Source organism: Dreissena polymorpha, chromosome 1 (assembly GCF_020536995.1).
Source record: "Dreissena polymorpha isolate Duluth1 chromosome 1, UMN_Dpol_1.0, whole genome shotgun sequence".
NCBI lineage: Eukaryota > Metazoa > Mollusca > Bivalvia > Myida > Dreissenidae > Dreissena > Dreissena polymorpha.
The window spans coordinates 180,200,334-180,265,426 of NC_068355.1; the positions used below are offsets into that span (position 1 = coordinate 180,200,334).

At 37.1% G+C, this 65,093-nt stretch overlaps 3 protein-coding genes and 2 long non-coding RNA genes across 6 annotated transcripts in view; 3 read left to right on the forward strand and 2 right to left on the reverse strand.

Moving 5' to 3' along the window:
• Positions 1 to 2,184, reverse strand: part of LOC127863879 (uncharacterized) — a 10,357-nt gene extending 8,173 nt beyond the window's left edge. The window contains exons 1-2 of the mRNA XM_052403566.1: positions 1,892 to 2,184; positions 1,095 to 1,526 (exon numbers count right to left, since the gene is read on the reverse strand). Of these exons, the coding sequence (XP_052259526.1) occupies positions 1,095 to 1,526 (432 nt within the window). The 5' untranslated portion in view covers positions 1,892 to 2,184. The remainder of the gene's footprint in view (positions 1 to 1,094; positions 1,527 to 1,891) is intronic.
• Positions 2,185 to 11,999: 9,815 nt separating this feature from the next.
• On the forward strand, positions 12,000 to 41,024 carry LOC127864685 (uncharacterized). The gene is made up of 13 exons (XM_052404577.1): positions 12,000 to 12,441; positions 13,496 to 13,660; positions 14,818 to 14,999; positions 28,308 to 28,491; positions 29,030 to 29,172; positions 30,019 to 30,288; positions 32,674 to 32,868; positions 33,547 to 33,674; positions 34,844 to 35,027; positions 35,635 to 35,783; positions 38,781 to 38,964; positions 40,010 to 40,158; positions 41,019 to 41,024. Exons 6-13 carry the CDS (start codon positions 30,165 to 30,167, stop codon positions 41,022 to 41,024), a joined length of 1,119 nt encoding a protein of 372 aa, XP_052260537.1. The 5' UTR covers positions 12,000 to 12,441; positions 13,496 to 13,660; positions 14,818 to 14,999; positions 28,308 to 28,491; positions 29,030 to 29,172; positions 30,019 to 30,164.
• Positions 17,810 to 23,822, forward strand: LOC127863932 (uncharacterized). Its single transcript, XM_052403619.1, has 6 exons — positions 17,810 to 18,075; positions 18,594 to 18,742; positions 19,557 to 19,728; positions 21,237 to 21,364; positions 21,778 to 21,960; positions 23,249 to 23,822. Exons 2-5 carry the CDS (start codon positions 18,716 to 18,718, stop codon positions 21,805 to 21,807), a joined length of 357 nt encoding a protein of 118 aa, XP_052259579.1. The 5' UTR covers positions 17,810 to 18,075; positions 18,594 to 18,715; the 3' UTR covers positions 21,808 to 21,960; positions 23,249 to 23,822.
• A 1,009-nt stretch (positions 41,025 to 42,033) lies between the features above and the next one.
• Positions 42,034 to 59,056, forward strand: LOC127864025 (uncharacterized). Of its 2 annotated transcripts, XR_008041390.1 has the most exons (8): positions 42,034 to 42,109; positions 51,168 to 51,251; positions 51,711 to 51,844; positions 55,177 to 55,330; positions 55,694 to 55,821; positions 56,375 to 56,548; positions 57,184 to 57,360; positions 59,003 to 59,056. It is a non-coding gene; the product is annotated as an uncharacterized LOC127864025 (long non-coding RNA). The 2 variants fall into 2 exon arrangements; XR_008041389.1 differs by lacking the exon at positions 59,003 to 59,056 and having other exon boundaries at positions 42,038 to 42,109; positions 57,184 to 58,007.
• LOC127864033 (uncharacterized) lies at positions 47,768 to 48,985 on the reverse strand. Its single transcript, XR_008041392.1, has 2 exons — positions 48,902 to 48,985; positions 47,768 to 47,963 (listed from the first exon to the last, which is right to left on the reverse strand). It is a non-coding gene; the product is annotated as an uncharacterized LOC127864033 (long non-coding RNA).
• Positions 59,057 to 65,093: the final 6,037 nt, after the last annotated feature.

Sequence of the window (65,093 nt, forward strand, 5' to 3'; positions counted from 1 at the left end):
TTTTTATTTTCGACTTTCTTTATAACATTTTCTATACAATGACGAATACAGATGCGGTGATACGAATGGTCTGGTTTATACTATTTTGCATTGTATCCTTGAGTTACCAGTTTCAGTTGATGTGTAACAAATAGTTGACAATATCAGATTAAAAAATACATATTAACCCTTTGCATGATGGGAAATTTGTCGTCTGCTAAAATGTTGTCTGCTGAATTTCTAAAATTAGCATTTTCTTTGATTTTTTTCAAAGAATATTATCAGAATAGCAAATAGTTTGGATCCTGATGGACGTTCTGTGGCGTCTCATCTGGATCCAAACTGTTTGCAAAGGCCTTCAAAATTCGGTTCCCGCACTGAAAGGGTTAACCAGTAATTGCAACTAGAAAGATAAAGGGCTCTGCCCTTTATTGTGGTTGGGGACGTGCGACACTTGACCCTCAGTCTTATTTTCCAGATTTCACATTTGGGACAATTGACACCCCTGCTATAGAAGCCTATTCAGAAGTAAATCGGTAATCTCCATTGGGCACTCATTGAGTAGATGCTTATTGAACAGTGTAGTAAGTTGATCTCTCTAGACACTTTCACTAGTATTATTACCGGATGGATTGGATTAGGTCCAAGACTAACATATTTACAAATGTTACAGAATTATAACTCTAATTCGGGCTAGTAAGAATTGATTCGGGCTATTGAAATGTCCAAGCTGGTAGTCTGATCAAGCTAGTGCCTCAAAAAAATAATGCCAAGACTGGAACTTGGCCTAGACATCATATAGATACAACTTATGATTAAGTTTGGTGAAGATTGGATGAAAACTACTTGAATTTGAGAGCATACAACATGCTGTATGTGACCCCGTGAACTCGTTTTTTGACCCGGCATGACCCATATTCGAACTTGACCTAGACATCTAGATAAAATTTCTGACCAAGTTTGTTGAAGATCGGATGAAAACAATTCGAGTCAGAGAGCGGACAACCAATACAGATCAGATGGACAGACAGACAAGACTCCTATATACCCCCTTTAACTTCGTTTGTGGGGGTATAATGAAATTATAAGCCAATGAAAAGAAGTAATATAAATACCTGAATGACTTTCCCGCAAACAGTTGTTTTGGTTTTTGGAGGTGACCTTAGTGCTTCTCTCAATGAAACCATAGGAGCCGCTGGTGGATTGACAAGAGCCTTACCCTCTTGTACTCTGCTGTTAGGGACTTCAATTTCTTGTGTTGGGAACAGTCTAGATGTTCGGGTTAGAATGATATACCCATCCCTTCGGATGAAATTTCTCAACATTATTGTTTTACCTTCAATAAGTTTGTTGAATTGGGTTGGGTCATACGACACAACTTTCACAGTTTTTTTGTCATCTGCTATAGCAACAGACTTTGACTGCTTTGTCTCACCATTGGCATTAGTATATGTCTCTGGACTGCTTGCAAACACAACTCTGCCCCTTGCAGACTTGTCATAGGGCATGCTTTGGTCCATGTTCATGATTTCTTCTAAGGTTGACATCTGCAAAGATATAAGTAGAACAAATGTAATTTATCAAACAAGAGTACTGCTTGTGGGTGCCAACGCTTAACTGCAGTTGTTTGTTGCTCTAGCATAACTCGATAACTGAAAAATATTGCCCAAATATTTATGTAACTTTTCATACAAATATGCCTCGTCTGTATAAAGACCTATTGCAAGTTTGAAGAAAATGTCTTTATATTGAAGGAGATAGCTGCATTTTTAAAGAAATTTGCTGAGTTGAAAAGGGGCATAACTGTGAAAATACTGCCCACTATTTTGTGTAACATGTTTAACAAATATGTGTTGTCAGTATAAACAACGAGTACAAGTTTGAAGAAAATATGTTTAGTGATTTTACTTACTTCTCACCAAAATGATCAAGATACAAGAGGTTTTACACCTTTGTACAGCTGATCAACCGTGCCTTTGATTGTCGCAGTCGGCAGTCCATCGAGCCAGTGTCAACTTCTTCGAGAAGTGGACACTAGTCACACTCTTTTTACACATTTCGCCGTAATCCAATACATTCAAATTACACAACCAAAAAACCCCAACCGTCGTCACTTGTGCAGACATTTCTTAAATCATCGTAAAAGAAAAAGAAAGATACAATAATTGCTAACAGTTGTACGGTTGTTTTGCGTTTCATTAAAAGTAAACCAATCAAATGCCACTAATTGGTCACGTGATTTGAAACGTAGCACATCGTCATCAAAATGGAATTTCATTGATAAAACGGAAGTGAGATTCTCGCATGAATATGCAAACAATATAAAACCTATGCCGTATCCAATGCTTAGGAATTTTGCTTCAATAATATTTTATTACACGTTCTATGACACTTTCATGTTATATAGTTATGTTCTGTATTCACAATGCGGGTTATTGAGAACTTCTTTGCAGGGACCTATTTGTTTGTATAGGTCCCTCTTCTTTGATTGCGCATGAATGACCGCCAAGTGGTAAATCGGACTTTTCCAAATTCATTCATTCGCGGTTGTTTTGGCAGCCAGCCAAGTCAGCTTATTCCAAAAAACGGTTTAAGTACTTTGGCCTAGGGGCTTCGCCCCAGGCCAAAAAAATATGTTTTCTTCAAAAATTGTTTAACATAAAGCATCAGCTCGTTAACACGCTCAGCAAGAAAATTGTTTCCTCTGGAAATTATTTCGAACACAATACAAACAAACCGCATCGTAAATCGGTTAATAAATCACAATTTGTTAACTTTTTTATACTGAAGACGCGCTCTGCAAAAACGGGGCTTATTGATTGTGCGTTAAGTGCATTTGGAATTTTGGATCTATTTGGATCAACATTATTGAGTGTTAAGTTTGAATAATTTCCATAATTACAGTTTGAAAATTGTGGTTTTTGAGTTTTTTTATTACTTGTTGAACTGTTGAATTTCAATAACCATGTAAATCAAGATTAAACATAGTTAATACACGGCGTTTTATTTAACTTATTAAGTATCAACATATTGATACATTACTATTAATTGTATATGTCTTCTTTTCGAACCCCCCCCCCCACCTCCCATTAGTACAGTGGATCAAAGACTGTCCCCCATTAGGATCCTTTAAGAGGATTTACAGACGTTTCGCGCCCAAGTCTTTTCGCACCCTAGTTATTTCGCCCCCAAGACGTTTCCGCCCTGGTCGTTTCGCACCTGGTCGTTTCGCCCCCATTCTAGCGGAACAATAGTTGTTGAGTAGTTTAATTGATGACAATTATATAATTTTATTAAGAGGATATTTATCACGTCAATGACAAACTTATAGTCTAGACTCTAGAGTAGTAACAAAAAACTAAAAAGAGATATTTTTTCTGACCTATTTATTCATTTGACATACAATAACGTAGAATAACAGTGTAAAACAACGTGATGAACACATACGATATTTCAGTAGTTTAGTTACATAAAACGACAATGAAAGCATTCTTTATTTATATATTTTATGAACCACATAAACACAACAGCGTATAAGCAACACAAAGAAAAGTCCGTAGAGTCTATTTGTTGTTTTATTTGGCATAAAATAACGTAGAATTACAGTGTTGTAAAACATCGCGATGAACACATACGATTATTCAGTAGTTTAGTTACATAAAACGATTTAGAAAAGGAGATTGGCAATTCTTCACAATGAAATTAGATTACATCCATTAAAGTCATGCAAGTGAGTTCAGTATAAGAACATGTAATCATGTAACTTCGAAACACAATGAGCAGTCACTATGACCAATTTGATTGTGTTAGTCACTGAGAGATATAGTTTTGTTCTCTACATGAAGATAAAATTTCATATTAACACAATTAAGCTTCAAAAGTATTTCTTAAAAAAAAGGCTTGTATTACTCTACAGCTAACTTAAAATTTTAATGTTATATGTTTTTAGGTAACATTAATGATTAATTTCTTGCTCCTGTGTCTGCCTTGAAAAGAAAACAAGACTTTAAACAGCATCTGAATTAATGTGACAATATGAATTAAAAATGCATATTTTTCAAGTATTATTTATGTTATAATTACATGTTTTAATATATATTTCAAGTTTTTTTTTCTGACATTTTAATGCAACTTGTGTCACTTAATTAACATTTTTTAGTAGTTTAGTTACATAAAACGACAATGAAAGCATTCTTTATTTATATAGTTTATGAAGTACATAAACATGACAACACGAAGAAATGTCCGTAGGGTCTATTTGAACACATTCGATATTTCAGTAGTTTTCCGCAGGCACGCAGGTAGGTGAGTTCGACAGCGTACATCACTCCATGTCTGGCGGTCCGTCAAAATCGCCGTCATCGTCCCCGTTTCCAGTTGTGTCGTCCATTTCGTTTCCGGTAATGTGATCACCGTCAATAGCGCCGTCATCGTCCACGTTTCCATTCCCTTCTGCCCGCGTACTGTCCAAGTCCTCGTCGGTGACGTTGTCATGAATGTCGCTTATGTCGAATCCCATTTCCCAATTTGCAGCAAAGTCATCGACATCAATATCGGCCTCTGATCTATGTGTCTGTTCTTTTTTAGAACAAGGACTGCAGACGAAGTCAAGCTCGCATCCTGACGTCACAGCGGCTTTGTATTCCTCAAGAGAAATACCTGTGAAACGAAGGAATTATTGTTTAATTACTGCATAGCGTCTCTTAAAATAAATACATCTAAAACAAAGGCCTCGATCTAAGAAAAAAGTAATCGCCATACAAATTACAACTTCTACCTTTACGGAGAATTATTAGAAATAGTGACATCCTTTAAATACTTAGGTATAACAGCCCAAACACTAGCAGAACGCGAAAATAGAGCTCTACATAGACTTTTCACTATTATAAATTAATACGAACAAATACATACAAAACTACTGCCATGTAATTTAATGTTTGTATAAGTAAATAATTCTTCAATTTTCTCGTATTACAATTTAAGATATAATTTTATAGATTAAGTACTGATGAATTACTGTCTTTTTGTCAACTACATACAAAACTACTTAGACTATAGCAATGCTATTTAATTAATTACATATAATATATCGATGGATTATATAATAACTTTTTTATAATAAGTAAATGTATATCGTTTTATTAGTAAATCAAGTACATAGATGAACAAGTTGAATTATCATTTCATTATAAATAAATAATAATAATAACCCTAAAAAAACGACATTTTTAAAATCATTTTTACTGTGAAGCGAATACACGACAATCTTTATCTGAAGGTTAAAATAATATTACGCAACAACATCGGATTAGTGGCAATGTTAAGATAAGCTGTCCGCATTGAATGGCATGTTTATAACACCTGTTCATACTGTTGATCAAATATCCATTTAGGGAGCACTTTAAAAGAAAACTGATTTGTTTATTTATTGACAATCGAAGGCGGGTGTCAGTAATTGATTGTTGCCTAAGCACCACTTTGTGCGTAAGCTGTTAAGTTAATCAATGGAACTTATCGCAATTAAGATGTTTAATTATGTCTTACGACTTAAACATAGAGTTTCAAGGTTTATTTCTCGTCCATGACATGTACAATATAATAATACATAAAATAACACAATTTACAAACATGCATGGCCAATCTTACAGATTTGCCCCTGTTAACCTTATGTTAAACACCTGTTATAAAATATTGAAGTTGATACAACACTGGTGCTTGTAAAACTGGGTACTAATGCGCATAGTGAAAAATGGTGTAAAAGAGCGACGACCTAAGTGAACTGGTTAACAGTGGCTTTCTGTATTTTTCCTATATAATAGATTCTATACACAAAATATATTCAATATACCATCAACTTATGACTAGAATTTCTTACTATACACAAGTACATTATATAACAGAGATAATAAATATACTACCGCTGCTATTTAGATAAAATAAGCAACACTACTACTTATTTACACATGTCATCACTTTCTTATTATTATTTCCATTTACAAAGTCTTTTTTAATTGAATTTAATAAATAGTAATACTAATAGAATATCACGCATACAAGAAACCAACTGTTTTATTTCCATACATTGTATTGTATTAAATATGAAATTGCACTACATGAACATTTTTTGGAATATAATAGAACAGAACACATAGTTTATCCGAGTATACATAGCACACAATAATAAATTACAGCAAAGCACATTTATAAACTGAATGAGTCGTAATTATTTACATTACAATATATAGCAGCACTGTTATTCTTTTAATACAGATCTCCAAATGTTTTCACATTTCGTTTTCTACAAATGGTAAGCGCTATAGCTACCATAACTAACACCTGTTTTATCACAATTACATAATGAGAGAATGAAATGCATTGTTAATTTAAGACTCATGCTATTTAAATTTACGGTCAATTGCCTCATATATATATATATATCTATATCTATATAACCCGCTTATAAAAGATACTCATATCAAATTGATTGGATTGTGATTATCAAGTCAATTAAAAAAATATCTGCATTCATTTTACATTAATATATTTACTTATGGTGGCTAATTGCTTTTATCACCTACCCTTTGTCGGATAAATGCGTGATATACTTACATTATTGAATATAATGGTCACCAATTTAACTACTCAACACCTAGTGTTCCACTAATATACTTACATTATTGATTCAGGGTACTTTCTTTGATGATTATATAATGGTCACCAATTAAACTACTCAACACCTAGTCCCTGGTCGTTTCGCACCTAATATGGGGCGAAACGACCAGGTGCGAAACGACCAGGGCGGAAACGTCTTGGGGGCGAAACATCCGAGGACCAACCAGTTCATGCCAGGTGTCCTGTCTACTTTGAACAGTTGATCTCAGTGGATTAAGCTAGGCAAGCTTGCGTAGCTACTCAAACAGCGTAATCCAGTTCTGTGAACACGTCAATCCTTACCTTGATGGCTCTTTTACACCAGGACGTGATAAGACTGGAAGTACCTTGCTAGCGCCACGTGCGACGAAAGGGCTCCAGAACTCCTGTATGTCCATGGGAAGGTAACCATCCCGTCCTTGCTGTCTCATGAAGTCGGATTGCCAGTGAGCTTTGTTTGGAGTATAAAACTCAAATTTAAAAAATGCTTGTAAATAAAAGCTTAGGCCTGCTTGCTCTTGGTAAATGGGACTAAATTTATGTGCCTAAAGTGTTGTCTGAGACAGATCAGCCTGTGCAATCAGCACAGGCTAATCACAAACAACACTTCACTTTAATGGAGATTTTTTTATGTAAAGAAAGTCTCTTTTAACCCTTTAACACACAGATATGTTATTTGACGCATTTGTAGTCCCTTACAAAGTTAAATTTAATTAAAGACCTTTTTGACTAGATTCAACTGGATTCAAGTTTTTAAGGCTTCTTTTCCAACCCTTAGATACTGATGAGCAGCAAACAGCATAAAACCTGAACAGACTGCGAGTAACTCGCAGTCTGTTCAGGTTTTATGCTGTTTGCACATAGCCATTTTCACTTTGCTTGTGAGTGGGAAAGGGTTAAACAAAAATACAGCTACAGGATGATGTTTTATGCACATGTATTAAGCCTCCTCATCCCAGAGTGCATCTCATATATTTGTTACCTCTTCTAACAGATAGTGCATGGAAAGCCGGTTGTAAAGGCTACAAAAGCTCCAACTTGCAAAGACCTGCCAATGCAAGATCAACCAATCAAAATTCAGCAGCCAACTAACAGTGAACCAATCAAAGTTCAGCATTCAGTGGAAGTGCAGACCAGTTTCATTGAGCTCAATCCACCAACTTTACAACAGACAAAGGAGAACTTACCTTATCCTGGTCCTGTCACACATGGTAATTTAACCCTTTGCATGCTGGGAAATTTGTCGTCTGCTAAAATGTTGTCTGCTGAATTTCTAAAATTAGCATTTTCTTCGATTTTTTCAAAGAATACTATCAGAGTAGCAAACAGTTTGGATCCTGATGAGACGCCACGTTCTGTGGCGTCTCATCTGGATCCAAACTGTTTGCAAAGGCCTTCAAAATTCGGTTCCAGCTCTGAAAGAGTTAACCCATGAAAGGCGAGTGTTCTGTTATAAGTTACATGCAATAAATTTTGAAATCATCTCAGCGGAAGCATACATGTATAGAGAGAAAATTATTATATATTTCATTTTTTTGCAATAGTGCTCATGTCCAGTGATTACAATTTATAAACTCTTTTTCTCACCAATAATAAGCAAACTCGTAGGATACTTATTATGAATTGTGTATTTTTTATTTATTTGTTAGTATTTAAGCTTTAAAACATTTTGTCTGGAGTCCCTTTATGAATGACGTCATGAAAACGCGGAGGGACTTAAATCAATGAAACAGACACAGCATTTTTTGTACGTTTGTATTTGTACATATTTATTCAAAATGAACATTGGTACTTCTTTGCATCTTTTTTATTACTTTTATTTTAATGCTCGATATACATGTTTTTTTATTAGTGTACTCTTAGTGTACTACAGTTTTAGTGGGCTATGTATATTTAATGCAGCCTACGAACTTTGGCTAAAGGCTGGGTCAGCGAGTACGCTGAGTCATAACGTCACCGCTGCGGTGGCTATGACAATCACGTGCAGTGACGGGACGGACCAAATCACCAGCAGTTACAACGTGGACATTTTTGACGCGGTACGTGTAGAATTAAGCCGCGTTCTGGAAAAAAGGGCTTAATGCACGTGTGTAAAGTGTCGTCCCAGATTAGTGTTCGCAGTTCTCTCTCTTATGAGCTTTCCGCTTTTAAATGAAACCTCTTCTTAGTGAAAATACTGTGAAGCGGAAATTGCCGTCACTGATAAGCCTGTGTATTCCGCATTTCGCACAGTGAGACGACAATTTACGCACATGCATTACACCCGGTTTTCCCAGAGCGAGGCTTATTTTTAGCTCATCTATTTTTTGAAAAAAAAATTATGAGCTATTGTCATCACCTTGGCGTCGGCGTTGGCGTTGGCGTCGGCGTCCGGTTAAGTTTTGCGTTTAGGTCCACTTTTCTCAGAAAGTATCAATGCTATTGCATTCAAACTTGGTACACTTACTTACTATCATGAGGGGACTGGGCAGGCAAAGTTAGATAACTATGGGCGTGCATTTTGACAGAATTATGTGCCCTTTTTATACTTAAAAAATCGAAAATTTTGGTTAAGTTTTGCGTTTAGTTCCACTTTTCTCAGTAAGTATCAATGCTATTGCATTCAAACTTGGTACACTTACTTACTATCATGAGGGGACTGGGCAGGCAAAGTTAGATAACTCTGGCATGCATTTTGACAGAATTATGAGCCCTTTTTATACTTAGAAAATTGACAATTTTGGTTAAGTTTTGTGTTTAAGTCCATTTTATTCCTTAAGCATCAAAGCTATTGCTTTCATACTTGCAACACTTACTAACTATCATAAGGGGACTGTGCAGGCAAAGTAATGTAACTCTGACTGGCATTTTGATAGAATTATGTGCCCTTTTTATACTTAGAAAATTGAAAATTTGATTAAGTTTTGTGTTTAGGTCAACTTTATTCCTACAGTATCAAAGCTATTGCTTTCATACTTGCAAGATTTATGAACTATCATAAGGGGACGGTGCAGGCAAAGTTATTTAACTCTGACTGGCATTTGGACAGAATTATGGGCCCTTTATACCTAGAAAATTGAAAATTTGGTTAAGATTTATGTTTTGGTCCACTTTACCCCTAAAGTATCATAGATATTGCTTTCATACTTGGAACACTCACAAACTATCATAAGGGTACAGTAAAAGGACAAGTTGCATAACTCTGGTTGTCATTGTTACGGAATTATGGCCCTTTTTTGACTTAGTAACTTTTAATATATGGTTAAATTTTGTGTTTCGATCCACTCGAAGTATCAAGGCTATTGCTTTCAAACTTCAAATACTTACATGCTATCATGAGGTTACTGTACCTGGCAACTTGAATTTTACTTTGACCTTTGAATGACATTGACTCTCAAGGTCAAATTATTAAATTTTGCTAAAATTGCCATAACTTCTTTATTTATGATTAGATTTGATTGATACTTTGATGAAACTACTCTTACCTGACATACCACAATAGACTTCACCCAAACCATCCCCCGTGCCCTCCCCCCCCTCCCCCCCCCCCCTCCCCCCCCCCCCTCCCCCCCTAATTTTTTTTTTTTTTTTTTTTTTAAGATCATCTCACAAATGTTCACCACACCCTCACACTATACCCCCCACCCCACCCCCCCCCCCCCAATTTTTTTTTTTTTTTTTTTTTTTGATTTTTTTTTAAGATCATCTCACAAATTATCACCACACCCTCACACTATACCCCCCCCCCCATTTTTTTTTAAAACGGTTATGTTTGAAATACCGTCCAACCATCGCACCCAAACCCCCCCCCCCCCGATTTTTTTTTTTTTTTTTTCGCTTTTTTGGAAGATAATGTAATAAATGTCCACAACCCCACACTATACACCCCTCTTCACTCCACTCCTCCCTCCTTTGTGATTGAAAATGAGAGTCCCTTCACCTTTAAAAAGAAAATAGATGAGCGGTCTGCACCCGCAAGGCGGTGCTCTTGTTTTATTTACTCCCACATGAGCTTGCATCCGGGCCATGGACGAAGTTTAGGAGAAGCTCGGTCGGTCGGTCCGTTTATTTGTTCCCCAAAAAGCGCCTAAGAATCTATAAATTTCTGAGTTATGTACCATTACAGTCATGGGCATGGCTGTTATATTAAATATAACAGGATCGAACGTATCCTAAATTTCTCATTTGACTGAATAAAGAATTGAAATACATGTGTGTTATCTCCATGGCGTGCCAGACATCGCCCGTGGTCCACACATTCCTGAGTTATTTGAGCTTGACAAAGCCGTGCGGGGCGTGGGGTCCACACATTCCTGAGTTATTTGAGCTTGACAAAGCGGTGCGGGGTGTGGGGTCCACACATTCCTGAGTTATTTGAGCTTGACAAAGCGGTGCGAGGTGTGGGGTCCACACATTCCTGAGTTATTTGAGCTTGACAAAGCCGTGCGGGGTGTGGGGTCCACACATTCCTGAGTTATTTGAGCTTGACATAGCGGTGCAGGGTGTGGGGTCCACACATTCCTGAGTTATTTGAGCTTGACAAAGCGGTGCGGGGTGTGGGGTCCACACATTCCTGAGTTATTTGAGCTTGACAAAGCGGTGCGGGGTGTGGGGTCCACACATTCCTGAGTTATTTGAGCTTGACAAAGCGATGCAGGATGTGGGGTCCACACATTCCTGAGTTATTTGAACTTGACAAAGCGGTGCGGGGTGTGGGGTCCACACATTCCTGAGTTATTTGAGCTTGACAAAGCGGTGCGGGTGTGGGGTTGGGAGAAGCGCGGTGTGGGGTTGGGAGTATGGCACGATTCAGGAGATGCCTGAATACAGGCATAAATGCTGTAACCGTTATGAAGCACCTAGTAACCTGCAAAAAAACCTCTACCTCATAAACACGTTTTTAAGATAACATTTCATGTTCACAGATTGGTTATTTTCCAAAGTTGTGTCAGTCATTCCCAAGATAAAAGAAATATGAATATAAAGGAGCGAAACACTATGGACATACACTATGCATTCAGTTTTAATACTGGGTAGACTAAGAAATTATATTCTATTTAATTTGACATATTACCATACGTTATTAACTTCTCTTAATCAAATCAACATATTTAAAGGTTAATGCTCATTGAAGGTTCCCGTTCTGACCAATTTTGCCGGTACTTCCGGTCCGCTCGGAGACCTATCGCCAGTGGGCACTTCTGTTCAACAGTTTAACAATAACCGACCAGGATGACGCCATTTCCTGTTCCATCAACGCTCAGGAGGTCGCAAAGTTTGGCATCACCAAGGTGGACACCGCTACCGGAGCTCAGCGTAAGTTTGGTGACGTCATTACGTGAATGTGTAGACGTCGTTACGTGAGTTTGTTGATGGTAATACGTACGTTTACTGACGTTATTTAAATGATGATTATTGTGATAGTGATTAAGTCATTAAAATGATCATGATGATTGTAATAGTGGTGTTGTTGATGAAGAGTAGGAATATAATGATCAGGATACTGCTGCTGCTTATGGCGATGCTGTTATGGTGGTGGTGATGGTGATGATGATGATGATGCTAATGATGATGATGATGATGATGGTGATGATGATGAGGAGGAGGAGGAATATTTGTTAATGCGAGTGTTCAAAGATGGTAAAATAGTTTATATATCGGTGACACCTTTGACTAAGCAATCATGTTAAGGTGCTTTTTTTGACAGGGTTCGACGTCATGACGATTGCCACGCTTGATTACGACTCTGCTACGAGTTACACGATCACCGTCACTTGTACTGACGCTATCAACCCTGTGACGTCATCAAGGACCATCAACTTAGCAGATGACGTAAGCATAGTAAAAATCAATATCTTAAAACTATTTAGGTATTTGTTAAAACGTGTTTTTCGAATAAGTCAAAACGTTTATTGTCAAGCAAATACTGTTAACTGAAGTCGGGGTAAGCGTTCAGCATATAAAACTATTGACAACATACATATGTCTGCATTGGCGTAACTTTTTCCAATATACATTATAGCACTCATTCCGTTGTATTTGTTATTCCACCGCCCGAAAAGTGGGAATATATTTCTTCTAACATATACGTCGGTCGGTCGCAATCGTGATGCATCAATTATCTCCGTCAATCTTTGTAAGATAGATCACAACAATCATGATACATCGACTATTTCCGAGATTCTCCGTAAGATTGATTATGCAACAATTCGTCTCCTGAACCAGACTGTGTAGATCGGGAATTTCGTTTCCCTTTGTTATCAAGAGACCGTTTTGACTTACGACCATCTGAGTTGGTATGCTGGCTACTTGGAAAGAGCAGACGACGCCTTTTACGTTTCTGGTCAAAAGGTCACATGTCAAAGTCATAGTGCTTGTAAGATGAATTTCGTAATAGCAGCAGGGCTAAAGAATGCTTCGATCTTGGATAATCAAGTTCAAGGTCCCGGCACACGGGCAACATCTGTAACATGTAAACTCAATTAATTTCTGCAAGATATATAGATAACGCTTCGACTAACGATATCCCAAACAAGTGTGTTGGTTATTCTTAAAGAAAGGAAGTGGCCAAAAATGTTGAGGTAAATTAACTGGACAGGCGTGTTTTTTTTACATACGATATGTCGTATATATTAGTTCGCTGTCAATATGGAGATGGGATACGCCTGTCGATTTGAACATGAAGAAATCAAAGATCACTAAGGCTTTTGCTATTGAAAAACACAATTTACATACTGATGCATTGGCTGTATGTCGGGGATATGAATATTTTTCGAACATCATTTTTCACTTGTATAGTACTCTTCTGTGGTCGTTATGGCTTCAAGCAGGTAATGATGTTTCCAGATTTAAGAAAAAACATCATTTAATTTACACACTGCTTCAGAAACCCGTTTTCTCCGGACTTCCGGCTACGTTGTCGCCGGCACGTAACGACGGCTTTCAGACGGCGACGTTACTTTGCACGTTCAGCGTCACGGACGCCAACGACCAGATTATTATCACGTGCTTGATACAGTTTAGTAACTTCGAGCTGTTTCGGGAATTCCCGGTACTTCTTCGTCTATTACCGTTTTGTTTAAAGTTTTAATATGACACCAATGACCAAAGTGTGATCATTTGCTAGATACAGGTAAGTAAATTCGGGCTGTTTCGGGAATTCCCCGTACTTCTCAGTCTATTTCTCGTTTTGTTTAAAGTTTTATATGACGCTAACGACCAAAGTGTTATCTTTCGCTCGATATAGGATAGTAACTAGTAGAACTGATCAATAAAAAATCTACATTGTTGTTTCGGGAATTCCAGGTACTAATCTTCTATGTCCATGTTGTTTACAATTTTGTTTTAAGGCTTGTTTTGTTCAAAGTTTTGTTTTGGAAATTGCCGTTACTTTTCCGTCTATTTCCGTTTTGTTTAACGTTTTGTTAAAATATTCAGTAATACCCGGTACTTCCAAACCTTTTCCGTTTTGTTAAAAGTTTGGACATCCCTGTCTTTCTATGTCCATAGCCGTTTGTTTAAATTTCAGTTACCCTGGGTAGCTGTTTTCGATACACACTTTACTTGTATTACAAACAGCTATTTCTATTTATACTTGACATATGTACTACCTGTGAAACAAAATAGAGGGATTAAACTCTTTTAAGTGTAAACAAGCGTTTGAAAAGCATAACACAAATAATAAACTTGTTAGTTTTCGAATATAATCGATTGTTTATCACCTCATGCTCGCAAAAATATAAACCAGTAATTCACGAGTGGCGCAGTCCTAAATGCAAATTACAATTGAGTGGCTCAAAAAACCGGGCTTAACTCATGTAAGTAAAGCGTGGTACTAGATTAGCGGATGCAGTTCGCACAGGCTTATCAGGTACGACACTTTGAACCGAGACCGTATTTTTGTTTAGAAGAGACTTCACTTAAACGAGCAAATTCCATAAAAGATGAAACTGTTGTTCGACCTGCACATGCAAATCTGGGACGACAATTTACCCAAATGCTTTACGTCTAGTTTTCCCAGAACGAGTCTCAATTCATCTTATCACTCGTAAAATAAAATGGACTAAAAAGGGACGACACTTTCCGCTGTTATAATATTTTTTCGTTTAAAGAAAGTCTCTTCTAAGCAAAAGTCAAGTTTAGGCGGAAAGTGTCGTCCCTGTTTTGCCTGCGCGGACTGCACACAAATAACCTCTACTTATCCTGCAGGCGCCGATGGACAGCTTCTTCAACCTGGTTCCCGGCACGGCGCCGACATTTGCGATCTGGGTCAAAGCCAGCGTGACGTTGGACTCAGCGTCATCACTCTCCTCGTTAACGTCCAGTGCGTTGACGACAAATCACCCGCGAATACCATTACCGAAACGTTCACTGTTCCCTTACTTGACGAGGTATTGTGAAATTGTGTTAATTCGTCGGCAAGATATTTCGCAATCGAGATACATCGGCTTTCTCCGGGCTCCTCCGTAAGATAGGCAGATTTAAGCAATAAATCGTCTGCTGATCCAGAGTGGAAATTTTGTGTTTGTTTTTTACTACTTAATAATACTTTCACAGTTGCTTCACTTGATAAGGTACTATAAAATCGTTATATTCGTAACAATGAAATTTCGTGGTTTAAAAAAATGAATTGCTCGTTGACATTTAAATTCGTTGATTTCTGATTTTGGATAAGAGAAAGACAAAAATGCCTCGATCATTTTTTAGCTCATCTATTTTTTGAAAAAAAATTATGAGCTATTGTCATCACCTTGGCGTCGGCGTCTGCGTCGGCGTCGGCGTCCGGTTAAGTTTTGCGTTTAGGTCCACTTTTTTCAGAAAGTATCAATGCTATTGCATTCAAACTTGGTACACTTACTTACTATCATGAGGGGACTGGGCAGGCAAAGTAAGATAACTCTGGCATGCATTTTGACTGAATTATGTGCCCTTTTTATACTTAGAAAATTGAAAATTTTGGTTAAGTTTTGTGTTTAGGTCCATTTTATTCCTTAAGTATCAAAGCTATTGCTTTCATACTTGAAACACTTACTAACTATCATAAGGGGACTGTGCAGGCAAAGTTATGTAACTCTGACTAGCATTTTGACAGAATTATATGCCCTTTTTATACTTGGAAAATTGAAAATTTGGTTATGTTTTGTGTTTAGGTCCACTTTATTCCAACAGTATCAAAGCTATTGCTTTCATACTTGCAACACTTATTAACTATCGTAAGGGGACTGTGCAGGCAAAGTTTGGTTAAGTTTTGTGTTTTGGTCCACTTTACCCCTAAAGTATCATAGATATTGCTTTCATACTTGGAACACTCTTAAACTATCATAAGTGTACAGTAAAAGGACAAGTTGCATAACTCTGGATGTCATTTTTACGGAATTATGGCCCTTTTTTGACTTAGTAACTTTGAATATATGGTTAAATTTTGTGTTTCGATCCCCTTTACTTCTTAAGTATCAAGGCTATTGCTTTCAAACTTCAAATACTTGCATGCAATCATGAGGTTACTGTACCTGGCAAGTTGAATTTTACCTTGACCTTTGAATGACCTTAAATTGTTAAATTTTGCAAAAATTGCCATAACTTCTTTATTTATGATTAGATTTGATTGATACTTTGACAAAACTACTCTTAGCTGACATACCACAATAGACTCCACCCAAACCATCGCCCGTGCCCCCCCCCCCGAATCCCCCCCCTATTGTTTTTTTTTTTTTTTTTTTTTTTTTTAAGATTATTTTACAAATGACCACCGCACCCTCACACTATACCCGCCACCCCACCCCACCCCCTCCCCAAATTTTTTTTTTAAACGGTTAAAAAACAAAACTATTTATTTTGATTATTTTATGTTTGAAATACCGTCCAACCAAGAATCCCCCCCACCCCCCCCCCCCCCACCAGAATCCCCCCCCCCCTAATTTTTTTTTTATTTTTGTTTTAAAATCATCTCACAAATTACCACCACACCCTCACACTATACCCCCCCCCCCCCCCACCTCACCCCCGCCCCCCCCCCCCCCAATTTTTTTTTTAAACGGTTTAACAACACAAATATTTATTTTTATTATTTTATGTTTGAAATACCGTCCAACCATCGCACCCAAGAATCCCCACCCCCAACCCCCCCACCCCCGAATTTATTTTTTTTCCATTTTTTCGCATTTTCGGAAGATAATGTAATAATTGTCCACACCCCCACACAATGCACCCCTCTTCACTCCACCCCTCCCTCCTTTGTGATTGCAAATGAGAGTCCCTTCACCTTTAAAAAGAAAATAGATGAGCGGTCTGCACCCGCAAGGCGGTGCTCTTGTTCTATTTTTCTATTTCTATTTGATTCGCGGATGATCAACGAAAATAACAACAAATGATCTTACAGTATGTTAAGCAAGATTATAATGCTCACACAAAATATAGCTTATCCACATCTGTGACTTCTTCTAGATATTGTGATATTTTCAAAATGTGTGATTTTTCATAGTTTTCATAGCATTAATTATTTTGTGCAAACAAAATGTTGCGCATTTAAATGTGTTATCACATTAAAAACAAACACGAATAAGCCTCTTGGAAAACGTCGCATTAATGCATGTTCGTTCCAGTTGAGCCTTTGCAGTCTGAACGGGATAATCAGGACGATCTTATCCACTTTAAAGGAATTTTTTGTTTACAGTGCGTCTCTTCTAAAATCCATTTAAGCCGGTAATTAATTAATGTCTTATGATATTTTAATATAGATTTTCTTCTTTCTTAAGATAAATGTATAGAAACAATTGTTGGTCGCGACTCGTTTTGTCAAATTGACTGCAAAAAATGGTAAAAAAACCAAATGGATGATGATGATGATGATGATGATGATGATGATGATGATAAAGATATTGATAATGATAACAATGATGGTAATGATGATGATGATGATGATGATGATGATGATGATGATGATGATGATGATGATGATGATGATAATAGTAATAATAATGATCATAATAATAATAAATGAGTGTATTTACTATTCAGCCTCCGACGTTCGTTTCGGGAATTCCCGGAACATCTCCGTCTATTTCCGACTCGACCGTCATCGCGACGTCACTTGGTGTATTCACTGTTACCGACCCCGACACGACATGATATTATACAATGACGTCACATTTTTTTCTTCACGTCCGATTGATATGACGCTTATCAGGAACCAATCTGTTTTCTTATATTATAACTGTTGCAATAATTAAGTAGTGCATCCAAAAAAATCAATCGTAAAACGAGTTACATGTTCCTAGCTTAAAGATCTAGCATCTTATTTTTTTTGTTTTCTAACCACAGGAATTTAAAGCTGGTTCGGTGGCTGTGCGACGCCATTGGGGAAGTTCACAACTACGGACCCGGATACGACATGTTCTGTGACGTCACCTGTGACAACAGTCTATGAGATCAGAAAAATTGCGTCACCGACCGATCCCTAGAAACCGGGTAACAATTGAGTCAAAAATAAATGAGCCGCACTCTGTGAAAAAAGGGGTTAAATGCATGTGCGTAAAGTGTCATCCCATATTAGCCTGTGCAGTATGTATCAGGAACGACTCTTTTCGCTTTTATGATATTTTTCGTTTCAAGAAAGTCTCTTCTTGGAAAATTGTCCGGTTAAGGCGAAAAGTTTCGTCCATGATGAGCCTGTACAGGACCGCGCAGGATGATCTGGGACGACACTCTACCCACATGCCTAAACCCCCATTTTCACAGAGTGCGGTTCATATAAATATTTGAACTGTTGCTGTAAGTATTTAACTTATTTTTATATATAAGTATTTAACACGTCTTAGTAAACGTAACTCATACGAGCCTCGTTCTTGGAAAACGGGGCTTAATGCATGTACGTACAGAGTCGTCTCAGAATAGCCTGTGCAGTCCGCGTACGCTCATCAGAGACGAGATTTTCCGCTTTGAAATATTAATTGTGAGGGCTGAAATCTAGTTCCATTGTATTACAGAGTTCGAAGTGTGGATCAGAAACGCCGTTACCCAGGCCTCTATCGACTTCAATGACTAGGCTGTTCCGCTGCCGCTAACAATCAAGTGCACAGACGGAAACGTTGTCAATGACATCACGGGGATGTTTAACGTCAACATCGTCGACTCGGTAAGTTGCGTTCACGTTTTTAACCCATGTATGCCTAGTGGACTCTCCCATCCTTCTAGATGGGATCAAGTTCTTTCCAAAATTAGCGATGTACAGTAATTTTATAACTATAGTTAGAATATTTCTTACAGAAATTCATTTAAGCAAACAGCGCAGACCCTGATGAGACGCCGCATCATTCGGCGTCTCATCTGGGTCTACGCTTTTTACCAAGGCCTTTTTACTAGACGCTAGACATAAATGGGTTAAAGGATATGGAAATCCTAATGAATTGCTTGAGGAGCATTATACTGTTTGTATATTGTGTATGCTCTTTCAAAAAAGACCAATCCTGATTTTTTTAAATACATTCTCAAGAACTGATGCAATTCATATAAACAGTGACACTTTGTTTCGAGTGTTTGTCGCTTGAACCCAAAAACGCAAATTGCGCGTAGCTATGCCGGCAGCAACAACTTATTCCGAGTCTATAATGTTTGACATATATATTTGCTATCGAGAGAAACGTTCATTTTTTGGCTTGAGCCGATGTTGTTAGCTTGAGGGTTTAACAACGTTTTGTTGAAAGATACGAGCCTATTTCTGAGAAGACCGGGTTTGATGCGTGGGACTTTTAAAGTGTTGTCCCATATTAGCCGGTGCAGACAGCACTGTTTTAAACGTGTGGTCTTCGATTATTGATAAAAAGTATTGACTTGACTTTGTTCTAGCTAGAAATTCAGTGAATATCCATGCCAAATGGTAGCTAGTAACAGAAAATCTTTGATAGTGATGACGTAATATCCCGTGTAATGATTTTATTATTTGACTTCAGCCACCGGTTTTCACTGCACTGCCTGCTACCGGATCTAACATTTTCGACGGTCTCAAACAGGCCACCGAAACCCTTCACACATTCAGCGTCACCGATAGCGACGACACCGTTACGTGCTCTGCAAGAGCGCCGGAAAACGCCCTTTCTGAAGTGGTCGCCGGCGTGGCACCAAGTAATAAACTGGAAAAATCAATACCAATTTAATCCTCGTTCTGGGAAAACTGGGCTTAATGCATGTGCTTTAAAAGTGGTCTCTGAGTGGACCCAGGCTAAAAGGTGACGACACTTTTCGCTTTTATATGTTGTTTTCGTTTTTATGAAGTCGATTCTACACGAAAATCCAGCTTAAGCAGAAATTGTCGTCCCTGATTAGTCTGTGTAGACTGCACATGATAATCTGGGACGACACTTTACGACCATACATTTAGCCTAGTTTTAAATGAAAAGACTCAATGGAGTCACGGATAAATGCGTTTTAAGGTCACATCAGTTTCAGTTTTATATGACCTCGTATATAATACTTATTTTTAATTGGCTAAGTCAGATAACGCGGAGACGTTATTTTCTACTGTATGCAATCACAGTTGTGCCTTTTATCATACCGTTATGGTGATTTCAACGTTATACACGGTGCAGGATCAACAGGGGGTTCACAGGGCTTTACACACGAGCTGGACAGAATGTAAACAAAACGTTAAGAACTTTATTTTGCAAATATCTTAAGTTATTGAGATACATTTGCACAAATCTTTTGTGCGTACAAGAAAGTTTTTTATCCAGCATTTTATTCCGATAGCTTAAGATTAAAGAACACATCATTGAATACGTCTGAAATCGGTGCCTAAATTTCATACAGCGTGCAGCATAGGCGTGTACATGAATGCGTTACAAATCAATTTTTGGAAAAGAACACAGGCTTATTAAATCAATTAATTCTGATGTATTTCACATTGCCATAAGCAGCATTAAAACTGTCTTTTATGCACAAGTTGAACATCTCAAGAAAAATTGTTTAAACAAATTATTTGAAGAAGCACCACAAAATTAATTGGATTCCTGCATCAGCGCTAATAACAAACATTTATCGAGCAAGTTGCCAAAAGAGGGCATTGAATAAGAACATGGATGAAATAAGTGAGTTTAAAGCACGGACATCGGTTAAAAATCCCCACTATTTGGTATAAACACGTGCGAACGTCGAGAAGTCTTCTTGCTTATAATAACAATGTTATGTAATGTTTCATTTGAATGTTGTTAATCGTCGGTGAAGTAGGATTATATAACGCATTTTTTCAGATAAAAACATTTTTAACACTGGGTATGGACGCGTGATCGGAAAACGGGGTTAAATGCATGTTGGAAAAGTGTCGTCCCAGATTAGCCCATGTTAATTAGCACAGGCTAATCAGGAAAGGCACTTTTCGCCTAAACTTTGTTTACCAATAAGAGACTTTCCTCACAAGATAAATGCAAAAAAGAGCGGAACGTATCGTCCCTGATTAGCTTGTTCGGACTTCACAGGCTAATATAGGACAACACTTTATGTCCCGTTATCCCTATTGTCCTTGATTAGCTTGTTTTTACTGCACAGGCTTACATAGGACGACACTTTACGCACATGCATTAAGCCCCTTTATCCCAGATTGAAGCTCATATAATTCATCGCTTGAACGTTTTCAGGATTTACAGTTAACGTAAGGATGGGGGTTACGCTAAGAGCAGAGAACGGACCTTACGTCATCAACGTCGACTGCTCAGATGGCGACAATGACGTCACTGCGACGTTCACACAACCAGTGATGGATACGGTAAGTTGTCTTTCGTTGGCAAATTTACCGGATTTACCGAAAACCTAACAAATAAACCGGTATGTAAGTTTTCAACAATAGATGTTCAAGTAAATGTCGTTACACCGAAACCAAAGGAAACCAAACAGTCATCCCGACCAATGTGCCTTCAAAAATAGATGTTCAAATTAATGTTGTTATACTGGAACAAAATGATAACCAAAAAGATCATCCCTTCAAATGTTCCCTCAACAATAAATGTTCCCGCTCATGTGGTTACACCGAAACCAAATGTAAACCGAAAGTCATCACGGCACCTTAAAAAGTGCCCAAATAATAGATGTTCAGATACATAAGGTTATGGTAACCAAAAAAAATAAAAATGACGCCTGGCTGTTAAAGGGATTATTTTGATTGTCCTTCTGTTTTGGCAGCCGCCGACCGTTGTATCCGGGATCCCCTGAAGTTCCCCAACGTATCTGACGCCACTGTCACGCAGACGTTACTCGGGAAGTTTACAACTACAGACCCAGATACGGCGCGCTCTATGACGTCACCATCCACCACCGTGTATGAGATCAGAAATGTGACGTCACCGGTGAATGTTTCTCAGCCAGGTGAATAGTCATTAGAACCATTAGTACACAGTTAGTTTAGTTTAAGCCTATTTATTTTAGCTCAGTTGCATTGCAAGCCTAAGACTTATCGTAACGCTATCGAGTCCTTTTCTTTTCTTGGGTAGAAATAGAACATAGTGTATTTTGGGGAGATCTCAAGATCGCTATCACAGTGGGGATCGGACCCATGACCTCCTGGTCATGCCGCATCATGCGGCGTCTCATCTGGGTCTACGCTGTTTGCCAAGGCCTTTTTTCTAGACGCTAGGCATAAATGGGTTAATTTCCGTCAGAATTATCTTATTATATATATATATAAGGCGCAGTCAGTCACTATAACACGTTGTCAACCAGTATAAGGCGCTGTCAGTCGCTATAACACGTTGTCAACCAGTATAAGGCGCTTTCAGTCTTTATAACACGTTGTCAACCAGTATAAGGCGCTGTCAGTCTTTATAACACGCTGTCAACCAGTATAAGGCGCTATCGAGTCCTTTTCTTTTCTTGGTTAGAAATAGAACATAGTGTATTTTGGGGAGATCTCAAGATCGCTATCACAGTGGGGATCGGACCCATGACCTCCTGGTCATGCCGCATCATGCGGCGTCTCATCTGGGTCTACGCTGTTTGCCAAGGCCTTTTTTCTAGACGCTAGGCATAAATGGGTTAATTTCCGTCAGAATTATCTTATTATATATATATATAAGACGCAGTCAGTCACTATAACACGTTGTCAACCAGTATAAGGCGCTGTCAGTCGCTATAACACGTTTTCAACCAGAATAAGGCGCTGTCAGTCGCTATATCACGTTGTCAACCAGTATAAGGCGCTGTCAGTCTTTAAAACACGTTATCAACCAGTATAAGGCGCTGTCAGTCGCTATAACACGTTGTCAACCAGTATAAGGCGTTGTCAGTCGCTATAACACGTTGTCAATCAGTATAAGGCGATGTCAGTCGCTATAACACGTTGTCAACCAGTATAAGGCGCTGTCAGTCGCTATAACACGTTGTCAACCAGTATAAGGCGATGTCAGTCGCTATAACACGTTGTCAACCAGTATAAGGCGCTGTCAGTCGCTATAACACGTTGTCAACCAGTATAAGGCGCTTTCAGTCTTTATAACACGTTGTCAACCAGTATAAGGCGCTGTCAGTCTTTATAACACGTTGTCAACCAGTATAAGGCGCTGTCAGTCGCTGTAACACGTTGTCAACCAGTATAAGGCGCTGTCAGTCTTTATAACAAGTTGTCAAAAAAAGACCATAGTGTGTTGTGTAATTTCAGGAAATCCTCCAGTTAGGATAAGAAGTTTATTGCGGCTGATGTTGACACATATCTCTATGAGGTTAGGGGAAACATTGGTGAACGCTGCCTGCCCGACAACACGAAAATGTTGGCTCTGTACAAGGTCAACCCCAACGCTGAGTGGGTCTTGAAACACAGACAACGCATGAAAGCCGATTAACCGCATCTTAAAATTGTTCGACAGAGACTGAAATTTTGCTGGCAGAGAGAATGGGCAAAACCTCGTATTTAGCGGTTCTGACAAAAGCCCTCCATCCCATTTCTGTGTATAGCTCTCATTTCCATTTAGAGCTCCAATAACTATTTTGAGCTCCCATTTCTATTTAGAGCTCACTTGTGTTTTTAGAGCCCTAATGTCTGTTTAGAGCTCCAATTTATATGTATTACTCCCATTACTATTTAAAGCTTCTTTGTTATTGTATGTTTTCTGCAAAGTATTATACATGTATTATAATTACTGATGCTGGCCCTTTTTGACCCATATCCGAAAGTGTTGTCTCATTACATTTAATGTTATGTGCATCACAAATGTTGCGCTAAGTTATTTCGTGTGTTTGTATACTCGATGACTATTAGGAATATGTTCTATAATAGTAAATATGGCTATACACATGTTATTAAATACGTCTGAAGATGAAAGGGTGTGTTTGTATTTTTTGTTGTTGTCAGACTTAATCCTTGTATAAATTTGTATTTGGGACAACAGGGCTTAATGAATGTGCGTAGAGCATCTTTCCAGAATAGCCAGTGCAGTCCGTACGGGCTAATAAGGGTGGACACTTTCCGGCGGATTTTTTAAGCGTAAAGGAAGTAAACAAAAATCCCGTCTATACGGGAAGTGTCGTCCCTGATAAGCCTGTGCGGACAGCATTAAGCCCTGTTTTCTCAGAGTGCGGCTCATTATAATCCATGTTTGCGATTGAATAGGAATACTTAAGGGTATTTACCATAAACTCCCTGGTTTAATGAAAGAAATTTCTGATGTAAACACCATCACCAGCACATATTGGGCATTCCACACTTTATAGCCGCTTAATTTTCCGAGCAATTAAAACATACCAATATAAAATCATGTAAGTTACCTTTGTACCCATTGATCTCCATACTCAAATACTGTAAACTTAACTCAAAAACAAAAAATGACAGAAAAAGATCATGTCCCGAATAATAATGCGTTTTACAGTATAGACTTCAATGACTAGTTTTATGTATTCTTCACCATTAAGGCATAATAATGAACGTATCGAAACTACTGGAAATGCGTCCCTGGGTTCTCGCTGTGATTTGTGTTGGAAGCTTAAAGTGATATTATGGGCATCTAACAGTATGAAGGCGTCTATCGCAACCGTTGTGTTTATTTCTGGTGTGTTCACTTCATATACACTTATATTTGTTAATGCAGCATCAACCTACTAAAACAATATGCTGGAAAGAGCAAAATAATCCATTTGAATGTCAACCGTACTTTCGTTTTGACAACTGACGACAGAAATGATTCGATGAACGATGTGAGTCTTAATGCAGTTTTCATGCAGATTCGTTCATACGACACAAAGACACAATTTTGTTTTACGGATCGTTTCGGCTTAGAGGACTGGGTGAGTCATTTAAAATATAGAAAATAATACATATTTTTTGTAAACAACTGGTAGCAAGATGAGTTGTAGATAATGGGTCAGTTACCACATTTTAACTAATTCTTTTGACCTGTTAATTCTTTTCAGCTCAATTCAACAGTGAAAAAATGCCCATACTATCACTTTAACAATTGTTTATTTTCACACTGTCTTGTTTATCTATTCATCCATTCATTTTTTAACATGATCGTCCGTGTTAGTGGGATAAACAACTCTCAAATCTTGAATGCAGCGATTAGGTGTAATGAAATGTTTTATTTTCCGTAGTTCAAAATACAACAAATGCTTAAATATAATGGTTAGAGTTAACCACCAATCACTCAAACATCAATAATTCTTTAAGGGGTCCATATATCGGAAAAGTAGCACCGGAATCGGATTCAGGAAGACAAAATCACATAGATTGGACTATCTTATTGTTTTATTTCACTGGAATGTAAGGTGTACTGGGTTTTGCGCTTCTATTAAAAGGGTGCTGCATTCTTATCGAAATGCACATTTTAAACTCAATAATTCTTTAACGAGTTGAGACATCGAAAAATTAACACCGGATTCAGATTCAGCGACACAAATTCATAGAGATTTCACTATCTTATTGTTTGATTTCGATGGAGCGAACGAGCTAGCGAGCGAGCGTATTTCATTTGTGAAGGTAAATAGGACTGCGTGAGAAAAGGGTGCTTAATGCAAAACAGTTTTTGATTATAACTTTTTTATTTTTATGTTTTTTTCAATTTTTTTTTCAAACTTTTAAACAACACTATAAACTGTTTATGTTTTACTGAAAACAAAAAAAAATATTTTTTTTTCATTATATGATACATATGTATTTTTTTATTTATTTTTTAAAAATTGATAACTTTTGAACGGCTGTAGATATCTTAAAAATTCCAACGAATTCGTGATCAGCGTGGTCATAGGCATATAGAGAAAAACATCTGTTTATTTTATTTCAACGTTTTTTTTTTATTAAATAAATTATTTATTTATGTTTTAAATGTTACGGACATAACATTCCGCATCTATCGCTTCAATATCATGTTCTTAATTCTATCCAACAATTCTGCATTATAAAACAAACGTTTACAATATAGTTAGGAAACTAAATCACTCGCATCATGCCAACAACTGAGTCTGGGATTGAAGCCGGATCGCCTTGGTGAGAAGCGTGTATACCGTAAAACAAAAGAGTGTCTTTGTGTCGTATGAACGAATCTGCACTAAAACTTAATTGAGATTCACAAAGTACGGATGATATTCAAATGCATTAGTTTTCTTTTTCCGGGATGTTGTTTTAGTATGTTGATACTGCATTAACAAATATACATGTGTATGAAGTGAAAACACCAAAAATAAACAACGGTTGCGATAGACACCCATACGCTGTTAGATGCCCATAATATCACGTTAAAGAGCAACCGACATTGATTGCTATTAAAATCGTTGATTATACACTGATTGATACCCAGGACAAAATGTTCAGTACATAACCCAGAGGGGTAAATGAGAAAACCCAATAGTGACCAGCCTGGCAGCCTCAAACTGTATGCGGCTTCGGTCAGTATACGATTTGGGGTTGCCTGACTGGTCAAGAGTATATTTACGCAGTTATTACTTAGTTGACACTGCATCGGATGAACGGCCGACGTTTATGGTTCTGCCTTTTCTTTGCATCAGAGTGTGCAAGGCTAGTATCAGTTTTAAAGATCAATCGATCTTATTCCGAAAGATGCAATCAAAAACGTATATCACGCAGCTTCTAAGAAAATCACATTCGCCCAAATGCAAGCGAGCGATAAACCTTCACCTCAATAAATGTACCACAAACTCTCGTCTGTCAACGTCGCTGCCAATGAAATACATGTTGCAGACACACTTAGGAAACAGTTGATAACCACTAAAGGAATGGGCGCGATCGCGAAATGGCTTTTCATCCAGAAGAGAAAGAGAACTCGCTACAAATAGGCACTACTTTCGACAATCACCACGTGAAGCAAATATCTTAGTGTGTTTTCACCATAAATCAGCCAATCGTGATGCAGCGACTATTTCCGGAATCCCCGGCAAAATGGGAAAATTACCATAACTATTTCCGGAATCCCTCCCAAAATGTGAAAATTACCATAATTAACCAGACAGTAGCGCATGCCCACAACATAGTCCGCATACACAGCAACTCTGAGTCTCTTCGCAAGTGCTTTTAATGCTACAGTACAGTGCACACAACATACATTCATTTATCTCTTGCGCTAATCATCACCGCTCAATAACAAATCACTCAAAACACATTACGAAATCCGCTTCGAACTAATTTTCACATCCACTTCTACTTTCCTTTTGCTGCTTTCACGAGCCTGATGCTTTCACTTTCACTTTACTGGCGCAATCCGCAATTACATGACTTTGCTCACATACGCACGCAAATTAACAAAGCAACATATCACATACATAGAGTAAATACACAAATAACAACGTACTAAATCACTTGGCTTATATCTTTGCTCTTCTCAAAAATCACTGCCATCAAATGCCCCTCATACGCGCTATTCGCTATGTCGACAACAGCCCTTTCAACATAGTAGTACATAGCCCTACAGCAACAACAACAAGCGATTGAGGAAAGACACAATGAATTTCTCGCAAGTTAGCAGTCAGAATAGCTTTGTCAGGGCTTTTTTTCCTGACTTTGTGAAGCGGCCCTGGCACCCTCACTTTGTGAAAAAATGAGTCGTGAACTTTTCAAAATTGTGAAAAAATGATTCGTGAACTTTTCAAAATTGTGAAAAATTGAGTCGCGAACTATTCAAAATTGTGAAAAATTGAGTCGCGAACTTCTTAAAATTGTGAAAAACTGAGCCGTGAAATTGTTGAAATTGTGAAAAACGGCCAATTTTGTAAAAATTCACGGCCCTGTTAGGTTTGTGAATTGTCCCTATCAAAATTGTGAAATGTCCTTCCAGGGCCACTCGCAAAGAAGGAAAAAAAGCCCTGTTTGTATCAATGTATAATGCACACCGACTTGTTAAATCACCATTTACCAGGTGAATACAACTTCACGATGTTCCAACGACTTTTTTTTTCAAAATTCAAAACTTAACGAAAGCCCAGTAAACTCTCTAATCTGATCGAGTGTGATTTGATTTTATTTTATTCGAGTTTAAACGTCGTGCTGATAATGGCGATGATGATGACGATGATGATGATAATGATGATGATAAAAATGATGATAATGTTGATGATGATGATGATTATAGTGATGATGGTGATGATGATGATGATGATGGTGATGATGCTGCTGCTGATGATGATGCTGATGATGATGATGATGATGATAATAATAATAATAATGATCAAAATAATTATAATAATTATAATAATAAATGAGTATATTTACTATTCAGCCTCCGACGTTCGTTTCGGGAATTCCCGGAACATCTCCGTCTATTTCCGACTCGACCGTCATCGCGACTTCACTTGGTGTATTCACCGTTACTGACCCCGACACGACGTGAAGTATTAAGTCGACGATGACGTCAGTGTATGAGATCAGACCCTTGACGCCACCGGCAGATCTACAAAAGCCTGGTATGTTTCTTCCAAATACAGCTTGGCATAATACAACTTGTCCGGGCGGAAGATGTATATTTCATAATGAATTTTATTATTATAATAACTACTAAAATAATCCGTCTTTCCAGAATTTCGAATCCAATGACCTTAATGAGCCCATTCTAACGCGTTTCCGCTCAAATCCATGGGCTTATAACAACAACAGCGTTGTGTCTACTCGCTGTATTAGTACTAGGCGCTTGTCCCAAGTTTGTGATGATGGGCGTTACAAACGCAATATTATTTTATTGATTTTGATAGATAATTATCCATAAACGAATATTTATTTTAAAGATTCTTCCAGATCACGAGTGCTCTTTTGCTCTTGTGAGTAAAATGCATGCATTCTGTCGTTGAATCAATAATACATTTTTTGAAAAAAGCTTTTTGCCAAACTGTGAACAAGACCATATAAGATCTCGAAATTATGGATAAATTATGAACAATCTTTATCAGAAACCCATATCAACTCTAAAGCAATCTTTGTTTGACATCAACAAATGTTTTATTCAAGAGTTCCAAGTGTGGATCATTGCCGCCGTTATTCAAGCGTCTATAGACTTCAATGACCAGGCGGTTCCGGTGCCGTTGACGACCACGTGTACGGACGGAAACACCGCCATCACGGGAACGTTCAGCGTCAACATTGTCGACGAGGTTTGTATTTTATCATATGAGTCGCGTTATCAGGCTTAATGCAACTGCGTAAAGTGTCGTTCCAGATTAGCCTGAGCAGTCCGCACAGGCTAATCAGGGACGACACTTTCCGCCTAAACTTGATTTACGGTAAGGAGGGACTTCCTTGAAAACTAAAAATACCATAAAAGCAGAAAGGGTCGTCCCTGATTAGCCTGTGCCGGACTGCTCAGGCTTATCTGGGACGACACTTTACGCACATGAATTAAGCCCAGTTTTTTAAGAACACGACTCATTTATTATCAGATGAAAATCGATGGTATAACAACGATAGTATAAACTTGAGCTCTTTACTATCGCTATTTTTGGATCAAACACGGATTTTCTAACAATTGGAGTATCTGTTTTTGTCAACTACGGAAGAAAACAAAATGTCCAAAAAAATGCTCTATTTGATTATTTTTATGGGAAAATGTAGGAAAAATAGGATAATTAGAGCCTTGTCCTACCACGGTTCTTAGCCCCGAATGAATCTCTATCCAAAACTCACATTATATTCTCTATTTAAGTCCGCGCTCTGAAAAAAACGAGGCTTAATACATCTATGTACATGTAAATTGTCGTCCCATAATGATATTTGCCAGTGCAGTCTGCACATGCTACACAGCGACGACACTTTCCGTTTTTTTTGTGTGTGGAGTTTTACGTTGAAAGGAAGTCTCTTCCTCGCGAAAATCTAAATATTGCGAAAACATTTGACCCTGAAAGCCTGTGCGGAATGCACTTTAGGCACATTCATTAACAGGGTACACAGTCAACGGGGTTTGCCGCGTTTAACACACGTTATTTTTCTCTTTGCGATTGTAGCCGCCGGTGATATCAGCACTTCCGGCGAGCGGACGGCTATCAACGACGGTCTTCAGACGACCGCCGCAATTCTCCACACGTTCAGCGTGACAGAGAGCGATGACGCCGTAACGTGCTCCGTGAGGCCGCCGACTTTTGTCTCCGGCATGCCCGGAAGTTCCGCGAGCATCTCTGACGCCACTGTCACACAGACGTTGCTCGGGAAATTCACAACTTCAGACCCTGATACAACGAGAAAAGTGACGTCACCGGCGAATCCTCAACAACCTGGTAGAGTAATCATTGATCATAGTGTGAATGCCTACAATTTTAAGGCTCATGAACCACCACAAGGGTACATTTAGTAATGTTCAATTGGTCATTGTCGGTTCATCGGTTCAGGTACTGTATGTACTTAAAAGTACCCGGATATTCATAAGTATACTACAAAGTACCCGTGGTACGGAAAATACATACTAAGTAAGAAAGTACCTAGGGGTATGACCGGATACCTTTAAGCGTATTATTTGTACACGGGGTACAGTTAAGTGAACTTAAGAGTACTTTAGAGTACACGGGGTACTTCTAAATTGTATTTGTGCCGACAAAGCAATTGAACCAATAGAAGTATCATCGTCGACCCGTCTGTTCATTCATCTTTAAATCGCATTTATTTTGCATTAGTATGTGCGATTATAAAACATATCTCCTTCAATATTAATGTAACAGGGTTCGGTATAAGAAGAACTTATACTGCCTTGCTATATGAGCTAGCTTTTATAGCGACGCGGTACCGGGTTCGATCCCCGACCACCATGGGGATCGAACCCGGGACCTCCCGGTTCCAAATCAGGCAGACACTCTACCGCGTCGCTATAAAAGCTAGTTCATAAAGCAAGGCAGTATAAGTTCTCCTTATACCGAACCCTGCTACATTAAGAATGTTATTTCGCTTTGTCATGTTATGGGGCGGCCTATAACTGCATTTATATTGAAGGAATGATAAGTTATATATAAATAGAGGCATTTTAGTAAAAGAGCAGAGCTTTGATTCTGGCAATTCTTTCAAATCAAACATCGACATTCGTGACATTTCACAGATAACGTTTTATATAATATGTAATTGTTTCCTCACGAATATCCCAAGCTTGGTTAAATCGCGGCCGCAACTGAGTCTTTTCAAATTTCCTTGTAAACGGCCATCTAATCTGATAGTTTCTTCTTTTTCTATGTCTAACAATACAGTATGACGTCATTAATGTGTACAATATGACATCATGTATGTGTTCAGTATGAGTCATGTTAACGTCATATATATGAATAGTGTGGATCATCTTGACGGTATTTTTGGTACATTATGAGTCATGTCATATATGTGTATAGTATGACGTCATATATTTGTTTAACAGAGATTGAAGTGTGGATCAAAAGCACCGTAACTCAAGCGTCTATCGACTTCAACGACCAGACCGTTCCGTTGCCGTTAACGATAAAATGTACTGACGGATACGTCGCGAATGATATCACGGGAACGTTTAACGTCAATATTGTCGACGAGGATTGTATGGAACTGTTTTAATAAGCAATTTATTCATATGTATAATACCAACTCTATAAAAACAACAACAACACTTTCATAGGCGCTACGTAATTTAACATAAATGGATTTCAAACTAACATAACAGACAGTCAAGGACACAATTCATGTTTTTGAAAATATGATTAAGCTGGACCAATGTAGGTTTGTAAAAGGAGCAATTTCGGAATCGTTTCGGAGCACAGTATCAGCGACATGCATTAAGAAATTAAAAGTTAATGGCATGAATTAATAGGTATGACATTTCTGTTCAGATTTTTAATGGACTTCTTGACAGATTTTCGTATTAACGTAAAATATCATTAAATTGAATAAGTAACACAACTATAAGATCTGGAACTGTTTATAAACATAAACACACGGAAAAGATAAAATAAGATCGTGCCGTGAGGATCGAACATAAAGGAAAAACTGACTCTGTACTTCTGAACCACGAATGCTTGTGAAACTATTACGTAGTTTAAACCAAATGTCGGTGACACATTGTTTTGCTTCGACTAACAGCGATTTAAACGCTTTGTAATTTTTGTACCAATTTACAAGCATATACTTTAACTATTTTTTATCAAGATGGGAGATATATCTTGCCTGTTTGAATATTATGAAAACTAACTTTTTAAATCAATGATTTTTTTGATTTTTTGATTTTTTTCATTTTTTATTTAAATCTTCATTTCGTCAAAAATCATAAAATAAATCTATATTAACAATAACCATATTATCTTTCAAAATCATCAAACAAAAGTCATTACTATCAAGCGATCGTCATTTTGTCAGAAGATATATTTTAACGTAAAAAAAAGGAATTTCACAAGGATGTCCACTTTTTCCTTCTATTTATTATATGAATCGTTCTGGAAAACTGGACTTGTGCGTGAAGTGTTCACCCAGATTAGACTATGCCTAAACATAATTCTCGTTATGAAGAGAATTTGTGTAATCGTCTCTGATATGTCAGTGCGGACAGCACAGGCTAATATGTGACGACAATTGACGCGGATGCTTTAAACCCTGTTTTCCCAGAGCAAGGCTCATATACGTATTGCCCATTTAAATTACAGTTAATTGTTTAACTACAGCCCCCAGTGATTACCTTACTACCCTCTACCGGAAGTTCCATCAACGATGGTATGCAGGCAGCCGCGGCGACTACCCATACGTTCAGCGGCGACCATCCATACGTTTAACGTCACCGACAGCGACGACGTTGTCACGTGCTCCATACGAGCGCCGGAATCCACCTTTTTTTGAAGTGGTAGCCGCAACTAGCCCAGGTACATGGTTTCACAATTATCCTCCACCTTTTAATTGCTTTTTATTAACAATGATAACTAATTTTAATTTGTCGGCATTAAATTTCTTTTGGTATAAAAAACGACATGAAAATGAGCGGATTTTTAATTTCCAAACAAAAACATAAGTCGGACTCTGGAATCATATATTCGTAACCAAACCACGAAATCAACGATAATTCGTGAGTTTCCTTGGCATGCGCGTTGTGTAAAAATGACGTCTCTATCAAAAAAGGTGGCAAAAATACCCGAGCGGTTTACGAAAAACAAGATTTTTTGTTTTTTTTAGTAGCATAATAGTTTTTGCCATTGCTCTTGATGATTCCAATCGGTTTAGAATATCGATATTTATTAAAGGTTTTGTTATAAAATCGGAATTTGACCTTTAATAATGATTTTACAGTAATTGCTTATTAACCGAAACGTCGATCAGGGCCGCCGTTGTGTTTTCTATAGTCATTTGTCTAGTGATGTAAAGTTGCTTGGATTGCCTTGTCAGTATGCAATAATATGCTCTCTTTTCCTACTGAAATATAAGCCAAACGTTTTCAACACAGATTCAAACAGGTCGTTAAATTCGTGATAACTATATATCATGCGTATACTATTCACAAACAATGTCTGTAATGAAAATGGAATAAAAACGACTTTTCTTTTCAGCGTTTAATATCCGCGTGAAAGCAGGAGTGACGTTGGCTGCAGCTGTCAGTCCGTACGTCATGCACGTTGATTGCACAGATGCCGTAACCGCCGTCAGTTCAACGTTCACCCAGCCAGTCCTTGATAAGGTACGTAATGTTGTTGTGGTATCGAAAACAAAATTGAGTATCCATTGATGTTTGTATAAAATTTAAGAGAATTACATAAGAATTACAAAACTGAAAAATATTTGAAAATTGGTAAAACTTTAGTGAAGTTATGCCAATTTGAACATTTAAAAAAAAATGTGTTTTTTTCTCCTTGAAATCTTCAAAAATACAATACACATATCTTACATTGCTGAGCATGTTTTTCCAGCTGAAAATATGATAGTCCTTAAACATGTTTTGAAGATTTACAAACATTTCATGCGCAACACTGTCAGGAGGGGAGCTATATTTTCAATTAACAGGACCTAGTTGTTCTCAGGCCTCAATAAAATGAAACTATGATTTATGTTTAGCCACCATATACAGAGCAGGTAATCACGTGATAGTCAAGATGACTACGTCCATGCCAATACAGTTATTTTTCGGCGTCTTATACCCTTTATTACATTAATTATTTTTTTAAATGACGCTCACTATCCAGCCATATCAGTAAAATGTTTTGCGTTTCATATTAAAATTCGACTTTTCTACCCGCCGATTTTCCCAGTGGAACTGTAATTAGGTCATCCCGCTAAGTTTTATTTTTGAGCCGAGATCTAGGAAAATGTGACTTAATGCATGTGCGTAAAGTTTTGTCACATATAAGCCTTTGCCGTCCGCACAGGCTAATCGGGCACTACATTTTCGCCCCAAACTGGAATTTTGCTCAGAAGAGACGGCATTTTTAAGAAGATTACAATAAAGGCGGAAAGTGTCTTCCTTGATTAGCCTTGTACGACACTCTACGCACATTAAGTCCGATTTTCCCAGAGCGTGATTCATGTGTTGCATTTAGGGTTTTATGCTTTCCAGTGGTTTATAGAGAAATATCAGTCAATAAAAAATGAGAATGCACTGTTTAAAACAGTGAAAGTAACACTGAAATAACGTTATTGTTTATATGTCGTGATGCCATTATTTTAGAGTAATTCTCCAGGTTAAATACCAAAAAAGTCATTTGTAAGCATAAAATAAAATTTAATTGCTTCGCTGGAAAATCGATTTAAATTCACTCGTGATCATAGATTTCTTTATGTGATCAAGCCTGAATTAAAATCCATATTCTATCAAATCCACCAAATATCCTCTATTTCTTTTATTCCGAGTAGGCGTCGACATTTATATCTGGGATTAACTGGAATTCCCCTGACGTCTCAGACGACACCGTGATTGCGACGTCACTGGGAAAGTTCACAACTACGGACCCTGATACCACGTGTTCTGTGACGTTACCTGTGACAAACGTCTATGAGATCAGAAAAGTGGCGTCACCGACCGATCCCCAGAAACCGGGTAACAATTTAGTAAAAAATAAATGGGCCGCGCTCTGTGAGAAAGGGGTTTAATGCATTTGCGGAAAGTGTCATCCCAAATTAGCCTGTGCAGTATGTATCAGGAACGACACTTATCGCTTTTATGATATTTGTCGTTTCAAGAAAGTCTCTTCTTAGCAAAAATTCCAGTTTAGGCGGAAAGTGTTTACCTGATTAGCCTATGCGGACTGCACAGGCTAATCTGGGACGAAACTTTGCGCACATTAAACCCCATTTTCACAGAGCGGTTCGCTTAATGTTTTTTTAAGGGAGGCGCCGTAACAAACATAACACATACGTAAACATAACACATAAGTAAACATTCCACATAAGTAGACATAACACATATGTAAACATAAAACATAAGAAAACATAACACATAACTAAACATAACACATAAGTAAACATGACACATAAGTAAACATAGCACAAACGAGCTTCGTTCTTGGAAAACGGGGCTTAATGCATGTACGTACAGAGTCGTCTCAGAATAGCCTGTGCAGTCCGCGTACGCTCATCAGAGACGAGATTTTCCGCTTTGAAATATTAATTCGTGAGGGCTGAAATCTAGTTCCATTGCATTACAGAGTTCGAAGTGTGGATCAGTAACGCCGTTACCCAGGCGTCTATCGACTTCAATGACCCGCCTGTTCCCCTTCCGTTAACAATCAATTGCACTGATGGGAACGTTCTTAATGACATCACGGGGACGTTTAACGTCAACATTGTCGACTCGGTAAGTTGCGTTCACGTTATTATAGGGTATGGGAATCCTGATGAATTGCTTGGAAAGCACTAAACTATTTGTATAATTTTAAAAACTCTTTGAAAAACGACCAGCTCTGATGGTTTAAAATGCACTTTCAAAAACTGCTGTACATCGTTATATATGTTCATTAAACAGTGACACTTCAACTCGATTGTTTTTCGCTTGAACCCATGCACGCAATTGCGCGTAAGCCTGCCGGCACACCTTTTATGTTGTTTGCTTTGGAGTTTAATAACGTTTTGTTTGAAGAAATGAGACTCGCTCTGAGAAGACCGGGTAAAATGCATGGAATTTTCAAAGTGTCATTCCATATTGGCGGAAAGTGTCGTTCCTGATTGCTTGGATGACACTTCACGCATTTGCATAAAGCTCCGGTTTTCCCAGATGTTTGTTTCATATATTGGGCATGTGGTCTTTGAATATTAATAACAATTATTGACTTGACGTGTAATTTTGTCTCGCTTAAAATTCAGCGAAAACCCGTGTCGAATGGCAACTAGAAACAGAAAATATTCCAAAGTGATGACGTAATATCCTGTAAAGCGCAAGTGATCATGACGTTATGAATATATTCTACCTAAAAAATTTACGTTGTAGCGATTATATTTTATTATCTGTTTAAAATGTGTTCACGGATGTATGATAAACAGAAAAACAGGTTATTGTCCTATTGTTTTATAAAATATTATACTTGGCTCGAATATCCAAAGATAATATTATTTTTTAAGCCTGATCTGATATATATTGCAATGCAAAAGGGCAGTAATACATTATTTTATCCTACAGCTAAATGATTTTATAGAACAATTACGACTCATAAAGAAAAGATAAGGTTTTCTCCACGGTCATTTTTAGATAAGGTTAATTCCACAGTTATTTTTAGAACATAGGGACTACTTTTTTTGGTCTTTCACCCCTGATTGCGTCATTCAGGTCATTGGGTACGCAGTCGTTTAACGAGTTAACTAGTGTGTGTGTTTACGATGGATTATTTAGAGGATAATACCCGGCTGAGATGGGCCGAGCAGTGATAATCGGCCCGCAGGGGGCATAACCCTGGTTTGCTAGATTCAGCTTTTTAATGTGTTTTTGCTTTTATTTTATAAATTAAAGTCTACTATTTGTATTGCATCAGAAATAAATTAAATGAAAACAAATATTGTAGGATGAATAGAATACTATGTTAGTGTTATCACACTAACATAGTATTCTCTATACATGTATACAGTACAGCTAATTGTCCGCTTAGTGCTTTAGTGGTCATTACTTGGATTTCTGCATCAGCGCTAATAACTAACATTTATAGAGATAATTGCCAAAACAAAAGTGTTCCAAATAATCAGAACATTGATGGATTAAGTGAGTTTAAATCAAGAACATCGGTTAAAAAACCCACAAATATGTTTGCTGTGAAATACGTGCAAACGTCGATAAGTCTTCTAAAAACCTAAGAACAAAATAAAATAAAAGCAATCATATGCTTTCTTATAATGAAACTGTTATTTAATGTTTAATTTAAGTAGAAGATATTTGTTGAATTCGGTGGATTATCGATATGAATTCACGAATGATCATAGAAAATAAAATATGTGCGCCACTCGTGAAAAAATATTTTTTCTATGATCACAAGTGAAGTAAAATCGATATTCCTCCGAATCCAACAAATTTTCTTTTTATTTTATGCTTTTTTTTAAGTTTATATACATTGTTAAAGAGTTAAACTAATAAAATTTCGCTGGGATAATGACGTCATTTTGTAAAAAATGACGTCATTTCGCAGTAAACAGTGAAAATTATCGATAATTTTCACTGTTAATTTTCACTGTTTGAAACAGTGAAATTATAGGTTTAACGCACTGATATATCTCTATAAACCGCAGGAAAGCATAAAATAAATGTTTCTTGTCGCTGCAGTAGAATTATTTTACGCAATTTTCTTAGATTAAAACATTTTTAACACTGCGTGTGGACGCGCGCTTGGAAAACGGGGTTAAATGCATATTGTAAAAGTGTCTTCCCAGATTAGCCCGTGCAGTCCGCACAGGTTAATCAGGAAAGGCCATTTTGCCTAAACTTTTGTAACTAAGGTGTCGTCCCTGATAAGCTTGTTTGGACTGCACATGCTGATCTAGGACGACAATTTACGCACATGCATTCAGCCCTGTTATCCCAGAGCGAGGTTCATGTCGATATAACACATCGCTTGCACGTTTTCAGGGTTTACAATTAACGTAAAGGCGGGGGTAACGCTAAGAGCAGCGAACGGTACTTACGTCATCAAAGTCGACTGCTCAGATGGCGACAATGACGTCACTGCGACGTTCACACAACCAGTGATTTATACGGTAGGTTTTCTAACATGTGCAAATTAACCGGATTAGCCGTAAACCGATCAAACATCCCGGCATATACGCCTTTAATAATAGATGATTAAGTAAATGTGGTTACACCGAAACCAAACGAAACCAAACAGTCATCCCAGCTAATGTGCCATCAATAATAGATGTTCAAATTCATGTAGTTATACTAGACCCAAATGATAACAAAACAAAAAATCATATATATTAACTATAAATTTGTCACTGAAAACACATTTAAGGATGAGTAAATCGAAATGGTTTTGTTTCTTTGTCCAGGTTTTTGTCTGCGTGCAACTTTTCTTCCTTTTTTTCTTGCATTTCTCTCCATTTTTTTCAAGAAATGAATATGAGGATTACACGAATATATAACTACCAATTGTACTTTTGTTCATTACATGCTATATACTATTGTAGTATGCATTGGTACTGTTATGATATATTTATAAATAGTATGAACCCGTGTTTGTTTGTTTATATGAATTTCTCATGATAGGTTTTAAAAAATCATCCCTGCAAATGTTGCCCAATTATTAACCAAACGAAAACCCAAAAAGGACGCCTGGCCGTTAAACTGATTATTTTCATTGTCCTTCTATTTTCCCAGCCGCCGACGTTTGTATCCGGTATCCCCGGAAGTTCCCCTAACGTCTCTGACTCCATTGTCACAGAGACGTTACTCGGGAAGTTTACAACTACCGACCCGGATACGGCGTGTTCTGTGAGATCGCCATCCACCACCGTGTATGAGATCAGAAATGTGACGTCACCAGTGAATGTTTCTCAACCAGGTGAATAATCATGAGAAACATTAGTGCTCCGTGTTTTGCATGTGAGCTTTTTTCTCTATTTTGCACAATAAAAATGATAAGAATTAAGTTTTCTCTTTGCGGAGTATAAATAATGTCGGTCAGCTCACGAACAATCTCAAAGCCCAGCTATAACAAAGGGGGTAATCACTTGATAGTAAAAGTGGCGACGATCATGTCGAGACACTTATTTTTTGCCGCTATGGACTTCGCCATCTTGACTATCACGTGATTGCCCCCGCTGATAAGAATACGCACATAGTTCTCTGCAAACTCAGGATTGAGTCGTACTAGCAACTCACAAAAGCTTTTATGAACACCTATAAATAATAAATAACTAAATAAATAAATAAAATAAAATGAATGAATCAATAAATTAATTAATTAAGAATAACACTCTAAGTTGAGTCAGATCATTGGCTCAAGTATGTTCAAGTATATTCCTGATACTAAGCTATTATAAATTTACAAAACACTTGCTTATTGTGAGCCATTTACTATTTACGAAAGTATCGCTGTTGAAAGTTGATAAACTCCAGTAGTGTTGTAAAACGGTCACTTCAATGCGCTTTTTTGGGACGTGAGTACGTTACCAAATAGAAGCGCCAAAAAGTTTTTGATAAGGAGAATAAGTGAACTTTTGTCTGACGAAACAATTAGGCATGTGCTTAAAGTATCGTCCTATCTTGTAGATTTATTAATCGCCCCTGATTAGCCTCTCTAGACTATACAGGCTAATCAGGGACGACGATTTCCGCTTTAATGGAAGTCAGAATAGTTATATCACTTTTAGGTTGCTTACACGCTGTGCATGAATTGAACATAATACCAGTACTATTTGTTTTTAATATGATACTGAAATTGAAACAAATAAACGCTTCGATCTCTGAAAATCTTCGTATTTCATAAGCTATTGAAAGTATGTGTGACAAGTGTGATTATTTATTTTTTTTTACGTCTGTTTTTTCGATGAAATACTCTCGTTATGCGCACAAGCAAATGATTTTTTGTTTTGTTTAATTCCTAGAATTTGAAGTCAGGATCTCTAGCACCATGACTGAAGCTGCCATCGACTTCAACGACAAGGCCGTGCCGTTGACGTTAACGATACGGTGTACTGACGGCAACCCCGTCAACGTCATCACCGGGACTTTCAACGTCAATATCGTTGATGAGGTACGTCTGTAGGATACCGGCGTCTCTGAACTATGACGTCACGCCCGTTTATAACGTCACGATTAATTGCGACGACGGTAACGTCTTTAGCGCGAGAAATTACTACACAGTGGAGCTGGAAAACAGCGTAAGTAATCCAAGACGAAGAACAGTCTGGCATGTAGGTCTGTCATTGATTGTATAGAGGATATGTGTTGGATCGTTAGAATATCGATTTTAATTAACGAGTGATCATAGAAAAAGATTTTCATGAGTGGTGCAGCATTTTTGTTTATGCTTACAAATGATTATTAGTGTGTTTTGCCATTCCGGACAATATAATTCCCCATTGGGCGCCCCCATGTTTGTTTAAAATGAAGCTCATCCGTATGTTTTATAAACATCAATGCAGAATAGTCGCCCTTAGTAAAATTGCCTTTAAGTGGGGGGATCCAAAGATATCTAAAAATAGTTCCGGTTAAACAATGAAAATTATCAATATCTTTCACTGTTATTTTCACTGTTTGAAACAGTGAAATATCAGTTTTAATTCACTATTATTTTTCTATGGACCATCGGAAAGCAAAGAATAAACTTGGTATACTAATAAATAGGAAATTACGCCCCGCCCCTTTTCCACCATTGGTCAAGGGTAATTTCACTGTAACTTAAAATGAGACAAAGCTTAATATTGTTATTATAACTAAAATAAGTACACCAAGAATTATCAAGAAATGTGGTTTGAACATTTGGCTTTATGTATGTATGTCGATCCATATTCATATAGTCATTCTGTCTGTCCACACATACTGAAATAACACGTCAAGTACCTAAGATGGTATTACAAGGAAACACATTGTTTTTATTTTGAATTCTTGCAGGTTTAACATAGTTTAGAAAAAAGGTTACACAAACGGAAATAACTCTGAGATGGTACTACAAACCTATAACAAACATTGTTATACATATTAAACGGGTTTTATTTTGAGTTCTTATACGTGTATCATAGTTTAGAAAATTGAGCATTTATATGGTAATTTTTTGCAAGTGGTTCCTGTAGTTCTTCAAAAACGGTCTTTTTTTAGTGATGATCAAAAGGTTTCAAACCAAATGAGCCGTTCTCTGAGAAAACGGGTTTTAATTCATTGGCGTACAGTATCGTCCCGGGTAAGCCTGTGAAGTTCGCACAGGCCAGTCGGGAACGACACTTTTCATTGGAATGGTATTTTGTGTTTTAAGGTGGTCTCTCCATAGCGAAAACACAGTTTCAGCGGAAATTCTTGTCCCTGGGATGACACTTCATGCATATTCCTTTAAGGGGCCTTTTCACAGATTTGTGCATGAATTGAAGTTGGCATTAAATTCTCTTTATTGATAAATGTAAATATTGGATCTAAAAAGCTCCAGTAAACACACGAATACAATTAAAGAAAGAAAAAAGTAACCCTCAACTCGGCTCAAACCACTGACCCCTAGAGTAAAACTTACGCTAAGACCACTCGGCCATCCGTGCTCATACAATTAGTGATGTATTTTATACTGTATATAAGCAATCATCGTATAACAAAATATAACGACAACAACAGAACTCTCAAAATTATTCAATCATTTCGCGTTGCAACGCTTTATACTTTCCAGGTTTTTAAATCGTCAAAATATGCATATAGTAATGAAAATTTTAGTGCATGGTAAAATTTAAGTATTACAGTTTCCTGGCGAATATCATAACAACAATGAAAATTTGCGAATCTGAAACATTTTTGTTTAATGTTCTAAGTTTACCATAAAGTAAAAAGGTGCCTTTTAAACCCCGTTTTTTAATCAAACCGGCTCATTTCATTAAATAATTTGTGTTTGTTTCTCTTTCAGCCTTCGGTGTTTGTTAACATTCCTGCGGTTATTTTACCGTCAATGGCCGAGTCAGTGACGTCTAAAACATTACGTTATACTCTCACAGTATCGGACCTAGGCGGTATCACTCTGGATCAGCAGACGATTTATTTCATAAATCAATCTCTGGGTTAATGGTCGCCATCTTTCGAACTACTTTAAAAAGTACAACAACAACAATAACAGTAGAAGACAAGTTTAATTGCGAAAAGTTTTAAAATTGAGTACATGTGTCACGGTTGTTGAGTGGAATAGTGTTATTTTCAACTGTGTACGAAGCATGTGAACTGGTAGTGGAATAACCGAATTGTTGGTGGAAATGGAATTTAGAAATATATCTAATAATTCATCATCGTGTAGAATAATCATCAGCATCATTTCTGTGGAACATTGCACTATTCAAAATACAAGTGTTTCATAGATTTGGTGCTTTTGACATAGTTCACTAACCATCAAGACTGAAATGATTCATGCACACAGGTAAAGTAAATAATTGAATTTGTGCAGAATGTTTATTTTTTACAAATTATTATTTAATTTGACCAATTTATTTTAGATTGATTGCACTGAAACTCAAAGTCTAAAGCTTAGTAAGACACTTAAGCCAGTTTTCTGAGAAGAAACAATACTTGTTCAGAGTATAGCAGGCTCATGCGGCCTCTGGTTTATTAATTTGGCCTCGGCCTTTAACCTGGGTCGCTTTGATTTCTGGTGTTTAGCCCCCATATCAACAAGGCTCTCGACCCTATATGTAGTTATTCATATTGTTTAAAGATTTTGAGAACCCTCACTCGGTGCCAGTGGGGATAAAACAGGGACCTTCTTATGGCTAGATGAATGCATCAAATATGCCAGCAACACTTTATAATCAATAACTTTATATAGAGTATATTTGTTGGATCCGGTGGATTATCGATTTTAATTCACGAGTGATCATAGAAAAGAATATTTTCACGAGTGGCGCAGCCACGAGTGAAAATATATATTTTCTATGATCACGAGTGAATTAAAGTCGATAATCGACCGAATCCAACAAATTTTCTTTTTATTTAATGCATTTTTCACAGTTTATATACATTGTTCAAGAGTTTAACTAAAGAATTTTGCTGGGATAATGACGTCATTTCGTCAAAAAAATGACGTCATTTCACACTAAACAATGAAAATTATCGATAATTGTCACTGATAATTTTCACTGTTTGAAACAGTGAAATTATCAGTTTTAATTCACTGATATTTCTCTATAAACCACCGGAAAGCATTAAATAAAATTGATGATTGTGTTCTTTTAAGTACATTACTAATTTACCAAAACAATGTGAAACACATTTTTATGCCCCCAAAGGAGGGCATATAGTGATCGCACTGTCCGTCTGTCTATCCGTCACACTTTGCATTTAGGTTTCGAAAAAATGCTCATAACTTCTATGTCGCTTCAGATGTAACATTCATATTTGGTATGCATGTGTATATGGACAAGGCCTTCCCATACACACACAAATTTTGACCCCTTTGACCTTGAACTTAGGGTCAGCTTTTAGGTTTTGAAAAATGCTCATAACTTCTATTAAAGCGTTTATCGGGGGCGTATGTCATCCTACAGAGACAGCTCTTGTTTTTGCTACTGTCCTCTGCACAAACCATGATATATCTGCATATATGCATCCAACCAAATCAGTAAAACTATTTGTCACTTAATTACAGTAAACTTATTGCATGTTAACTTTTCACCAATATATATATACGTGTATATATAATTATATATAACAGATCTTGAAAAAAACTCACATCAAACTTCAAATTGTTTTAGTAAATTATAGGCTTTAATTGGTATTGTGACATTGACACCACTCATGCATGCGACTATACCATTATACAACTATGGAGCACATTATTTATGAGAAATTCCAAAACATCAACATATCGTCTCAGATTTAAGGCAGATAATCTAGTGCTTTTTTGCTGCCATTTTTACTATTACACATTTTTTCATTTTATGTTATGATGCATTGATCTTGTTTCTAAATTAACCAAGCAATCATGTTAAACTTTTGAAGAAAGATGTTGTCTGATAAATATAGAAAATATAATCACTACAAAGTGAACAAAATTCAGTTGAATACTGTGACCAACAAAGATTTGCCAAAGAGCAATTCAGATCATGATTTAAATTAAATACAAGTAATATGAAAGTCTGCCTATTGGATCCCAGTTAAGACTTATTTGTCAAATCTGCACATTAATTTTCCTTTAGCCATGTAGAATTGGGGACTAAATACCATCAAGTCATGTAAAAAGGAGCAGGGTATAGCACGCTGTTATTGATCTCTTGAGCTTTCACATGAATTTTACGGGTTATTTTCATACAACAAATGATATTATGTAGTGTAATGATAAAGCATTATGAGCACAAATTATATCTCTTACTAGTGGTGCAAAAATCATTTAAGTGTCACATTTCAAAAGAAAATTTATATAAAAAGGTATTACTAATTGTTAAAACGTTATAAAAGGTTATTTCAATTCACTAAAGCATTTAATTACAAGAACAAGTGCATTTTATGTCCATTACAATACATGTTACAGTATTGGCATTGTATTAATCTGCATTTGATGTGCATTTAATACACTTAAAAATGCAGACAAGACACACTTCTAACAGAAACAAATGTATTTTTTTCTGCATTTTTCCAGCATTAATACTCTTCAAGTGTATTTTTTATCATCCCAAATACACTTTACCAGGAAAAAAGTATGTTAAAATGCATTTTTAGTTTGTTTTAAGTATATTTTCAAATGCATTAAGACACTCTTTTCTTTTGCAAAAAATGTTGAACAAAAACTTGAAAATATTTAATATACTAAAGTGTAGTAATAATTAAAGTTTTGTATGAGCATCAAAAACGGTGTCAAATTCATACCAGTGCCTATTTAGTAGCAGTAGGCCTTATATGGTCTACTTGTGGTAGAAATAATGCATTTTGTATAATACAACATACATAAATTAAAAAATATAGCTGCCCATACAGTTCAATACAATGTTCAATTAACTACACTATGCAAAGTTGAAATATGACATCAAGCTTGGAATAATCTTTTCAATAATGAATAATATGCTGTTTTAATTTATAAGTGAAATAAACACTTGCATATAAAAACTGATTTTAAATCAAAACTACATGTAAATGTTTAATTTGATTTTTAGCTCCACTGGCTAAAGGTCCTGTGTCCATCGTGCATCCATGCATAAACTTTTCCTTTAAACATCTTCTCCTAAACTACTGGTCCAATTCTGATGAAATTTCTTAGGAATGTTCCTGGGGTGTACCTCTTTCAAATTTGTTCAAATTATGCCCCTGGGGTCAAATTTGACTCTGCCCTGGGGGTCACAAAATTGAAAATTTGCTTAAATAAGGCCTATTTTGTGAAAACTTTCAAAATCTCCCGTCCATTACCATTGGGCCTAGGGCTATCAAATTTGGTATGTAGAGACATCTAATAGTCCTCTACCAAATTTGTTCAAATTATACCCCTGGGGTCAAATTTGACCCTGCCCCGGGGGTCACAAAATTGAACATATGCTTATATAGGGTATATTTTGTGAAAACTTTACAAATCTTCTCGTCCATAACCATTGGGACTAGGGCTACCAAATTTGGTATGTAGTGGCATCTTATAGTCCTATACCAAGTTTGTTCAAATTATGCCCCTGGGGTCAAGTTTGACCCTGCCCCGAGGGTCACAAAATTGAACATATGCTTATATAAGGCCTATTTTGTGAAAACTTCAAAAAATTTCTTGTCACTAACAATCCGGCCAAGGGCTATCAAATCTGGTATATAGTGACATCTAATAGTCCTCCACCAAATTTGTTCAAATTTAATCCCTAGGGTCAAATTTGACCCTGCCCCAGGGGTCACAAAATTGAACATATGCTTATATAATGCCTATTTTGTGATAACTTAAAAAAAATCTAGTCCATAACCATAAGGCCTAGGGCTACACAATTTGGTATGTAGTGACATTGTATAGTCCTCTACTTAGTTTGTTCAAATTATGCCCCAGGGTTCAAATTTGACCCTGCCCCGGGGGCCACAAAATCAATTATATGCTTATATAGTGCCTATTTTGTGAAAATTTTAAAACTCTTCTTGTCCTTAACCATAAGGCATAGGGCTACTAAATTTGGTATGTAGTGACATGTTATAGTTCTCTACCAAGTTTGTTCAAATTATGCCCCTTGGGTCAAATTTGACCCTGCCCGGGGTCACAAAACTGAACATACGCTTATATGGGGCCTATTTTTTGAAAACTTTAAAAATCTTGTTGTCCATAACCATTGGGCCTAGGGCTACCAAATTTGGTATGTAGTGACATCTAATAAACCTCTACCAAATTTGTTCAAAAAATGCCTCTTGGGTCAACTTTGACCCTGCCCCGGGGGGTCACAAAATTGAATAAATGCTTTTAAAGCGCCTATTTTGTGAAATCTTTAAAAATCTTCTTGTCGAAAACCATTTGGACTATGGCTACCAAATTTGGTATGCAGTAACATCTTTTAGTCCTCTACCAAGTTTGTTCAAATTATGCCCTGTGGGTCAAATTTGATCCTGACCCGCATGTCACAAAATTTAACATTATATACGCTTATATCTTGCTTTTTTTTGTGAAAACTTTAAAAATATTCTTGTCCTTAACTCTAGGACCTAGGGCTACCACATTTTGTATGTAGTGAGATATAGTAGTCCTCTACAAAGTTTTTTCAAATTATGCCCCTGGGGTTAAATTTGACCCAGCCCAGAAGGTCACAAAAGTGTACATGTGCTTAAATAGGGCCTATATTTAAGTATTTGCACATGCAGAGAAATTTGTTTCAGCCTTTTTTCAGCAGTGGAGTGATACAGGGCCATCATGGCCCTCTTGTTTAAATACTCAAAAAATGAAACCGTGTTCATGCTTGCATGAACACAGTTTATAAATGCTGTCAGAATTATAAAATATGCAATTACTATAAATACAAATGCCAGGGAAAAGTGCTTTTTGTACTAAAAAATTCCAATGAATATTACAATAATACATTCTGAATACTTTAGTATGTAATTAACAGTTTTTGTCTGAGAAAATCACTAAATTTTATATATTTATTCAAATTCACATAAATCATATTTCAAAAACACATCATTACTTCAAATCCTTTCACACAATACTGAAAAAAGCACAGTTTCTGATTGTTATTGATTCTTTATTAATTTATACATGTACCATTTTTTAATCTTGATGCATCCTCAATTGTATAATGCACATATTAATCTGTTTTAACAATTACAATATAAAGATTAAGGCTGACTCAGTAAAATAATAATCCATGATTTCTGCAGTACTTGCAGACAAAATAGGAATACTGCTGTGATATTATCTATCTATCTAATGGGATATTAATTTTGCTTCAATAGAAAAAAATCAAAGCATACACATGTATAAAATGTGTATGTATATGAGTTAAACTTAAATTGATTGACCATCGATAAAAAGATATTATAATATATGTATGCATATATATATATCCTTGTTAAACTAAAAATTAAATATGTATGTTTCTATTACATCATTTAGGACTTTTATTTTCAGACAAAGTAGAGTGAAGCTTAAAACAGTATCCAATTGTAACAGTCAATTTTTGGAAAATCAACCTTATAATTATTTTCTGTGTTGGCCAATGTCATAATTGGTATAAAATGTATATTGAACTGGAAGTTTTCTTTATTTTAAATGATAACATTTGCTTGGTCAGCCATAATTGTCACAATCAAGTGGTCTTTTTACACTGTAGTTTTCTCACTGACTATGGGTTTGTTCCGAGAATGAGCCACACAAAGTATCGTTGGGGAGATGAGTTGTCAATTTTATGTTTATCAGTCTTTCATAATCCAGTATACCTGTAAAAAGGGAATTTGTAACTAATAATCACACAATATACACAATTAAAATTGTTTGCAATTAGATTTATTTAGTACTGCACATTAATCATTTTCCAAAAATATGTAGCAACATTACATTATATAATGCTGCAATACTAAAGTAATTTACTAATTAAAGGTCGCTGATGTGTAATGGATGTGGTGTCCACCTAATGATCTGGAGGTCACTGGTTTGATCCCCAGTGTGGGAGCATTCTTAAGAAATCTCCAAGAGACACCCAAGTACTGGTTCTAGGCCAAGGAAACCAACTCAAGAGCATTTCACATACATGTACGTAGTTAGTACTTTAAATTTAATCGAACTAAAAATGGGTTAAAACTAACAACTGAAACCTTTATTAATACATTTTATTTTGAATCAAGCAAATGTGCAAATTCATTTAAAATAATGAGTAAAATTTAAAAATTCTACTTTAAAGTAATCATGATAATTTAGATCATTTTCAGAATATTTAATGATGATAATGATACAATTATATATTCCCTAAATGATAAAAATAAAACATGTAATGTTAATTTATGAAAAAACCGTTTTAATTTTATCAATATCATGGTAATTACAACTAGATACAGGCAATTAGATCAGAAACGTGCATTAATTATATTAACCCATTCATGCCTAGCGTCCTGAAAAAAGGACATTGCAAACAGCGTAGACCCAGATGAGACGCCGCATAATGCGGCGTCTCATCTGGGTCTGCGCTGTTTGCTTAAAGAAATTTCTGTAAGAAATATTCTAAATATAGAAATAAATATACCAGACACCCCTACTTTTGGAAATAAATTGATCCAATTTAGAAGGATGGGAGAGTCCACTGGGCATAAATGGGTTAATGAACAACCCACACATTTGTAGTGATTTATGGTCACTATTTGATTAACGTTCTATACATAACCTGTCATAAAGGGTATTTTTTAGCCAGTACTACAATCGGCAATATAGTCTGTATTGCATACATATTCCAACGTCTATTATCGATACGCTTCCTCAAACTGAACAAATATTTAATGTTTACATCGCAAAACGTAATGCATCCAGTTTCACTTTCGGTTTGGTTGGTTTTGTAAACACCGTAATTTCATCTTAAAAATTGGATGATAGGGTGATTAAATAATAATGGAAAAGTAAATCACTTGGATAATAGGTCAAAATGCAACACAAATGAACGTTAATAGTGCTCTTAATATCAAAGTTTCGGTAAAAAGTTTGGCGCTAGTTCAACGCGCATCGTATACAGCCTCATAACAATAGACTGACAACCTTTTGGGTAGTAAAGTAGTAATACAAGGCAATATGGCGACCGTTAGCCACGAGGCCTATCTTACGGAGGAATCCGAGATAGCCGATGTATCACGATTGAGGCGGTATGTGTAACTTTGTAGGATTTTAACCCATTTATGCCTAGCGTCTAGATAAAAGGCCTTGGCAAACAGCGTAGATCAGATAAGACGCCGCATGATACGGCGTATCATCGGGGTCTGCGCTGTTTGCTTAAAGGAATTTATGTAAGAAATATTATAAAAATAGAAATAAATATACTAGACATCCCTAATTATGGAAATAAATTGATCAAATTTAGAAGGATGGGAGAGTCTAATAGGCGTAAATGGGTTAATTTCACAAACCATTTGCCTTGTGTGGAAATATAGATCCATTCATCGTCGAAATATGCCTTATGTTATAATCTCGGATTTAAGAATTTTAAAGTGACATTATGGGCATATTTCACTGTTGAATTGAGCTGAAACGAATTAACAGGTCAAAAGAGTAAGTTAAAAAATGTGGTTACTGACCAATTATCTGCAACTCATCTTGCTACCGGTTTTTTATAAAAATATATTTTATATTATATATTTTACGTGACCCACCCAGTCCTGTAAGCCGAAATGATCCGTAAACAAAATGGTGTCTTTGTGTCGTATAAACAAATCTGCACTAAAACTAAATTTAGGTTCACATTGTACATGAGTGATCAGTTGTCAAACGAAAGTACGGTTGATATTCAAATGCATTATTTTTCTCTTTCCGGGATATTGTTTTAGTATGTTGATGCTGCATTAACTAATATAAGTGTATATGAAGTGGAAACACCATCAAATAAAGAACGGTTGCGATAGACACCTATAAACTGTTAGATGCCCATAATATCACTTTAAGAATTGATTGGATAAAACTATTGATATTTATATAATAATGTCATTGTTTAAACGACGTCGAGCTTGTGGTTTAGGATTTCTAACTTTATTTGAGTCGCGCTCTGCAAAAATGGGCTTTAATGCATGTGCGTAAAGTGTCGTCCCAGATTAGCATTAGCAGTCCGAACAGGCTAATAATAGACGACGCTATCCCCCTAAACTTGATTTTTGCTAAATAGAGACTTTCTTGAAACGAAAAATATCATAAAAGCGAAAAGTTTCGTCCCATATTAGCCGTGTGTGAACTGCACAGGGTAATCAGGGACGACACTTTACGCACATGCATTAAACCCCTTTTTCACAGAGCACGGCCCATATACTTTTAATTTATTCAATTGTAAGGCCAAACAAATTTGATCAAATTGAACATCGTATTAAAAATAATAATTATTGCGCCTTCATGGTTCATTTAGCCCCGCATCCATTTTTTTAAAGCAGAGTTGATTTCTATTATTTTCAATTTGGTAAAGCCTACACATTTTACCACACATACTGTTTAGTTTTCTTAAAACGGATTATAATACAAAATGACAACATCTAATAAGCTGAATGCGTTTATTAGATGATCAGCAAATACACAATGACTTTTATTATTTTGCACGTTGCGCTCACCTCTGATGATATCGCAAATTAAAAACTATTTTATTCTGTATGTATATGGCGCTCGATCGCTCACATGTTTCGGAAGATTATTCCGTCATACAGTTGCTCAATGCATTGTTACCAAACCAAATACGTTCTCTGTTACCAGCCAAAGTGTGCTATTTTAATTTGCTATAACATTTTCTTCGGATTGTTTTCTTCAAATTAAGTTTTAACAAAATGTTGTTTATGTGTAAAAAGATAATTGCGTCAATAGAACATCACGCTTTGTCAACAAAACAAAACGCCTCAAGTGAGGATTTGTTAATTTTGGTATTCAAGGGTATAACTATGTTCAAGGAGCTTTTTTCTGTTTATTTTCAGTTCCACCATAAAACTTGAGCGATACTGCACTTGCCGTGGGCATTCTACCTTTGGAGCAAAGTACTGTGACACCGCCGAATACCCGTACGTGACGTCATCATTTACGTCATTGTTTACATTAAGGGCATTTGTTCAATTTGGTGGATTATCGATTTTAATTCACGAGTGATCATTACAAATATTTTTTTTACGATAACGAGTCAATTAAAATCAATTTCCACCGAATGCAACCAATTTTCTTTTCACTTTATGCTTTTTACAAATGATAATATTTGTATAAAACAAACACGCTTTTTTGTAAAAAGTAGTTCCGGTAAAACAATGTAAAAGTCACTAAGATTTGATTGTCAGCGTGTGTTGATCTTATAATGTTAATCAAACGCGATTTAAACGATACATTAAATAATGGGGTGTGTATGTTTATTTAGTATAGTTTTGTGCATATTTTATAACTTACGAGAGTACTTTAGAGTACCTGAGATACTTTTAAATAAGACTTGAGCCGACAACGACCAATTTAGCAATATTTACATCTTCATGCAGAGTACCTGGTGTACGCCCACAATCCAGGCGGATTCGATTTCGAAAAAATTTCCAGAGCCGTGAACGTCGAGATCACGTGCGGCGACTCCTTGTCCACCGTCAAAAAGACGCTGATTGTGAACATAATCAATACGGTACGTCAAGGGCCTCTTTTCCATCGCTGCAGACAAAAAGGAGTGTACATGTTAATGGGGCCTTTTCACGTTTTGGCAATTTGGCAAAGTTGTTTTAGATTCGCATATTTTCGTTTTAATTATGATATGTGTCAGGAAACAGTAAAACTGAACATTTACCATGCTCTAAAATATCCATTATATGCATCTTTTGACGATTTAAAAACCTGAAAATTATCAAACGTTGCAATGCGAAATGATTTAATAATTTGGAGAGTTTTGTTGTCGTTTAATTATGTTAAACTACTAAGTTTGCTTATATTAAGTATAAAATACATCCTTCATGCATACTTGGCAGGATGGCCGAGCGATGTAATTGTTTTTTACTCCAGGACTACAGGTGTCACTTGTTCAAGCCCTGCTTAGGGTCACTTTTTTCTTTTTATGCCCCCCTTCGAAGAAGAGGGGGTATATTGCTTTGCTCATGTCGGTTTGTCGGTCTGTCTGTCGGTCGGTCCGTCCACAAGGTGGTTGTCATATGATTACTCAAGAACGCTTGGGCCTAGGATCATGAAACTTCATAGGTAAATTGATCATGACTCGCAGATGACCCCTATTGATTTTTAGGTCACTAGGTCAAAGGTCAAGGTCACGGTGACCCGAAATAGTAAAATGTTTTTTGAATTATAACTCAAGAATGCATACGCGGCGAACAGGGCAAACTCTGAACAATATTACTGAAGCAACTGGTCTGCAATCCTAAATCTATAATTATCAGTCCAATGAAACATCATCCTTTTAGTAAAATACAGTGGATCAGTAAAAATATTATCAGAATATGAGATTTTTTGTATATTGTGTATATTAAATATTGTGTTAATGTTTAATTTTGTTGATTAATATAAATATAAGCTGGACACGGGAGGTAATACACTATTATATCTTTCTTATATACAGGGGAAACAAATGTACTAAATTTAAATTTCATGTTTTATAAATAGAGGAAATTTGTTCATGTCAGTGTGAGATCATTTGTTTTTTTTTTTAAACATCATGTAATAAATTACCACACCCCACATTAAACCCCCCTCTCATCCCCACCCCCCACCCCCCACTCCCCCTACCTCCCCACCCCCCTACCCCCCTATCACCCCCATGTTTGTTTTAAACATCTAATAAATAATCCCACCCCACATTATACCCGCCTGTCACTCCCCCTTACCCCCCCCTAACCCCCTATCCACCATTTTTTTAAAACATCCAATAAATTACACACCCCACATTATACCCCCCTCTCACTCACCCCTACCACCCCAATACCTTCCCCACTCCCCCAATTTTTGGTAAACATCTTATAAATTACCCCACCTTACATTATTTGCCCCTCTCACACCCAAAACCCCCACTCCCCCTACCCCCACCCCCCACCCCCCACCCCCACCCTCCCCTCAATTTTTTTTTAAACAGCTTATAAATTACCCCACCCCACATTATTACACCCCTCTCAACCCCCACCCCGCTACCCCCACCCCCAATTGTTTTTAAACATCTAATAATTACCACAACCCACATTATACCCCCTCGCACTCCCCCTTATCCCCCTACCCCCCATCCCCCACCCCCCAATTTGTTTTTAAACATCTAATAAATTACCACACCCCACATTATTACCCCCTCTCAATCCCCACCCCCCTACCACCCCCCATCCGCCCCAATTTTTTTAAACATCTATAAATTACCAACGCCCCACAAGTATACCCTCCTTTCATCCCCCTACCCCCACCCCCCAACTACCCCCACCCTCCCAGATTTTTTTAAACATCTAATAAATTACCACACCCCATATTATACCTCCCTCTCACTCCCCCTACCCCCAACCCCCCTCAATTTATTTTTTTATATCTAATAAATAACCCCACCCCACATTATTACCCCATCTCATCCCCCCACCCCCACCCTCCCCCACCCCCCCCCCCACAATTTTTTTTAAACATCTTATTAATTACCACACCCCACATTATAACCCCCCTCTCACTCCCCCTTGATCATGACTGGCAGATGGCCCCTATTGATTTTCAGGTCACTAGGCAGGTTTTTTTTTGGCCCGATTTTATATGTTCCCAATGTCTTATGCGTATTTTATCTTAATTTTAATTCATTTACATTTAACAAAGTATTTTATGATTTGTGTTCTTTTAATTTATTTTTAATTATTATAAAGTGTTATATGAAATTTAGTATTTCCCTAATTAGTGGACTTTTCTTGTGGAAAAAAAGGCTAATGAATAAATTTTCCCAATTTCATGAAAATGCAGATAAAATTCCCAATTCCAAAGCCATGGGCTATCTTCCCAAAAAGTGGGAAAAAAACCTGCTAGGTCAAAGGTCAAGGTCACAGTGACTCGAAATAGTACCATGGTTCCCGGATAATAACTTACATTAGGTCAAAGGTCAAGGTCACAGTGACAAAAAACGTATTCACACAATGGCTGCCACTACAACTGATAGCCCATATGGGGGGCATGCATGTTTTACAAACAGCCCTTGTTTCTTTGTAAGTTTCATTCTTTATTTTTTTACTGGAGCTTTAGAGATCCAATGATTACATTTATCAATATAAATCATTTAATCACAAACTTTAAAATTTGCCAAAGTCTGTGAAAATGTCCCTTTAAAGCCTTTCAAAATGTGTTAAATGCTAGGCTGAAATTGTAAGTCGGGTAAGATATTAAACGCATTTCCATTGGTGAATATTTTAACTGAGGTGTGACTATATTGCAAGGAAGTGTTAATGTTTGTCAATAAATGCTTTTTTTTTCAATGATTTGAACGCGGTTGCACTATTCGTAAATAATTATTATTTAAATAAAAATAATCTACCTGAACCAACACATCTTCTTTGTGAACCTCGATCTGGGTAAACGGGTTTGATGCATGTGCAATAAGTGTCGTCCCAGATTAGCCTGTGCAATAAGTGTCGTCCCAGATTAGCCTGTGCACTCGCACAATAAGTGTCGTCCCAGATTAGCCTGTGCACTCGCACATGTGCAATAAGTGTCGTCCCAGATTAGCCTGTGCACTCGCACAGGCTTATTCAGGACAACACTTTCCGCTTTAACAGAGTTTTGTGTTTAAATGAGGTCTACTATGAAAAAAATCCAACTTATGAAACAAGTTGTCACCGATGAGCCTGTGCGGACTGCACAGGCTTATCGGGGACGAAGCTTTACAGGACTTTCATTTAGGAGAGAAACCTTCAAACGAAAGCTTCCATAAATGTTAAAGCGGAAAGTGTCGTACCTTATAAGCCTGTGCGCGTATGCATTTAGCCCCGTTTTGATATATTTCCGTAGGCACCGGTGATCACTTACCCAGGAGGCTCCAGTGACGTCGCTGAGGACGTTAGCGGAACGTTGACGTTAAAGACGTTGGATTTCGTAACTTTCGATAAGTCTGACGCCACCTGTTCAATGACGAGCGCTGACAGGGGACCATTCGCCGTCACTGGTTAGTACATAATCTCTCGTATTATTGTAAAGTCATTTTTATTTGTGGGGTATTAATTTTCCTTGATTTCATGGGTCGACCCATTTACGAATTTAACACAAATAAATCGGAAAATGACCGACGCAATTTCCTCGTTTGTTTCCCCAAAAATCATAATTCCACGAATTGCGCGTTTATGGTATTTTTGTTTTGTTAAAAGGAAGCCTCTTTAGCAAAAATCCAGTTCAGGTGGACAGTCAGTGTCGTCCCCGATTAGCCTGTGGGAACTGCATAGGCTGATCTGAGATGACGCTTTAGCACGTGCATTAAGTCCAGTTTTCGCAAAATGAGACATATATAAGCTCACGCACAGACGTCTTTTAGGCAACCAAATCGTGAAGATGGCTGGAGCTCTGGACTTTGAGACAAAGGCGACGTATAATCTTGACGTCACGTGCACTGACGGCCTTCTTCAAACCACGGATACTTGCGTTGTCAAAGTCCAAAACGTCGTGAGTAACGTTGATATTAACGTCTTGAGTAACGTTGATATTTACGTCGTGAGTAACGTTGATATTTACGTCGTGAGTAACGTTGATATTTACGTCGCGATTAATGTTGAAAAAGCGTAAAGTTGATATTTAAGTCGTGAGTAACGGTTATATTTACGTCGTGAGAAGCGTTGATATGTACGTTGTCAGTTACGTTGATATTTACGTCGTGAGTTACGTTGATATTTACGTCGTGGGTAACGTTGATATTTACGTCGTGGGAAACGTTGATATTTACGTCGTGAGTAACGTTGATATTTACGTCGTGAGTAACGTTGATATTTACGTCGTGAGTAACATTGATATTTATGTCTTGAGTAGCGTTGATATTTACGTCGCGAGTAACGTTGATATTTGCGTCCTTACGAGTGCGCCTTTGCGAGAAAAGTAGTTTGAACGCATGCGCGTAAAATGTTGTCCCGGATTAGCATGAGCCTGTGCACGAACGACACTTTAAGCAAATACATTAAGTCCAGTTTCAAAACGAAACCCAATTTATACTGTATCATTTAAGGGTCCAGAGATAACGAGTTTACCGACGGCGTCAACTGTGGACGAGTGGCAGACTGCGGAAAAGCAACTCACGACGTTGACGTTAACGGAGGACGCGGCTGACTGCGTTCAGACGTCACCGACGTATTACGAGTTTAACGTCTAATACGAGCCCACCACATAAGCTATCTAAACAGTATATACCTATTGATTTTGGCTCTACTGCATTAAACGCCTCAGGCTAATTTAAACGCTATAGAGTTTGTCTTCTGCGTAACTTGGTGTCTCTGGGACTGGGGATCAAAAGAAAGATTCCACAGTGGTATTCGAACCCATGACCTCCTAGTCGCTAGGCGGACACGATATACATTACGCCACGTCAATCTTTACATACAGGATTGGCCCACATTTTTCTTCTATCTTCAGAAATATTGATGAACATCATTTAAGTATAAACAGTATATTTATGTTGTCAGTTTACGTTATAAGTACTACCTTTCAGTAATTATCATATTCTTGCATCTAGTGACGTCATTTAAGTTCTACTTATTTAAACACCTTCCTTATGAAGCCATATCCACTATTTTCAGTATTTATAATATTAAAATCGCCAAAAGACAAAATTGAAGTATTTTTATAGAACAGAATAGGACAGTTTATTTGATGTAAGCATCAGTAACTTGCATGTACAAAAACAAACATGCGTTTGCAGATAATATAAAACATACATCAGTTTGAAGACATGCCAGTAAAAATATACAATAAATAAACATGTTTTCTTGAGAATGTCCCATATTTAGGACGTCATTACGACTGCACGATTTCTTTCAGTATGGGTGATCTACTACGTCAGCGAGGCGGTGGCGGGGCGGTCGCTTAGCTACGACACGAACCCCTCCTATAACCTGCACATTCAGTGCAGCGACGCCGCGGGGGTCAAAGGGGCGGAGAAGATTTTCACCGTCCATATTAACGATAACAAAGCGCCGACGATCGACAACCTTAGCAGTAAGCCGAACAACATATGCTTGATTAAGGACGCCTTGCGATAATTCTTTAGCGTTATTTTGATACTTTTAAAATAAATTATAGTATTGCTTACATAGTATTATATCAACTTTGATCCATCTTTGTATTGCGCAATATGTCTTTTTGTTTGCCAAACGACGTTACTTTACTGTATAACGTTGACGTCACTTTTTGTGTTTATGCTTCGAATCATACTACTGATGAAAGCTATGGCCGAAACATGATTTATGTGAAAGATATAAAAAAAACGTGTTTGTTTAAATAAAAACGTGTTTATAAAATTTATTGATTTAATAAAATTCCTCAAGTCTCCCGCTATAACGTCTTACGCTTTGTTTTAATTAAAATCTTTTAAACAGCTTTGTGTGCCTTATAAGATATGGTAGTCACGTGACAAAAAAGATGGTGACGTCCATGCCGAAACAGGTATTTTTCGCCGTTTTATACCCGTTAATACTTGTATTAATTGTTTAAATGCCGCTCACTTTCCTACCATATGAGCAAGAGAGCTGGAGCTGTAATTTTGTGACCCGCTAAGACATTTCGCAGCGTAAAGTCGATGTATAGCGCGAATATTAATACGTTATACACGCTTATCCATTTCTTGCCGATATGGCTGGAAAGTGAGGGACATTTAAACAATTAACAAAAGTAATTAATGGTACATCTATAATCTTTCATCAAAGGCGACACTAGACACACGAAGTGATACACGATATTTTGCGCGACAGTCTCGGTGACGCACGATATATTTAACACGATATATCGCGTTTGTGTAGGTAGTCCAGAAGTCAATATATCGTGTTAAATATATCGTGCGTCGCCGCGACTGTCGCGCGAACTATCGTACGTCGCCGCGACTGTCGCGAAAAATATATTGCGTCGCCGCGACTGTCGCGAAAAATATGTTACGTTGCCGAGACTGTCGCGAAAAATATCGTGCGTCGCCGCGACTGTCGCGAAAAATATCGTGCATCGCTTCGTGTATCGTGTTCAAAGGGCGACACTAAACACACGAAGCGATTCACGATATTTTGCGCGTCAGTCACGGCGACGCACAATATATGTACTGTTCAACGGATTCCGTAGTATATGACATCGTAAATTACATGTCTCGGCATGAACGTCGCCATCATGTTTGTCACGTGATTATCCCTCTGCCTATATGACTAACATTTTATATTTGTACAAGCAAAATATTTTAAAATTTCTTACAACAAATTCTTTAAGAAATTTACATATCAAACACATAAGATTTCCCCAATGAGCTTTGTTTATTTTAACCATGAGATTTCCTGTTTTACATAGTTTTACAGACATTGTCTTTAATGATCCTCGCTCTAGAAAGTGTCTCAATGCATGTGCGTTAAGTGTTTTCCGGAAAAGCCTGTGCAGTCCGCACAGCTTTATAAGGGACGACACTTTGCGCTGGCACCGGATTTGAAATTCTTTAAACGAAAAACACAATAACAGCGGAAAGTGTCGTCCTTGATTAGCCTGTGTGAAGGACTAGTTTTATAGAATCAACCTATTTTGGATCACGATGCCATTGAGTTGCTTTAAGAATCTTCAAACTTTTTTTATTAAGTGCTGTCTTCAAACGATTTACCTGTCGTCATAGGGTCGCCTATTACAAAACTAAGCCTCGTCGCAAAAGACTTCAGCGCTACCGACAACCGTGTTTACCGCTACCGGAAGTGACGTGGAAAACGATAACGTCATCTACGGTATGCTGTCCTGTACCCCGAATGCCACGTGTCCATTCATCATGTCTCCGAGTAGGTTGTTCAGTAGACATTTCACGCGGAGTGAATCATTTACGCGGTCATGAAGTGTATAAGGTTCCGCCCTGTTATGGAAACGTCCCATGTTTGATCTAAGAGTATGCTTAAGATTTAATAACCACAATAAGTGATTCGATTTAAAAATAAGCTTTTGGAGAATACGAGTTAACATAACTGCACTGAATAATGTATCACAAAAAGCCACTCACTGTAAAAGTGTTTTAAATTTTATAATTTTTTTAATGAGTTCGTGGGTTGACCAATTTATTTTCGTCACCACACAATTTCGTCATAAAAAATGAATTTTTCGATAGCACATAAATTCTGTAATTTTTGAATTTGAAAAAAATGCGTTCAACACAGTGACGCAATTTAATCTCTTTTTTCCCAAATCCAAAATCTACGAAAGTGTCGATAAAAACGTAATTTATTGAAGTATACACGAATTTTCAATTTCAACGGCGGTACTCTATAGTCTCCGCCACCTGAAGTTTGCTTAAATTGTTTTCTTTACTTTTGTGTGGTTCGGTAAAATTTGAAAATGCATTGTAGTAATATTCATTATATTGCGTACAACTATCTTCATTTGCATATCTTAAAAACAGATGATATTTGCCGCATCATCTTCAATTAATGAATGATAGCTTGTGTACAAGCATAATCTATTGCGCAATTCAAGATGGAGACATAGTAACGAATGCGGATCTTCATTCGTACCCTAACAACTCGTTCCAACTCTCGTTGTGGCAACAGACAAGTATAGCAAGAATCCGACTCCGTACACCGTCATTGTGGAAATAACTGGTCAGTACATTGAGACAACTGGGTAAGTGTTGGATAAATTAATTTAGCGAGGATAACAAACCGAAATCACAAACATTGACGACGTAAATGTTAACGTATCCGTATCAGACACAGTTACCGGATATATTCTAGTTTTGTCAATGTTCTCTCCGCCTTTGAAAAAAAAGCAGATGGAAAAATTAAACCAAAACGCGAACACCCCACAACTGACGAAAGAAACAAATCAAATCGACGACAATATTCGTAAGTGTTTTCGCTGTTTATGTCATGGTATTTAATTTTCAATGCATGTGAAATGTACCATTTAATGTCGAGATTAGTCTTATAGCTACGAATCGCTCCGACCAGTTTCGCAATAAAATATTCCTTTCTGTCATTGTTTGCCTTGATTATTGGAGTAGGTAATTGTGATTAAGTAACATGATAACACGCAATTGTATTTGTCTCCCCTGCTTAAATGTTCTGTTCACACTCGTCACTTCTTGATTTTATGTTAAAGAGAGTTAGAGAGTCCCCGTTGTGTAGTGGATATGGTGTCCGCCTAACGACCGGGTGGTCATGAGTTCGAGTTGTGGGAGCGTTCTTTCGATCTTCCCAAAGACACCAAGTACTGGTTTTTGAGTCCTAGGATACGGACTCGGACTCTAGAGCCTTTCAATAAGCCTTAGGCTTTCGATGCAATCGAGCTAAAATAAATAGGTTTAAACTACAAAGAATTATAATGCTGACATTGCACTGTAGATGCTTAATCTGTATCATTACATTTGTTTCAAAACTCATTTTGGCACTGTTCTTAGAATCCATAAAGTATGAATCAATCAATTCTTTCTAGCAATACTTAAAAGTTATGTACCAAAGCGAAAACTTTTTTTGAAGGAAATAAATATGAAAGCAGTACCGGCTTCGTTTATTTTCAGTTTAAACGCTTTATGGATTTTCCCTGGGAATATTTCCGTAGATGTAAATCTGTTTTGGGTGAGTGCGTTTTCATATTTAAACAGTTTTAAATCCAAATATAAAAACGTGCCAAAAGCTGACGAACGTTCCAAAAATCGACGTTTTAGCCGTCTACGAAAACAACGCCGCCGGTGACGTTATATATGACGTAATCACGAGGACCCGGATGTTGTGACGTCATAAAGTACTTTTGCAACTCATCGACGGTGGCGCAGATTATTTACATGCGATTCTGCAAGTACGGCGTTTACATGTTTTTCCGGTGTGTTTTTTTTGTGGTAAATTGGAAAAAAATCAGATTCATTTAATTAAAATAGGATATGAGCTTTGTTAAAACTGACACTGCACTTTATGACAGCAATATGTACTTCTTTTAGCGCAGTTGATAAACACCTTTAACAACACGTTAACTTTTTGGATCAAGTTATGTATGTAAATGAGATGTTACGCAAGTAATCTATGTTAAGAAAGCGTACCATTCATTGTAAAATAATAGATATACTCAAATAGTATTCAAATATTATTAGTCGTTGGAGTTTTGACAAGGGCGGGTATTTTTCATTATTTCACATTTCTCCCCGACCGGTTCCAGCAATAGCAACTTAAAGTTAAAGCATTGGATATCAAGAAATGTTGTTCCTCTCGATATTTAAAATACGATCGTTAGATCGTAAGCAGTATTAGCTTATTTTTGTTCTGTAAATAATTATAATTCATTTGACATATTTTTACAAACTTATCGGAAAATGAGCGACGCAAATTCTTGTTTGTCTCCAAAATGAAAAATACACGAATTAACGTGCCCACGAAACAGGCATTTTTGAAAACCACTGAATGTCATGCCGGCAAATATAAACGACTGTGAAGTATTCTACAGTTTATGTGCGAACTAATTTTACCTCACAAAAAGACCCTAGTTTGGAGTCTTATACAAATAAAACCGCTCATAAATCGCGTAGATATTAATAACGTATATCGGCTCTCTACAGTCTTTTAAGGCTCTCAGCGCTTTGATTTCTTTTCAGCGGGCGAAATCGCGCGCCAAGTCCGTGATTATTTCGAAAAGGTCAACAAACTCTCGTACGAGGTCGTGATTTACGCCTACGGCGGCTACGGCAATTCCACGACCGAGACTTTGACGCTGCTCATCAGTGACGTCAACGAGAAACCGGAATTCACAACAACGACTTGGACGATCACGAAAACGACGAAGGCGGGGTAAGGAGCTACTTGCAGCGTGCGAATGCGTCGAGTGTAGAAATGTCACGCTTATTTATGTCTTGGGTTGTCACGTGATGTGTGTGCGTCCGTTTCGCGTTTTGATTGTGTCACTATTAAGAGTGTCAGTTATTACACGTGCGTCCCTTTGAAAATGCCTTGTGTGGGTTATTAATTGACCACTCAGAGGCGTCGGAGCTGGGGCGTCAGGGGTGGTGGCCGCCGCACCCAATATTTTCTGCAAAAATGAAATTCGGCAAAGACCTTTTCATTTTTCATTTCAATACCCGTATTTTGAAAATATCTTTACCACGAAGCAAGGTAATCACGCTTTCGCGGTTATGACACGTGTATTGTTGATTGTCATCACCCGCCCGCGGTAGTGTACGTGTCAATTATTGTGTTAATTGATCGGTCTCTTTTATAACGATAATCCCTTTATTCTTGAGTAATTAAACCTGAGAATCTTAAATTGTCGGTATGACCTACGCCTTTGCTTCTTTTTTATTAATAAAAAGGAAAGAGTGACATAAAACAAATGTGCCGATAGCCAATAGTCCTTAATTGCACAAAATTAAAGATACCTCAAGATACCTAATTAAGTGTAATAATTCAAAGTAAATCGATAATTCTAAGAAACTTATTTATGTTTTTTACCACTTGTATGTGTCATTTCAATATGTCTACTCCAAACCAACCAACGAATTTCAAATTTAAAAACGGAATTTTTCGTGCAAAAAATCCCGAAGAACGTCTTTCAACCCACATGATCCGTATTGTTGTATCGCTGCTACAAAGTACAAACTGCGACATACAGAGATCACTTCTCCATCGTCTGTCTGTCTGTCGCAACTTTGTAATTCAGAATATGCCTGCAATAGACGTGTATAAGGTCAGGTAGTAGGCATAAAAACGCACCAGAATGTGCCATTGATGCTAAAATTTGAAAATAATCCCTGACCCCCACCAACGGGAGGGCAATACCCCCTCCCATACCCACCCCCTCCACCGCCCCAATGTCAAATTGCTTCCGACGCCCCTGCCACTCGCCAGCTGTCAATCAAACTCACGTAATAATCAATCAGATTTCGTTTATTGCGGCCACACGGTCCGTCAAACAAAGACTGTCGGAGTAATGGAATAAGCGTTTTATGAAAACACAACTTAGTGGGAGGAGCGATCGCTTATTTGGCGACTGGTCAATTGTCATAAATGCATCGTTTGTGATTAATGTCTTTTTAGAAATGCCCCATATGAATGTGAAATGTTTACATGTGTGCAATGTAAATCGTCACGTTAACATGATTGCATTGTGAATATGTCACGTTACATGTGTGAACTTTTAATGTTTTAAGTTTTTATGATTAAAGTGTGAAACGTCAGGTTTACACGTGTTGACTGTGAGTATGTCACATTTACATATGTTAACTGTGAGTATGTCAGGTTTACATGTGTTAAGTGTGAATGCACTAACATCTGTGACCTGTGAAATATGTCACGTTAACATGTGTGAAATGTGAAAATGTAACGTTTACATGTGTGACCTGTTAAAAGGTCACGTTTACACGTTTGAAATTTGAACATATCGCCTTCTAAATATAGATCTTTCTGATGTGAAATTTTAATATTATTGCAACATAAAACTCAATTATACGTATGTGTAACGTGTGACAAAACGAACACGTAAAGTGATTTCGAAGTTTGATTTTGTCATGGTTGAATGACTCCCGTTTTTTAAAGCTCGTATTAATATGTTGCTTTTAAGACGCTCTTGTAGACATAAATTAAAGCGTGTTTTTTAAATAATAGTTTTCGTTTTATTGTTGTGTATCGGTCAGGAAAAACAATTGGAGTCGCGTTCTGAGAAAACTGGCATAATGCATGTGCGTAAAGTGTCATCCAAGATTAGCTTGTGCAGTCCACACAGGCTAATCAGGAACGACACTATCCGTCTTAATTGGATTTTTGCTAAGAAGAGACTTCATTTAAACGAAAAAACGTCATAAAAGCGGAAAGTGCGTCCCTGATTAGCCTGTGCGAGACTGCACAGGCTCATCTGGGATGACACTTAAGGCACATGCATTAAGCCCAGTTTCTCAGAACGCGGCTCATTTGGTGTTCGGATTTGTATGAATGAAACCACGGGGCTTTAGCCATGCATGAGCACAATATAGAATTGTGTATCGATCGCTAAAATAATGATAATCAGATAATTACTAATACTTGGTTCTAAAAATATTAGAAATTTCTTATTCGAATACATCTGAATAAGTACCATAGTTACAAAAACTTACTGTGCTCAGTAAGGCTTACAGCTTGATAATGTTAACATCTTATTTTCAATTAACGAACACATATTATCAAAAATTTAAAATTTAGTCGATAATGCTTATTTATCAAAAACTAAGCACATGTTTAACAATGAAATAATATGAATATTTTTAAAGGTTTGATACAGCTTAGCTTAATTTCCTTCAAGGTCATTGTCGGCTAACTTACGATTTAAAGTGGCCTTTTCACGTTTGGTTGGTATATTGACAAAAATGTTTCAGATTCGCAAATTTTCGTTGTTATTATGATATTTGTGAGAAAACAGTTATACTGAACAGTTACCATGCACACTCACATATCCATTATATGCATCTTTTGACGATTTAAAAACTGAAAATTATAAAGCGTTGCAACGCGGAACAATTGGGATAATTTGGAAAGGTTCTGTTGTTTTCGTTATATTTTGTGATACTACGAGGATAGCTTATACATATAAAGTATACAATCATCACTCGTTGTATGAGCACGGATGGCCGAGTGATCTAAGCGATAGACTTTTACTCCAGGATTCAGTGGTTTGAGCCCAGTTGAGGGTTATTTATTTTATTTCTTTAATTTTATTCTTGCTTTTTTCTGGAGCTTTTTAGATCCTATGTTTGCATTAATCAATATAAAGCA

Bases quoted from the DNA above. Each gene is read 5' to 3' on its own strand.
- LOC127863932 (XM_052403619.1), top strand. From the start codon at position 18,716: ATGTTTAACGTCAACATCGTCGACTCG. The intron at 18,743-19,556 runs GTAAGTTGCGTT...ATTTGACTTCAG, and splicing joins ACGTCAACATCGTCGACTCG to CCACCGGTTTTCACTGCACT. The intron at 19,729-21,236 runs GTAATAAACTGG...GAACGTTTTCAG, and splicing joins GGTCGCCGGCGTGGCACCAA to GATTTACAGTTAACGTAAGG.
- LOC127864685 (XM_052404577.1), top strand. From the start codon at position 30,165: ATGCCCGGAAGTTCCGCGAGCATCTCTGACGCCACTGTCACACAGACG. The intron at 30,289-32,673 runs GTAGAGTAATCA...GTTTAACTACAG, and splicing joins GGCGAATCCTCAACAACCTG to CCCCCAGTGATTACCTTACT. The intron at 38,965-40,009 runs GTGAATAATCAT...TTTAATTCCTAG, and splicing joins AGTGAATGTTTCTCAACCAG to AATTTGAAGTCAGGATCTCT.